Source organism: Serinus canaria, chromosome 9, assembly GCF_022539315.1.
Source record: "Serinus canaria isolate serCan28SL12 chromosome 9, serCan2020, whole genome shotgun sequence".
Taxonomy (NCBI): Eukaryota; Metazoa; Chordata; class Aves; order Passeriformes; family Fringillidae; genus Serinus; species Serinus canaria.
This window is the reverse complement of record NC_066323.1, coordinates 13,183,206-13,248,270: the sequence shown is the minus strand read 5'-3', so window position 1 is coordinate 13,248,270 and position 65,065 is coordinate 13,183,206. Positions and strand designations below refer to the sequence as shown.

Sequence of the window (65,065 nt, the reverse complement as noted above, 5' to 3'; positions counted from 1 at the left end):
TCTCCTGGGGCTCCTGCCAGCTCAGTGAAGCACCACGGTGCCAGCCCAGCCTCCCAGCCCCACAGGCAGAGCTGCAGTGGCTGCACACTTACCTTTGAACTGCACCTCTGTCCATGCAGTGACGTGCAGTTGCATGGGAATTCTCCTGAGGCTGAACACCTCCATGGCACTCCCTCTGCAGCATGTGGATCGAGGGACTGCAGGCTCCTGAGCAGTGCTGCCTGCACTGCACTAGCCCACTGCCCCATCTCTTTTCTGGCATGCATTTGCCATAGGGGCAGTGGGAGCTGCGGGCTCCTGGTGCTCACAGCTCTGTGCTTGTGCTCAGCCTCCCACCACTCTCTGCCTGCTCCTTGCAAAAGGCAAGCTACAAAGGAGAAATATCGCCTGCCTCAGATGCTGCCAGCTGCCCTGGCTCAATAACTAGGCCAGCTAAAGGTTAAACCAGCTGAGGCATAAGCAGCAAGTTTAAATTTAACAAAATTAAAAAAAAAAAAAAAAAGAGTGAGAGAGAGTGAGAAAAACAAAACCAAAGCTGGGGGGGGGGGGGCAGCAGTCCAAGCCACAGCCATTCACACTGAGCCACCTCATGTCTAGGGGGCTAAATGCACCTTAGACATAAATCAGAGACTTTAAACCATCCCTGAAATCAGCCTGTTTCCTTGATGTACCCTGCTGTGACATAACAATAACTTTTTGCTTTTTGTAGTAGATTCTGTCAGAAATCATAGCCCAATTCCAAATTATACCATTAACCAAGCCTAGTGCAACTTTAAGGACAGTACACAGTATTTTGTCTAAATATTTTAAATCAATCATGGCTTAACATGCACATGCACATTTTTTAATTTTCCTAGTGGTGTGTAATTGCATTTGAAGCTTAGGATTTTGCTCCTTTGGTGGGAAAGACACATCTAGCTTTCCACACTCATGTAGGGAATACATACTTTGGAGATAGTGTAATGTGAAATTCCTCCACTGAGAAAATCAGAATGACATCTAAGGAAACTGCCTGTAGATCTCAAAGCCAGGTTTAAGCAGTGGAAAGATAATTTCTGTGCTAACACTGCCACCCATCGAAAAATAAGAGGCACAGACATTGTATGTCCCTGTTTTCCTCTCTTCTTCCTCTTTGGTACGCTGCAGTGTTTTCATGGATATTTTCTCCTCATTGCTGCCTTTAATAATGTAATATTATCAGGTAAAAATTGTAAATAAAATAAACCTAAGTGGTAGGTCAAATATAGCTATAAACCAGAAGATGAATCCTCTCCAGAACAAAACCAGTAATGTACAAAGTCTCCCTGTGAATGGTGACAGGGAGCTACTGAACCCCAGCAGAGAAACATGACATGGATAACCATATACATCATGAAAGTACATATAGAGCTCTGACCCAACAGAATTCCACCAGCTGGGCTCTTCCCTCCACCCTGGGAGAGCTGCACTTCTCCTTTGTTAGAGGCAGAATCTCCCTCTGACCTCTTGCTAATTTCTCTGCAGCTCTTAGACCTTTGTTATCTCCTGCCTCACTGCTGTTAAGATCAAACCACATGATTGCTTTTTCCTGAACATGGCTCTTTACCTTGTGGTGGACTGGTGGTTTCCCCTTGATGCAACCCAGAGTTGTTTCCTTTCCTTCGTTGTGGGAGGTTTTCTTATCTTCAAGTGTCTCTGGTTTCACAACTTCTTCCCCGAATCATGCTTTCACCATTTCCTCTTGCAAATTGTTGCAAATATCAATTGCAATAACCACGACACATCCATATCATACAACAGCCACTAGCACTGAAATTGCATTCACTTGAACCATGCAATTTTACAATAAATTCCCTTGCACAAAGCTTTTCTTTGTTATCTCCTGCATTTCCCAAGCGTCCCCCCTGCACCAACAGTAGAGGGAGATAATTCAGCTCAGAAACCAGCTGCTCTCTCCTTCCCTAACTCTCCTTTTGCTGTGCAGTCCTGCTCCCACTCTCAGCTCCAGGTCAAAGCTGTTCTCATTAGTAAAGCCAGCACGAGGAACATGAGGGATGCAAAGGCTGTTCTTGGGTCAACAAAAAGACCCAAGGAGATCTTTTTATGAACTTTGCAAATATGAACTAGAATGATGTTAAAAGGGAAACTGTTATACTTTAATACTGTAAAACAATGCTCCTTCTCTTTTCCAATTAGCAAGGCTGTTAGCAAAAACCCGATCTTGCTTAAGATTAAAGTAGTAAATCACTTTTTTTTAACACTTATAACTTCCTTTTAAGGAAAGTGGAATTAATTATGCTTTTCTACTGAGAAACATCATATAAATTATGGGTTTGTGTGCTATTTGGACCCCAGGGCTTCAACTGCAACTGCATCTCCTCTGCAGCTAGAGATGAAAAACTCACCAGAATGGCACAGATGGAAAGGTCATTAACAGAGGTAGAGAAATCCATCTGCAAATCTCACTCTGTAAAGGGTTTTATGTAACAGCTCAGTCTCACTGAGATGCTATTGAATAACAGGCAACATGCTAGAAATCTTCTAATGCTTTGTACAGCCTGGATTTATGGACAGGGGTTTAAATAATTGTATTGCTTATTGTCTGAAGGATGAAGAGTAGAGAGTTCTGGACTGGATTTATTAAGTATGGATGCTGTTATGATTCTTTCAAAATGAAAAAAAAAAAAGCTCAAAGAATGATTCATTCTTCATTTGATACAGTTTCAGAAATTACCAATCTCTAGAAGTTCTTGAAAAATTTAAGGACTAACCTATTTTCAATTACATAGTAACAGAAAAAAAGTGAGATGACAAAGGCAATAAGATACGGTTTGGGTAACTAGAGAGTTAGCCCTGGACAGCTTTAGTTGGGACTTCCCATGCAATATTTTTACCTTCATGAGAGTGTGAACTGCTTCACAAGACAAAAGTTTATGAGCTGTGTAACCAGTGTCAGTTATCCAGGTCCCAGCTGATGGAAAGCTCCTCCAAGTCCAACGCTCTCTCTGTTGTTTTATGATCTGAGGTTGCAGAACTTCTTTCCAGTTCTAACCACAATTCTGGCAAATCCAAGATGCTTGACTGCCACTTCTTACTCTTTAGCTGGATTCACTTATTCTCTCAGGTTATCTAAATTTTCACCTTATTTACTAATTTTGCTAAATACATGGTAAAGGAATAAACTGCAGCAATCTGACCACTAAACTTGAGCAGCACAAAATCAAAAAAATCTAAATGGGCAACAGGAAAACTTCCACAACTTCACTGTTGGATTTCACTGTATCTGAGAAACCTGTGCTTAAGCACAGATATCTTTGCTTTGATTCGTCTTCACACAATTGCTACTGCTTGCAACTGAAATTCTCCCTAAGATACAAGAATTGCAACATTGTTTTCCTACACATCTTGATGTGAAGTTGATCATTCTTAATGATTTTAATTCTGTCATTCTTCCCTTACTGCCCTACAGAGATGTACATTAATTTTTCCATGTAATTTTGTATGCAAGGTTATTGGAGCAATGATGCTTCCAGGACTAAGGGTGAATAACTAAGAAAAAAATTGAATGAAAAAATTTTAATTACTTAGAGGAATGAAAACAGCCTCCTGGTTATGTCCTATTAGGCCAACCTCCTAACACCTCACCTAAATTTGCATACCCTCCCCAGCTTATTGTCAGCAGATGAATTTATAATACAAGATTCTTTTCACAAAAGGCAAAGGTATCCCTGTTTTGTCTGCTTGCAAAATATTATTCCATCCATTCCTCAAACAGCCATGGACCTCACTCTAATGCAAATTGTGAATTTAAATTCTATGCAGCACCTGCCATGGAAGTAAATAAGTATTTTCAAACGCTCCCAAACAATGTTTATAAAAATATTTGAATAACTGCTGAAGTGCAGGTATCAAATATGCCTGAGCCTGGGACTTAGGAGCTGCAGACAGAAATGAAGCTCTGTGCCACCCCTTGCAGGAAAAAAATAATGATGGACTTAGCCATGTGAATCCCTAGAGGACAGGGGTTTCTAATACATGTACCTCCTACTCCTAACTCAAGTAACCAGAAACTTTTTGCAGATTTCAGCAAGATTGGATTTTCTCATTAACAGATGGTCAATAAAGCACAAAATATTTTTTTTCATTTATAACAATTAATTAAGTTAATTCCCTAAGAATAGTGCTGATGAATCAAAAATGCACCTCCAGTGACTCCATATACAAGGAAATTTAGCAGCAGAAGATAATTTAACAAGGAATAACATACACTTTAGGGACATTCAGAACAGGCTGGACTGTTGTCCCAAATTTGCACTATTATTCCAACATCAAAGAGAATTCAGCTACACACCAGCAATGGCATTTGCCTTTTCTTTTGCTTTTTTCCTGGCCAGAAGCAACCAATAAATTGAAAATACAGAACAGAAGGACTCTTCAGCAGGACTAGAATGTAACTGAAAATACTGGCAAGGATTTCTCCCCATAGCTGGATGCCCAGAACCACATTGTGCGGGTGCTTGTGTGCAGGGGTAAGAAATTGCAACTCATCCATTGCTTGGACATTTAAATAAAATATTTAAATAATTTAAATAAAGTTATAAATGCTAAGAAGTTGACCTGCCATTCCATGTGTCTGCTTTTGAAGTGAAACTGCTCTGTTTATGCAGAACACTTCTTCTGTTTATTCCGTACCCTCAAAACAACAGACAGACTCACAGTCTGTGAAAAGTGTGGACTAAATGGGGAGCAAAGAGGACTGGAGAAACTGAGAAGTAACTAAGAGTGTTTTCTTTGCCTCAGGCCACACTCCTGCACAAGGCAATTACTAAAGGATTATGAAACAGAAGCAGGCACAGACAGCTTTACTTCCTCTCACCTCCACACTTCGGTTGATGAACATGCAAGCCTTCAGTTTCAGAACAGCCCAAGTAAGAAAACAAGGTCATACCCAGGAGGAGTCACATTTGAGAACACACCCATCACTAGATGTGGTGGGCTGACCAGGTGCCCACCAAGCCACTCCGTGCCTCCCCTTCCCAGAGGGACAGGGGAGATAAAATAAGACACAAAACAACTTACAGGTTAAGGTAAAGCAGTTTACTAAAAGAAAACCAAAAGTTTGCGCATGCATAAACAAAGTAAAAAAAAGATAAATTTAATTCTGCACTTCCCATGAGCAGGCAATGCCCAGCCACTTCCTGGGAAGCAGGGCTTCACCATGGAAGTGATTGCTTGGGAAGGCAAACACTGTAAAACTGAATGCAACACCTTCCTCCTCCTTTTCTTATCTTTGATATCTGAGCTGATGTCACACGGTGTGGAATGTCCCTTTGGTGAACTTGTGCCAGCTGGCCTGGCTGTGTGCCCTACCCACCCCCAGCCTGCTCAAGGCAGGTTGGATGCTGGAGAGACAGAGCTGCTGCAGGGCCAGCACTGCACCAAAACACTGCTGGGCTCTCAGCAGGGCACAGCACAGCTCTGTGAGGGCTGCTGGGGGAAATGAGCTCCAGCTCACACACACCCAGGACACCAGAGCAGTAACATTTTACACTCATTTCAGACAGTTCTGTTCAAATGCATCCCTTTGCTCTGAATGCATACATTTGACGTATTTGATAGGAAGATGGAAATGGAATGTGAAGAAGGTAAAACTACCGAAGAAGAATGCCCAGGAAAAATATCAGTGTCTCCTTATTAGGCTTAGGTTACCATTAATATTGAATATAGAAGTAGTTCTCTTTTTTAGGAATCAAAGTATTATTATAGTAGTTATAAATAACTACTATAATTAGTTACTTTAAAATTAGAGATCTTGGGGAAAGAAAAGGTTGCTATATATTTCTCTAAATGATATTATTGATCTGTGCAGATAAAGAGCCCTTATTTGAATACTACAAATCATTTCACCATATTAAAAAATAATAGATAAGACCATAAAGCTTTCAGCTTACAGAAATGTAACTATAACATGTACATTTCTCATATTCTTACTGGAGGTCTGCAATTCATTGGAAAGTTGGGAGATCCATGTTCTTCTTCCTTCCATAGAGAACATCTAGATTTCATTACCAAACTCCTGCTTGCTGATGCTTAATCACCACTATGCTCAAAAAACATGAAGTCCTAAGGGGACAAAAAAAAGGCAAACAAAACAAATAATTACAATTCTTAAATGTGGTTCTCAGTTCTGAGATCCCCTGTCTGCATTGCACCTGATGTACACCTTCCTCTAAGAAACCCGAAAGGGTGAGAAGAAGGGGGAGGCACATCTGCCATGCCCCCACCAGCTGGGTCTCAGAATGGGACATCCACAGAGACAGAAAGATGTTGAAAGACCAACATGGGAACTTTAAATTTTTCACTAGCCAAAGCTATGCTTCCTTTACTCAGGATTTCTGCCCTGACTTTGCTCAATCTGACTTATTCCCTCTCATTTTCCCTCAGACTGGAGTCCACCACAATAATGGCTATCTATAGTTTACTGGTGGGGGCCCCTGAAAGCCCAGGCTGCTCCCTCTCACTAATTCTGCACTTGAAGCACTTGGTAGCACAGGAACACACACAGCTAAACAAAACCTGTTCATGCTCAGGGCTGTCAGAGGTTGGAGAGACCTTTCCAAACCCTGCCCCTCAGCAGCCCAGCCAGCACAGAAGCAGGGCATGTTCTGAAACAGCACCTTGATGCAGAATTGCACTGTTAGGTGGAAACAGGAGCGTGTTCCACACTGTTTTCAAGGAGGACAGGGAGCTGCTCTGCACTGTTGACTATTGCTGAGAAGTGCTCTGACAAGTTCAATGAGCTTAGCCTCCACAGTAGTCCCTCCATTTGGAAATTACTGCTCTGAGAGCATCAATCCTGCTCAGTTCAGTGCCTCACATGCTTCCAAGGAGAGCTGGGAGGCAGTGGCTGCAGCATTCAGCTGCCCACAAGCCCAGAGGGTTGCTCAGGCTTTGGATGGGCCTCTTGGCTATTGCTAATCTGTATTTTTCTGGTTTCACCATCCATAAATTTGCTTTCCTCTGCTAATGAGTCTGTAAGAAGTCTTCCCTTTTCTTTTTTATAGTCCCACCAAATATGAAACTCCTATTAAATACAATTAGCACTGCCTGTAGTCTAGAATAAGCTTATTGTCTAAAATAATTCTGTGTTGCCTTTTGTGGTCAGTTTTACACACAGAAGTTCACAAGCTGTTGCCCACTTGAAGAACTCCAAATTAACTCCTTTACCATCACAATTTAAACGTGGAGATGAAAAAGTTAGTTTATGTTGATGTATTAGTGAACAACTTACGATCAGGAAGCAAGCACCAATCATCACAGCTTTCATTTTCACATCAAGGTCCATTGGGAATGAGATTCCAAAGTTATCTGTATCTGTAAACATTTCCCTCACAAAACCAGTCCACTGCTTAGAAATCTTCCCAACAGGAGAAGTCTTGTCCAGAGACATCACCTATAGTTTAACATAAAATTTTCAAAAGCATCATCAAACATTCATAACATTCCCAAATCCATTTTGGAATAGATCCATTTAAAAGCTTCAGACTGTTATTTTAATTAATACAGTTATCGAGTGCAAGGGTTTGTACCTAAAGGCAGTCAGACTATCAGAAAGTTGGTCTGAAGTATTAGAGGCATGAACTTGATTCTGATTCTGAAACTTGATTCTGAATTCTGAATCAATTCCTTGATGGTGCTGGGATACACACTCTGCTGGAAGTGGTGTTTTTAACCAGGACAGTGAATTAGTTTCTCCTGCCATGCATCAGGAACTGCTCAAGTGAAAATTAAACAAATTGCATTCTTCTGCTCAAAAGCAGAGGTTAGCCCTCTGGCAAGATTAAGTTTTCTGAAGTTAGAGCCAGTCTTCTGGGTCATGTGAAAGATTAGTTTCCAACATAAAATTCTATAAATTTGCTGCAGTAACTATTTGCAACATCATTTTAAACATTAAATTGTAGCCTTGTATATCTCTCACTTAATGTCCACAAAAACAATATTACATTAACCAATATTATTTTAGAAGGAAAGTTGTAACTCTTCAGTCATTCAACTCTGTAGTTCAAGTCTAAATTAACTTATTAGTTCATTGAATGATAATTGGATGATTAAATAAAGGGTTGAAGGAAGTAATTTTAATAAATACCTGATACAGTTTATTATATTTTCCTTAGAGCCTGACATAACAGATTCAAAAAGATTTTGCTGCTAAATATCTCAATTAAGTTATTTGTGTGCAGCCACACAGAATTCTCAGTGATCACTGATTAATGGCTTTAACATGTAATTTCTGGAAATTTTTCTGGTTTTTCAAGAGTAATTTAGGTATCTAGAGAAGTCATTTGATTATACCAGCATTACAAGATGATGTAGAAATTATTTAATATATACAATTCAATTGATAGGTAGTAAGTTGAAGAACAAACTAGTACCAAACTCCTATCTGAAAATAGACACATGCAGACAATTTTGACATTGCATACCTCAAAATGAACGTCCTCACAACACTGGCACACAACACATGGGCCACTGATTTTCAGAATATCTCTTCTCTTCTCATCTTGAATGGTAAACTTTGGCAGGCAGACATGCCAGTTCTGGACAACATAACCAACTGTTGTTCCTGGAGGTGCCTGGACTTCCAGCTTCACAGGGAAGAGAAAACCTCCAAATGAATAACCATGCTTTCATATGCTAGTGAGACAAAACCCACACCGGCACACTAATGAAAAACAACCTATTTTTCCACAAAAATTGGGCCTTACAAAGCATTTTGCTGTGAGTGTTTTCAGAAGACCACTCAGATTGAAGACCTCTTATTCAGCTTTTGCCTTCAAGAAAACAGTAAGAGACTCCTCAGGCTCTGGAGTACACAAACTATGCATCTTCAATATAAAGACCAAAGTCCATTGAAAGAAAGGCAGTGAATATCCCAAAAGCATTCACTGAAGGCATTCTAGGATGCAGCTACTACAAATGCCTCAGCAGGAGCTCTGAGCAGGCTTAGATTTAGAGTTTCAGAAGTTGCATCAATCCAGAATTACATTAATATTTAAAAAACCTCATGATCTCCTATGTTGAATGCCACTATAGCTTTCAGAGCTGTAAAATGAAAACTCTAGCTGTTACTCTAGAAAGCTGTTGCCTTACTCTTCCACTCCAAGTGCAGATTCCAGCTCAGCCACAAGCTCCCCGCCATGCTGCTCAACCAGATTTTTCATTACCACAGTCAGAACTGCCCAGTGAGTCCAAGTGCTGCAGCACACCTTGTCACCAACATGTTTATGAAAAATCCTTTCCTTAGGATTTTTCCCTCCTGAGAAGCTGAGAGGCCTCAAGAACAAACTGTAAACAATTCTTATCTGCTGCTGTGGAATGCACCAGGTGGATTGGTGATTGGTCTCATCTGGTTGTTTTTAATTAAGGGCCAATCACAGTTCACCTGCCCAGACTGGCTCGGCCAGAGACAAACCTTTGTTATCGATTCCTTTTCTATTCTTAGCTTAACCTTCTGATGAAATCCTTTCCTCTATTCTTTTAGTATAGTTTTAATACATTATCTATCATAAAATAATAAATCAGCCTTCTGATACATGGAGTCAACTTTCTCGTCTCTTCCCTCATCCTGGGACCCTTGTGGACAATACCACACACACCTCCTCCTTCCCAGACCAAGAACCCCACGCACAAATCCTGGGGCCCTTGTGGACAATACCACACACACCTCCTCCTTCCCAGACCAAGAACCCCACGCACAAATCCTGGGGCCCTTGTGGACAATACCACACACACCTCCTCCTTCCCAGACCAAGAACCCCACGCACAAATCCTGGGACCCTTGCAGACAATACCACACACACCTCCTCCTTCCCAGACCAAGAACCCCACGCACAAATCCTGGGGCCCTTGTGGACAATACCACACACACCTCCTCCTTCCCAGACCAAGAACCCCACGCACAAATCCTGGGGCCCTTGTGGACAATACCACACACACCTCCTCCTTCCCAGACCAAGAACCCCACGCACAAATCCTGGGGCCCTTGTGGACAATACCACACACACCTCCTCCTTCCCAGACCAAGAACCCCACGCACAAATCCCACAGACCTCTCTTCCCACACCTTACCGGCAGGAACCCTGACTCATTTCACCTCACCTCCTGACTCGAGGCAAGGCCACCTCAAAGCAGCGCAGGAGGAGGCAGTCCCAGGAGGAGGAGGAGGGCAGTGGGAGGCAGAACTCACCTCCTGCAGGCAGCAGGGGCAGCAGCAGGAGTTGCAGCGCAGGGGTCGGTGCAGCGTGATCACCTCGCGGCCCAGGTTGTCGATGATCCTCAGGGTGAAGGGCCGGGCGGGCCCACAGCAGTTCCTGGTCAGGCAGTCAGTGTCCTCTGCTGCAAAGTACACCCTCTGCCCCAGAGCGTTCTTCAGCTCGTATTTGTTGTTCTCCTCAAAGCCAGTCACAACTGAAAAATGGGAAGGAAGCTGCTGAACTCCTAGGAGAGTCTGGTCAGACAATCCCTGCTCTTTGGGAAGGCAAAGCCTCTCCCAAAGTCTGTCAGAGGCAGCTCCTGGCAAAGGGACATTATGGAAAGGACCCTCAAGCAGCAAGCCCTGACAGAGAAGTTCAAGGGAAGAAGACACCATGAGCAAGGACATGTGGAAAGAAATTGAGATTCCCATCTGTCCCCAGTGTCCCCCCTGGCGACAGGCACCTGGATAAGCACCACCATCACCAATAATACAGCAGGGAAGGTTCTCAGGGGAGAACTGAATGGATAAGAGTTAAAGAGAGTTGTGAATTTGGGGGTGAAGCCAGAAAAGGGCACAAATATGTTCAGAATAAGAAAGCCACAAAAAACCTGCTCGGTCAAGATTTACAGCAGTGCACATCTAAAGCAACAAGAGCCAGGACAGAAAGTTTAGTTAATTTCTATAACAAATGAGAGCACTCTAACAAGTTTTAGAAAGAACCAGAAAGAAAAATCAGCAGCCACATTAGAGGCGATCTGGGCTGTATGGTCTATTTTATTCCTTCTATTTGAAAGACATTAATTGTACAACTTGGATATTATTAAAGCACAGAATAAGGGGAGCAGAAGGAAAGCCATTCAGTTTGCTAAAGCAGCAGGATTGCCTGTAAAAGGGATCAAAGGCACATGCCAGTCCATGGAAGTAGGTGGGATATGACAAGACAGAAAACAGAATCTTTAAGTAAGGGAGTAGAAATCATTGTTAACAAGTAACATTGGAAATGTGTGACTTCATCTACAACTAGCTATATATCAACTATAGCATACATAACCAAGATTATTCAGCTGCATTGCTGTGTATCTTTTGAGATATGGAACCTGCTGAAAATTTTCTTCCCTTCTATTTTTCCTTCCTCTCCTCCACTTCTTCAGGACTTCTGCAGGGATTCAGACAGGTAATGAAGGAAAGAAAAAGGTGGTAATCACCTTAAAAACAGTGTCAAAGAAAGCCTAAACTTCACTGTTCTTGGGATTATTAGATTTAAATGCTTTGTACTTACTCTCAAGAAGTTCAAGTTGCTGATGAATTAATATATGGTCAATCTGGTCATGGTTGAAAAATTAAACAGAATAAACATTTAGCAAGTTACAACTACGGAAAACTGTAGTTTTAAGAACAGCTGCTGTTTCACTTTAGAATTAGAATGTATGGATCAATACACAGTGTAGAGGCAGATTATTTCCCAGTTAAGCTATGGAATAGCTCGCTCCCCTCCTTGGCCTCTCCTGTGCCAGGTTAGCAAAGAGTGTTCCAGGGCACTGGAGCTGAACCCAAACTGGTCTGGTGACAAGCACACAGGGCTAACACCCCTGCTCTCCTTTAGGACCCAGAGCCTGAGAGAGCTCTGACATCATGCTCCAGAGACTCCACACAGACAAAAGCAGGAAATGGGGGGATTTTGGAGTAGAAGCCCAACTACTCCTTAGCTCTAAGGAAGATTCAGGGGAAAATCAGCCTCTCCTCACCAGTGCTTTTTTTTTTTAATTGCCTTTTTTTTTTTAATGCACTTTGTAGAACTGGCAACATTACATCAGTATTAATCTTTCCAGTGCTGAGATGAACTGTATTTTACAGTACAAAGACATATTCAGTAATGTGGAAACAATTCTTATTTTGGCTATTAGCATTCTCTATGCTGTGAAATCTGACTGGCAGCTCTGCTAACAATATTAAGAGGTGTGAAGAAAGCATCACATGGAAAATTAAGTGCTTCTAATGTGCTAGAGTTTCCCATATAATAGCATTTATTCTATGCACCTTTCCAAAGGACATTACATCTCCCAAAGAGTAACTTCAGAAATGTGAAGGATGTGTGACAGCCCTCTGTCTCTCATCCTTTGGCACCCTACTTGGCAGGAAGGTGCTTCATGAACAAGTGCTACATCTCTAACAGGTATCTCTGCATTCAGACAATACCAAAGGCCTCATTTAGCAGCACACAAGCAGCAGCTGCAACACAGCCAGATGATTTATTTAGCTATTTCATGGATGCAGGCTGCTTCCCAGAGCAGCATGTCTCATCTCTGGGGAAGGAGGAAGGGTGAAGGTACCTGTGTGAGGTACTCCAGTCCAGGAGGGCAGTTGGGAATAGAAGGAGGGATAGGCATCCAGATTGCCCCATCCATGGTGGGCTGGCTCTGGATAGGTGGAGGGACAAATCCACCTTGGAACCCCATGGGCTGTGCCTGGAATCCATAGTTGCCTGCACCTGTGACATTTGGCATGGTAGGAGAAATATGGTTATGAAAGTTACACTGCCATGGGAGATTCTGATGCCTCACAAAAAACCAAACCAAATAAATTTTTTAAAAAATGCATCATTCTTGAAGACAGAAAAAATTTCATTCACATAGAGACAGTCAATTCAAAAAAACCAGAAATAAATAAATGAAAGCTATTTCTAAGTAGAGAAGAAAGAATACTTTAAATTACATTAAAAGCATTGGCATTTATACGCTGTCAGTGGAGCAAATGAGGAATTTTAAGACAAAGTTTTCCTGGAGCTGTACTTTTGTGAAAGGAAATGTCCTTTTAGCAAAGTTCATCTGCAGTTTTCAAACCAGATGACTTGTAGACCTTCAGCCCACACCAGCTCAGCAGCAAATTTCACATTACATTACAACACATGGAGCAGTGCACATGAAAGATCAGGCTGTGGCCCTGGTACCTCAGGTGATGTAAGGTGGCCACATCACCCACCCCAGAGAAGAACCCTCCCTTTGGGAATTCAAAATCACTTTTATGTCTGAGCACAGGCTCTGCAAACCAACTACCTACTGCTATTGTGGGCAAGTGTGTGCACATACAATTACTCAAAATAACAATGCCCTGCAACCTCCAGGGCACAAGCAGTGAGTGCTTGTTCCCTGCTGCAGCCAACTGCACTTACAGACCTCAGAGTGCCTTGTCCCAGGATGCACAAGCTTTAACTTAGGAACAGCACAGTAACTTTGGCCAGACATTTTGCTTTTACCTCTGACTTATGCTCTGAGCCTGACTGTTAGCTATTTATTGTGATTTGGTTCTTCAGAAAGAAACCATTGCCAGAATGGGAGAAGCTGCTCAGGAGTGCTGCATTTTGAAGTGGAGCAGAAAACAAGACAGAAGAGGAGAGAGCAAGTGAGGGAAAGTGTAAGGTGTAACCTGCAAAGTACAGCAACAGAGCATGAAACAGGAACTGAATGCATGCAGAACTGCAAGAGAAAAACAATTCTTTCTTCACTTCTGTATTTCTAGAGGAAAGTAAAGTGAAATACTGAAGTAACGTGATGATTAAAAAGTCTAATTACCAGTAAGAACCTGCTGCACATTAATTGCAATCAGTAACACCCAGCAAACCTCCCTAGCAAACTCCCCACAATGACCACTGAGGAACACCTGGCATTTTTAACTCCTACCACTGCTGGTACAGCTCAGCACATACTAAAATGTAGAACCACAAAGGAAAGAAATGACTTTTCAGCAAAACAGAAGTTAAAAGAAACTCTATAGAATTAATAGCAGAAAAGTAAATTGGAGATGATCACCCTTTTACAGCCCCATATTCCCCATGCTTATTTCCCAATGCTCTCACAGATCTGTAACCAAGCCACTCACCTTGGTAAGCCCCAGGGACCTGCTGAGGGGAGCCATAGGGCATTCCAGGTGCTGTGGCAGGTGGAGGTCCTGGAAGAAAGAAAATACACTCTGAGTATGGATCATTTCCTCCTGCCCTGGGTGAAAGATCCCCAGCACTGACTCCTTTTCCAGAGTACACACAGAACAAAATCTAGGCAGCTGCTTTCTGTATAGCAAAAATACACATCAAGAGCATGTTTATGAGCAATGCATGCATCAACAAAACTTAGGGGAGTTCTGGTCCTCAAAGCACAGAAAAAAGACAGGAACTGCAGAGGATGTCATGAAGATGTCTCAGAATCACAGAACCATTCAGCTTGGAAGGGACCTCCTGAGATCATCTAATCCAAGCCCTGCTCAAGCAGGGTCAGTTCACTCTGCCTGGAGCAAAGATGCTTTTGTTCATTGATATTTAGAAAGAGGCTTGAATTCAAAGCATTGCCAGGAACTGACAGGCTGCCCTCCGGCACAGAACATGGCAGTGAGCCATTCCTCTCTGTGTAAAAACTTTTCTCCCAACTTCTTCAAGTTCAGACTACAGTAATGCCTCACCTGCAGATGGAGAGGGTTATGGATTTAAAACCATTTACCATCTTCAGTTTTTAAGCTGAAATAACTTGAATTTCAAGATTACTAAATTATTTATTATTTTTGCTTAACTTCAGAAATCAAGATCTGAAAATGTAAGCTCTACATTTTGTAAAATATTCCACTTTAAATGTAAATAATTTCAGGTTAAAACATTCATACATATTTCATATAATTAGAAAGTAAGCTAATAGCCAAGCTAATGTTGCTTGAATGTGCTGTCTTTGATGTTAGCAAAAGTTGACATTTTGGTTATATTTTACTCACCTTGCATTGTTGTAGATCTGCCTGCAGTTCTGCAAAAGAACATTTTTGTCTCATAATTTTTTCCAATATATACTTTCACATAAGAGCTATTCAGAGTTCTCTATTATTGATAAAAGACATTTGTCTCTCTAAACAGTATGGGAAAGAGAAATTACAAATACAAGCAAAAATGACCTCAAATATCTCCGCTTCCTTCTAGGCTATGTCTCAACTACTACTTAAGTGTGAGTTTTCTACACCTACAGTCATGTTTGAGTATCCTGAAATCAGTCTCAACTCAGAAAAGCATTGGGATGTGCAAGACTCCACTGTGCAGCCGTTCAGAAATACCCTGTAATTCATATGAACAATTTACTGCAGTAATGGAAGGGCAGCTGGCTCAGTGAATTGATGTTGCTCACAAAACCTGCCCAGGTAAACCCTGGAGCAGCCATGCTACCGCCTACTCAGCTCTTTAAGCTCTTCCATTTCTCTAGTGGTACTGCTAAATAACACATATCAGTATTTGCCTTCACAGGATAACAAAGTGTGGCTACCAAAGGAATAAACAAAACCAAAAACCAACCAAACAACAGAGCCCACAGCAAAAAAATACCCACAAAACAATCTAACCCCAAACAAAACAAAATAAAATAAAAATACACACAGAAAACCCCACTTACTGATACCAGCTTAAACCTTGAGAGTTATCTCTTCCTCTGGGGTAATGAGTGAAGCAAGGCAGCAGCAGCAACTGCTATTACAGACAGATCCAAGACAGTCGGGAGATCCAAACATGGAACTGTAAAAAAGAAAGGTACAGGCACTCATTTTTAATAGGATTGACAGCTTTAAAATTAAAAATTAATCTAGTTGTTAAATCTAGTTGTTAAAATTAAAAATAAATCTTAAATCTAAAAATAATCCAATTCAAGTTAATTCATTAACATAATTTGCCTTTTATGATTCTTCAAACTACTTCATTTCAATGAAGATAGCTGGTCAAAGCTGGGAAGTGAAACTGAAAGCAATTCCTTCCTGTTTTTCATTCCCTGAGTAAAAGCAGCTCTCATGGGCGATGTCTGATCCTTCTGGAATGTCACGCAGATTCAGTTGCTCTTAAACCATTCCTTTTTAATATACTTTTTATTTTACTTTCCTAACTTCTTTACTAACAAAACCACTGTCCTGTTACACTTTAACTGGGCTCTGGTCATAGGGTAGATTGGAATGTAGTCACTGTATGAATGTAGGAATATCACAAATTACAGAAGAATAAAACTAACAAAAGATCAGTTTATGCAGTGAAATGATCCAGCTACCTGAACTTCAATGAAATACTGAGAATTACAACTAAACCCCTTGGTAAAGGGAGAGTAGAGACAGAATCACATGATTTATTTAAAAGAAAGGCTTTGTCCAGAAGCCAGAATCTTTCACTGTCCAGAATCTTCCATTGTCCCTACAACCACACACACCAGCCACTGCACAATTTAGGATTTAGAAAAAAGTGATATGCTCTGTAGTAGGAAGCAATATAAGCTTTACAAAGCTCAGCCCTCATTTCACCCCTGTACCCTTTTTTTATGAATGTCCATGTTTCTTTCTGGTCACTTTCTCATTTTCAGAACTACCTAACACAGCTGCATGTCCCTTAGCCTGATGAATGTCACTAGATATGCTGCAAGTAATTCAGACATGTCATAATTATGTTAACTATAGGCCTTCTGCTCTTTATCAGAAAAACAGAAAACTAGCAGGATAAGTAGTTTCATTTATTCTCCAGGTCACTAAAACGTTGCTAAGAGCACGGTAATGTAATGAAAGCTCACAAGCCCAAACATGCTTAGTTAAATAACAAGCCAGGCCCTTTCCAAGATTTCCAAGAAGTTGTAACACTCAAAAAACAGGAAGCTGAATAGCCAGGAGGCATGCATTAGTTCTCCTTGCGAGGCTTCTTTGCATTCTATTAGACTGTTCAGAACCCTGACCGCTGGAGAAACAGTATGCTTCAAAATCATCCCGGTGATCTAATTAAACGAGATGGTTTCATCCAATGTTAACAAAATATTATTCAGAGAATTAATTAATTTTTGTTGTTGTTGTTGTTCTGATGGAGTAGGACCCTCTCCCCTTACAGTGACTTTTCTCCCGGGAGTGCCAGCCCCCGGCAGGCACAGCCAGGTCACCGCCCGGGGCTCAGGCTCGCTGGGACGAGCGCACATCCCCGGGCACGGGACCGCGGCTGCCGGGACCGAGGCGCTGCTGCCTCCCCTCGAAGGGGCTCTCCGGGACAGCCCGGGCAGGCAGCAGCACCTGCCCTTAGAGCAGTCCTTGCCAGCGAGATCCTCTCCTACAGGGATCGACTCTAACCCAGCCCGCACTGCCCAGCCGGACAAACGCGGGGCTCCTCTTGGGCGGGCGCAGCCCCAGCCCTGCGGATGGCTGCCCATCCCCGTGAGGAAAGCCCCGGGATACCTGACGGGAGCGCCTGCCAGGAACCCCGCTGGCTAAGGAGGCTCCGCTGTGCCCGTGTCCCGCTGTGCCCGTGTCCCGCTGTCTCCGTGTGCCGCCGTGCCCGTCCCGAGCCGCTCGGGAGCTCCCAGCGCTGCGGGGCGGGGAGCGAGGGCAGGGCTGGGCTCCGGGCAGGAAACTGCTGCCAGCCCTTCTCAGAAACGCCGGTATTTCAACAGCTTCGCTAGCCGTGGCATTTACTTTTTCCATTTCTATCTGCAACAATGCCGGTTCAGTCCTTTTAAAATTAATTAATTATTAATTAACTCAATTTCTGCCTTTTAGTCAGCGGACATCAAGTTGCATACAGGTGATAACGCCAAGTTCTATGTCCGCCCTGAAAAGAGCACAAATGTATCTGGAACAATTTTACCTTGCTTATAAGGCAGAAACTCAGGAGGAAAAATATATTTATGAGGATTTTATAGTTACAGGAAGAAGAATGTACAATAATGAATTGTTTGGGAAACAAAGGACTTGGAGAAAGTTGGCTCACACCCTGATTAACAGTTCTAGTGAACAGATCTTCTGCATCCTCTGTTGTACATGAATGTACATCAGATTGGAGCTGCTGGTGCCCAAAGGAAAGTTTCTTCAAAGAAAGTTGCATTTCATGTAAACCACATAAATCTGATCACAGCAATTGGTGCATGCATAAAACCCAAACCAGGGATTCAATAAGTGCAGGCCACCTCATACATACTCTGTAGTCTTTGTCTTCTACCTCCCAAAATAAGGTCTCCATTTCAATATTGAACTTTCTATTAATAATATTAAACAAAAAAAAAAAAAAAAACACCCCAAACTATTGTTCTAGTCCTGCACTGGATTTCACCCAAACATCAGATCTGACAGGGATTTGAGGATTTTCTTTTGCTTGTTTCCTCAGGTACAGAAGAATCTAATCTAAAGCTGACTAGCATTTTCCCACACATATGCACTGAGTCCACTAAGAGGATTAATAGCAGACACCAAGAAATAGGTTTTGAACATCTCTTAAGAGATAGGTATAGAATTATTTTGACATGGTTGGAAAATTATAAATACATGGAAGCTTTGGATACTACCCTTCTTTTTTACAGGAATATAGCATAGTTATATTTAGCTGGGTTCAGACTTACATACTGAAATTCAAATTGTATTGCCAAGCAAACATGACTTTTTGACACAGAGATTAACACTATTTCTCAGATGAGAATATCATTGTCCTACCAGAGAGAACAAAGATAGCAGCATATCTCTTCCTTTCACATGTCTATAAGTAGGGAAAAAACTTATTCACCTGCAGTGGCAGAAAAAAAATGCCATGATTCACAAAATACAAAGTAATTTATCAGCCTTTCCCAGATCAAATAATGTCTTTTCTTATCTAGCTAGGATCATTAATGTAACTGACAGTCAGTGCTTTTGTGTTAGATCAGGGGGTTAAAATGGTCAGTACCTTTTAATTTTGTCCAGTGTGCAGATTTAATCAGCGGGAGAACACTAAAATATTAAGAAAGAAAGTTGGAATTGTTTCAGGAGAAATAAGAAAATGACCATGCTCTTAGTAATTCAGTCTTTTAGGTTTAAGCATGTTTACCTGAAAAAGAAACATTCTTTGTAGATTCTTGACCCCAATTTCTAGTATTTTTATGTCACTTATGGACTGGATATTTCTACTGGATATTTCTACTGCTTTAAGTTCTGATGCTCCTGATGTTGGCTCCTCATCTGACCCTGTGGTGCCCAGCACCAGAAGTGGGACCAGTTCCTGCACCTGCTTCTCATTCAGAGGTCTCCAGGAACCTGGGGCTGGGGTGAGGAAAGCATCTCTCATCTTTCCTGCTCACATCCCCTCACCATCTTCTTTTCTCTCAGTGCTCAGGTAAGACAGCCATGGGAGGGGACACGGGAGGAAGTTCACTCAGGGCTGCACATGAGAGCCAAGAGCCTTTGTGCAGCTCAAACTCTGTTTCACCTCATTTAACCTCAGGCATGGCATTGTTTGCACTGCTAAAGGAAATAAAAGTGGTTACCAGGGGGTTTGCCTTCTGTGCTTGTGGACACAGTCCCAACAGAAGACTCCCTTCTCTGGTGTTTATAATCTGGAAAGCAAACCTGGAACAGCAACAGACACGGGAGATGAAGAGAAAGATAAGCTGAGAGTAGCTGTTGTCTTTATAGGATAGACATAGGATGTGAGGTTTGAGGCACAAACTTGAGGGAGCTACCAGGAAATAAATGAAAAGAAAGAACAAAAGAAAAAGAAGGACTAGAGGAGGGAGCGGGGGGGAGAGGAAGGGAGGAAGGCAGGAAGGAAGGAGAAAAAGAAGACTGAAGATTCCTCTCAGTGGCAGGCCAGGAAAAGCTCCTGAGCTGCACTGGCTGGAGCTCCAGCCATGCAGTGATGCAGTGCAATTCCTTTTTTCTGCTGTTTGCCATGCTTCACTTGTGTGCATTTTGGGAAAACCTTTAACTGTAGCAAACAATGATAAGTCCTTTATCTTTAGCTCACAGTGCTTAGGCTGCACTCATGTCTGCAAGTGGTTATCTTAGCCCCAGAACCCGAGGGCCTTAGCAATGCTGCTGGAAGATAATTTAAATATGCAGAAGAGTTGGCAGGAACGTTTAGCATGTCTGTATGAGTTTGGGGAAATGTAATGGGTCTGAATCAGTTATACAGGTTTAAACTCTGTTCTCTAGCTGTGGTGTGGGGGTTAGGCAGAGAGATCCCCCTCGTGCCCCATGCTGAAAATAAGTGATTCCACTTTCTGATACTGAAATTACAGAGTTAGTTTGATTCCCAACTTTTGATGACAAAGTGATAATGACCTGAGACGATTTTCACAATATTTAGAACTTGCTTGGAAAATTTAGATTTTAGAAGAGTGCCTCCAACCTAACTATTCACATTTAAGGAATCTTCTCCAGAACCAATAAGCTATTTTCCTTTTTTCCATTTATAGTACATGTTATAGCCAAACTAGTAGTGGTTTTGAAAGCAGATAGGCAAATAATGTAATGTTCCAACAGGCAAAATCTACATTTTAACACTGCATGATGAGTCTAGCATGAGCACACCACCAGTGTGACAGACATGATGTACACACAGTAAAAGGCAGTTTAAATCCAAGCATTTTAAAAAGTACATAAATTGCTATTCTTGGTATTGGTATTGCTATTACTAATAGTATTTCTTTGATGTGGAACTGGGGAAATGGATTCCATCCTGCTAACATTTGATAGGCATCTGACATCCCCTGAATCTCCGTGTAGCTCTCCTTTTGTCTTGGCTGTTAGGCCTTCACAATTTAATAAAATATGCATTCATGAAGCCAGAAGAAGCAGCTAACACATCATCTCTGTAGTAAAGATTTGTAATTGTGAAATTGTAAACAGGCCTGTTCGCTTACCTGATTTCATTTAACAATGTCAAGTCAGTCATCAAGCCTGCAGTCTAACAAATTAGGTTTTCCTTTGAGAGGGGAACTGGGTGAAAATGGGTTTAGTGTTGTAATGTTTTAGTTAATTCAGCATCCAGATAACATCAGCTGACAGTTATGAGTTCCAAACCACATAAAGTAGCATCCCTTATATATTTTATGTATCCTGGGGAGCAACATGTCCCCCTGTGCTGTCACTAGCAATGGTAATAACCACTCACAGAGGAAAAGCAATTCCTGCAGAGAGCTGACAGCCATCACCATCAGCCTTTCTTCAAGATATTCCAACACAAGGGGAAATCAACAATGGAAGCAATATACACAATTGGTTTTGCTACTAAATGTTTTTGTGCCACAGCAATTCCTTTCTCAGCCTGAGAAGAGAGTTAAATAAAGTTTTACTGCTGCCAGTCATGCAGGGTTTTGAATGTCAGCGCTGCAGATGAACCAGCATAAGCTGCTTTGCAGTTGGAAAATGGGATACTGGGAGGAAAAGAGCAACTCAACATAAAGAAATAGGCCATTACAGTTTACAGCATTTAGGATTAACTGTGGTACCAACAGTTTAAAATGCAGCTTGTGTAAATCCTGTTTTCTGCTAAAGGGATATTGCTACTGCAAACAGCTACTTACAGGGAACATTTTTCTAGGCATGATTTTGCTCCTAAAAAGTATAAATAATACCAGCCTAATTAATGAAATACACCAAAAAATCAAGTCAGGACAATCCCATCCTGTGCAGACATCCAGCTCTGTATGGCAAAGCTGGCACTCTGAACTCCCAGGCTGCTCAGTTATCTTTGTGGTTTTGGGGGAGAAGGGAAGCCAAGTACTTTCATTCAAGCACTGTTGAAGGCAAAACTGAATCATACAGCAGCAGTGAAATGTTAGTGGTCCTTGAACTCTCCCTCCCTCCTTCCAATGCCTTTTCTCACAAGCACACACCATGTGTGGGTGGGATTCACTGGCCAAACTGCTCTAGACCAACATTTCTGCACCACTGTGGAATGGAATTGTATAAAGCAGTTATGACAGGACACCAGAGGCCTTGAGCTGACACTGCCCTTGGAAAATGAACACAAAACAAGGAAGCCTGTGAGCAGCAGCCCTCTGCCGTGGTGTACAGGGTACCTCTGGCTGGAGGGCAGGAGTCCCTCTGCTCCCTTTGCCCACCCTCTGGAGCCCCTGCTCACCAGTCACCCCTCTCTGAGCACAGCAAAGAATGCAATGCAGCACCCAGCCCAAGCACTCTTATCAACAAGAGGACAAATAGAGCAATGCTGAACCAGGCTGAGGGGAGGATGTTTTTAAAACCAGTGAAGTCCAAGTTAATGTGCTTCATAACAGACTCATCTGATAAAAATGTACTGGGACCTTGAGGCTTCTGTTAATTAAGAAGATAATTAAAAAGTTGTGAATGTAGGACCACTAGATCTGTAAGAGTTTATGAGGTGAATTTACAGCTCAATTAAGAATGAAAATTGAGGAAGCCCAGCACTAGGCACTGCTTCTTACACAGACAGCTGGGGGATTTCAGGAGGTTCGGAAGCTGGAGAGGAAAAAAGGTAGGAAAAGGAAAATGGAAAATATTTACATCAGAAATAAATCCTGCTCACTATTAAGACTTAGTCACCCATGTCAGGTACTGTAAACTCTTTCCTCACACTGATTACCTGGGATGTGGAAAAATCACACCTGAAGAAATTGCTCATCAAGGCAGTGGGCCCCATGCTCAGGCCAGAGCCATTTCCCAGAAATCCTGAGCACAGCTTTCAGGAGGTTTACATTTAGTCCTATTATTTCCTAAATCAAGTTTGCCAGATTTGTTACTCCCAGCCCAGAAGGTTTTTCTCCCTGGTTGCTGTATCATGCAGTATTATAAATTGTATTTGCCATCCAATCTCTGATTCAATTCTTTAGTGTAATTGAGCTGCTGGTTGTTACTGATCAGGCTGTTACAGATGCCCTCTCCTCACTTCTCCTCTCCCTTTAACCATGTCTCTGCTGGCAAGGCAGCAGCAGCACATCCACACTGCCTGTGCTGATGGGAGGGAACTCCTGGCCAGGCTGGCACCTCCCTTCCAGCTGTGACAGCTGTGCTGTGTGCTGCCAGAGGACACACACCAGCAGCCAGCCCTGCCCAGCTGCTCCTGCACTGCTGCAGGACCCCCAATTCCAAGAGGTCCCACTCCCTGCACTTGCAGCTCCTGCCAGCTGGATGGGATAAGGGGGCCTACGAAATGCAGGCAGGCTCTGTGAGTTGCTGGAAGCAGTATGCTCCTGAAGCAGGTTTTCAAAATTGAAGTCTTTTTCACACTGTACTTAGAATTATTCTATATGGCTCTCTTCCAGTGATCCTTCCCAGAATTTCAGAGCATGTGATTTCTGCCCAATTAGATCTATATTAGCATTAATCAGCATTCTCTATGGCTTTACAACAAATGTTTTACACCATTTCTAGCTATTGTCTTTGAACTAATAATATAAAATACTTGCTGTTAGAGCTGGCTACAGTAGCACTGGACTCATCTGAGAGAAGGCCTTATGACCTGATCCAAACCCTAACATTTGTTTTATCAGGCTTTCATCAAAACCCTGTGGTTTTAGTGCTTCACTGAGGTGCTGGAAGTCTAAACCCTACTACCTCAACCATGACTGCAGTTAAGATGATAAATTTGCTTTATAAATTAGACACTGAACAAAGCTATTTAAAAAATTTACTTTCTGGGACATCATGGGAAAAGAGAGGAACCTGAGACTTTCTTTTTTTTTTTTTTTTTACTACCTCTGCAATGATTTATCGGCTTCAGGAGTGGCTTCTATTTCAGTTTATTATAATGGTTTTAGATTAAAAAGTTCACCAAGAAAGCTAGTACATATTTGCAGTAATAAATACATATGGTGCTCAGCACATCAATGCTGCATGAGGCATTTTGCATCTCTGCAGATTTTCTTAAACATTTTTTCTCTCCTAATCATCTCTTATCAGTTATATTCCTGAAGTACAAAATAAAAGAACATTTAAGCTTGAACAGATCAGCAATGCAGTAAAGATACCAAGCAAGACCACCAAGCTTATTTTTAGCAAAGATCCATAATTATTTTCCACTGAGAATGTATTTGTAGAGACCATATTAGACTTCACTTCTGTTTGAAAATATTAATTTACTCTTAGAAATACCTTATTCTCATTGTGTCCTCCTCCACCCCCTGCTAATTTTTGTTCCCACACTCTTTCTTTAGTTCATGCTACCCTGATTTTGCAGGGATTTGTTTCCATCAGACTTCTCCTCTTCCCAAGCTCCACAACCATTTACCCTTCCCATCTGACAGGGCCAAGGGTCTTACCCAGGGTGGTGGCAGTGCAGCTAAAACCTCGTGTTCAATGAAACCACTCAAGCACAGTCCTGGCAGGAGGGAACTGCAGAAGACCACAAGAGTTGAGATAAACCATTTTATGGGGCTGTTTCAAGAGAGTGTTAATTGGGTTATGCATATATTGTTTTTTATGCCCCATAAAAAACCTCTTTATGACATATGCCATAAAACCACATCTCTTTATGACAACAGCAGGTTGGATGGGAGTCCAAAGCATAAACGCATTGTAGGAGGGAAGTTCACCTGTTGATAAAACACAAATCTTGAACAGAACACCTGGTTCCACTGGTTCCAATCACTGCAGCTCAAAGCAAACAGTTTCACCCTACAGAAGTTTTTGTGGAGCCCATGCACGTGCTCTATTCAGGGGCCACACCTGCTGGCACAGATGATCTTGGCATATCAATTGCTGATTCTGTGCCCTTCCTGAACAAAGTATTTGCCGAAGACACACCTGCCTGTTTGCACAAGAGCTTCTCTCCACAGCCTGCCTAGATTTAATGTCTCTTTTCCTTACTTTATTGCCCTGAAATTTTCCCATCATCTCCTCCCTCACTGTTTCCCGTTAGTGAGCAATACAGGAGAAAATGCACGGTCAGCAGCAAGGACAGAGCCCCCACACCTTGTGTTTGTAACAGTGCAAGTACTGGCTTGGTATCACAATGATGAATACTGAATGAGCATCCACAGCAGACAAAAGACATTTAATGACCCATCTTGCAGATCAGCAAAAGGAAAAAAATCTCTTTGATCTTCTATTAGGCTCAATTAGGAAAGGGAAGTGATCAGACTGCGGGTCTGCACTGACTTAGCAAGAGCAATATCCACTGTGTCAAGGAGGGTGAAATACACTGTACACCCTAATTCTTGATGGTACTGCACTCTTCTGTGAGTTTTTATTTCAGTTTGTATCAGGCCCTTGAAAGTCTGAAAGTGGTAAAACCAGAGATAAAACTCTTCCTAATAAGGAACCATTTAATCAATTTATTTACCAAATTGTTCATTTAAGTAATGACCCACTTGTCCTGGTTTCTGCTAAACTTGTTTTTATCTCAACTGTCGCATTTTCAGAGCATTGAAGTGATGCTGTTCTCATATGGTAGCCTTACTTAAGTGAAAACATTTCAGAATCAAATACTGAAAACTGTCCAAACTCTAAGGAGTTTCAAGTGAACACACTTCTTGGTTTAAATACTAATGTTCTTTAAAGTCCTTTGAATTTCAAACCATAACATTTGTAAATTACTCTCATTTTCAAGGGTTCCAAGTGCAGTGTTTCTGACCCAGTCCTGGGTAAATTTGTCTAATCCAACAAATAACCAAAGCAACACAAAAATTTTTTTTTTTTAATACAGACTGCAAAATCTATGAAGAGAAGTACTCTTGCATCACACAACCAAAGAATCTCAGAACTTACAGCGACTCCGTGTCTTCACTCTCTTACAGGAAGTGTCTGATCTTCCCACGGGCAAACCAACTCCTCCCCATGTGCTGGTGCCACCTGGGTTTGTGGCACTACAGGGGATTTCCCCTCCTCTGCCCCAGCACACAGTGACAGATCATGACATGACCCTTTTACCAGAGAAAACCTTTTACCTTTCTAGATACAGCATCACACAGCACTCCCCTTTACACATGGCACTTTCTGTTCCTGCAGAGGGTGGGGAGTGTCCTGGGGCTGGGGCTTCTCCCCTGCCCAGAAGCTGGAGAGATGCTCCAGGTGCACAAAACTAGGTTGGGTACTGACCAGAAGAGCTCACTTTGTTTTATTCTGCCCATGCCCTGACCAGATCTCACAAAATAATAGTTCAGCTGTAAATTGCAGGCAATAAAGATAATCCAGTATTGTGTGGCAAAGGTTTAATATCAGACAGAGAAAATAAAATCCTTCAGAATTTAATCAGAGGTTAAAGGTATGTTGAACTTCCTGGGTGCAGCCTGTGATGTGTGAAAAGCTAAATACTGTCATAATGAGCTGTTGCTGCCATCTACTGAACACAAGGAGTGTGAACTGCACAGGTTTACAGTTTGGCTACTGATCAGAAATATTTGCTTGGCTGGATTAAGGAAAATTTCTGTTTCTTTAGAGCAATCACATTTCTTTCTAGATGAAATCCAGGATATGAATTTCCTTTAGAAAAACTCTGTGACCCTTTGGGAGATACTGAATTCTCCTTTGGGACCCACTCCCAGCCCATGAGGGAACTGTGAGAAGTGAGCATATGTAGCTCCCACAACGTGACACACATTGCTGTTAATAAGAGTTATTAGTTAGAGCTGCAGGTTATTAAGATCTTAGAACACATTAGCTCTTCTTTTGCAACATCATGCAGAATCCATGAACTCTGCTGAGGATGGATACCTGCCCTGAGTGGCAGCTGTGGTTTAGAGGAGAGATCTCCCAGCTGGAAAAGCACTGGCATTGGCACTGAATTTCCACCAGGATGCTGAAGGGTGGCACAGAGGTCAAGCAACCTGCTGAGGGACTTCTAAGCACCAAGAGCTGTCCCAGCCCCACTGCTTGTTTTATCCAGAGGATGATCCTGTTCTTGTATGTCCCAGAAGCTGCCCCTGAATGTAAACAGAGGCATTCAAACTTACTCATATACATACACATTAACAGCAAAAAACATTTGTATTAAAAGAAAAAAACAGCAACAAAGTCACTAAGTGTGAGAAATCCAGTGTTATCATCTGGTTGGAATTAACTGAAAATTATATGCACATATTGCTTACCTACAAGGTAAATACATGGACACTCACAGCCAAATTCAGCCCTGCAGCTAAATCAAGCCTTATTTTGTGTTGACTACAATGAGGCTGGACACATTTGCTTAGAGACATCTTTGGCTTGTTAAGGGCCACAAGAAGACAGGAAATTGCAGGGGAAAAGTGAAAGATAGGTGGGGATCCTACTGATCTTAAGGCACTGACTACAGTCAAGTGTTCAGTCAAGACACACACAGCTCAGTCACAGTGCATGAGACCCAAGATTATGGGCTACAAGAGCAGTGACTTCTGTCTAAGATGGCAAAGGGATTTAAAATGAAAAAAAAAAATAATCTGGTTCTTTTTCTCAGTCTACATTCAGGCACAGAGGTCGTGCATTTAACAACGGCACCAGTGTGAGAACAGCGAGAACAGCAAAAAGCATCCTGCATTCCTCTGCAAATTCTGCATTCCTCTGCAAATTCTGCATTCCTCTGCAAATTCTGCATTCCTCTGCAAATTCTGTGTTCCTCTGCAAATTCTGCGTTCCTCTGCAAATTCCGGAATTTCCACACGAGGGAGCTTCTGGCCCACGAAGCTCACAGGCTGCTTCCTCCCGGGAAAGGTGGCAGCCGAGGTTCCCTGTGAGCTCCCAATTCGTGCAGCCTGATTGCACTGCTACGAGTCACAGCGAGAGCCAGAAGTGAAATGGTTAACAGATAATGATGATTGTCAGAGCTTGTTATCCACAATTATTTTCAAGACATATGTAAATCTGTATAAATACCTAAGTGTGGTATATAATCTAAAACATACTGTTTAAATCTATAAGCATTCCTGAGTTAATTTCGCTATGGGAACGTTAGTTGCAACTTCCTGACTTCACTGTGTTTGAATTCATATCCATGAACATTAATTTAAAATTAGTCTAAATATTTGTTGAGAAGTAATCACCTGATAAATTTAGCTCTTTTTCATTTTTATGAATTATTCATTATCTCCTCTCTTTCCGTTGATGTGTTGGTTGTTTTCAAGAATTGAATTACTGGTTGACACTAAAAAAAAGGAAAAAAAAAAAAGAAAAAAATCCAGCATTTCTAGTGATTTGTAAAAGGTTCCCCTTAGAAACTCTTGACTGGTGACTATGAGAGCAATTGGGTTTGCCACCAATATTTTATGGTACTGCTTTGCTTCTTCAAGGGAGGTTTTCAGAGGCATAAGCAAGTTCATACAGCAAATAATTTGCAACAACAGCAAAAAAAATCTGTTCATGTCTTGCACATATATCATTCCTACAAAGGAAGCTTGTATTAGCAAAAGCTGGTGGAACTGTTTGGGAGCACTGATGAGGTGTGGTTGCAGGAATGAACAACCATGTGAAACTGCTGAACTGCAAAAAGCTCCTTCTGTCCTGTCATCACAGAAAATACCTGAGCTTGCCAAAGGAAAAGAATAATTCTGTCCTAGGATGGCCTCAGGCAAGTCTGAATGAAAAATTAGTGGCCACCAGATATTACAAAGAGGAACAAACCTTTTCAGGAAAGCCCTGAGCAGATGGCAGCAAGGATCCCTAACACTGGCTGGTACAAAGGGAAGTGATTTGTGAGCTTCTAGCACACACAGGACCATCACTCAAACTTCATCTATGGCCTGCCTTCAGTGCAAATAGTGGAAGACCAAATTTTCAGAAGAGAATTTACATTCCCAAGTCTAGGGCTGGAAGCCTAATTTCTGGCTGCCTCTCATTAAAACAATCTTTGTCACAAAATTAATTTACTAGCAAACGTAACTTCCATTCCTTCAGTTCACTGACACAGATCACATCTTCAACTTCCCATAGGGTATGTCTTTATATTTGTTACTTTCAAATCAGTTTGCTACTATTAATTAAATAACAAATCAGAAAATTACTTCTAAAATTATAAAAAAGCAAAACCCCCAGAACACACCCTCATGTGGTTAGAAACTGGTACCAGCACTTGCAAAACATCAAAGGCTTCTCTAAACTTAGACTTTCATCAGTGATGCTGCAAGCCTTCATCTAATCTTTCATGATTTCCCATGCAGGAACATCAAAAGAGAAAAAAGAGAATAGCACTGTTCCAAAGCAACAGTGCTCTATGTGAAAAGTATGTGTTTAGCTATAACACATGAAAAATATAAGTGGGAAATTATTATTTACATGAGACATATTTTAATAAATACCATCATTAGCTCCCTGTCTTTTCTATAAGGAACAAGGATTTTTGCAGTTCAAAATCATGTCCAAAGCTCAAGCGATTTCTGGAAGAAAATGAAAAAGAATTAGAAATGTATAAGCCTTCAAAGCAAGAAGATCAATTTATGTTCATTTTTACCTACTGAAACACATTCTGCATATTTCATTGTTTCTGTCATCTTGTTATAATCCATCCAAAGAGTTTTCAAAGAACATTAAGTCCTACAAATAAACAAACTGTGCATTAGATATGGAAGGCTCAAAAACGCAAAAATTACTATCAAAAGTCTTACTTGCAGGCTTTTGTTACATAAAGTATTTATATTAGTCAATCACTTTCTATCACTGCCACTGAGAAACAGTTTTGGAGGGGGCAATCCAAAAATCTTAACTGTCACTTCTATCCTACTAAAAGCAAAATTTCTGACTTGCTGTTGGAATTTTAAAGCAAACACTTTTCAGTGAATAATTTAAATACTATTATAATTTTGGTTTGTAGTCTCTGATGTAATGATGATTTTGAAACCATTTCATATTAACACAATTATGTTGGCAAAAGAGCTGCACAGCAAATATCAATTTCTAGTTCTAGAAAACATGCATCTTAACTTCATCTTTCCCCCTAGCACTGAGTATTCTCCTTCTCATATAGCTCTTATGGTTATCTTCACAAGAGAATTTCTGTAGGAATTTTCCTGTGACCTGAAGGTCTTACATACAACACTCAACAGAGTTGTTGAACTAGTTTGAAATTAACAATAGAAAAAATGTAACTTTTTTTTGGTTCATACACTTGTTCAAACACAATAAGGGGTTTGGGAGAGTTTGGTAGGTTTGACAAGTAATTTGAGATTTGATTCTGCCATACAAAATATTGAGCTGCATGCGTAATACTATTTAAACAGTTTAATAAACAAAAATTTATGAACATTAAAAAAGCAGACATAAAAATTAAGATGTTTTAGTTAATTTATCTTTTATGTACTTTTATGGATTTGGTTTTCCAACGCATTTGCATTTTGGTAGCTCTCAGCTGACAGCAAGAGCCCCTTTGGCCCCAGTCTGTACATCTCCATAGGTCTGCCTGCCCACCTGCACACTTACAATGAGGAAACAAGCACCAATCATGACTGCCTTGATCCTCACATCGAGATCCACAGGGACCTGGATCCCAAAGTTGGCGGTGTTGGTGAAGACGTTGTTGACAAATCCAGACCAATACTTGGAAATTTTGCCAATCGTTGTCATCTCATCGAGAGCTTTTACCTGCACAAAGGGAAAACAGGAACAGGCACAAATGTAAACAAATCAAGTGCACACTGATGACATCTCCACAGAATTAATGACTGTGTCCTGACATGCTGAGTATGCTACAGTTGTCAGGGTTTCCTTTTATTCTTATTGCTGCGATGTTCTATTAATGTCACATTTCCCTTTACATGTGGCACGCAAGGAAGGGTCTCAAGTTTGGAAACATCAGCATCTTTAGAGCGGACAAAAAGTGGGAGAAAGCAATCTTGAAAGTTTATGCCAGTTTTGCCTTTCTTTCACAGAGTTGTGGGTTTTTTTCCTCTCTCCTGTTTTTTATATCCTCCTAGCCCCTCTGCTGTGGACCACTGTCCTCTCGGGAACAGGCATGTTCTCAATTATACAGCCATCTGCATGTTCCTTACAGTATACTGAAATTTCAGACAATACCCTCTGGAGTCTTCTAATTCGGCTAATGAGTTGATAAGTTGATAAAAACAAAAATTTCTTTATGATTCTTAACTGAAGCAAAGCACTTTGTTCACATCAGAAAACTCTGTTCAGGGTTTCTTCAAGTATCTTCCATTCTCCCTCTCAACTGAGAAATTCATTCAAAGTAGTAAAACATTTAAATTGTTAACACTTGTACAAAACATACCTCAAAGTCAACATCTCCAAAACAGCCACAGGTTGCATATGGGCCAATTATTTTTAGCACATCTTCTTTACTTTCATTCTGTATAGTGAACTTTGGCAGAAAAGGGTCCCAGTTCTGTACAACGTAGCCAGCTATTGTACCTGGCGGGGACTGAACTTCTAACTAACAAACAAAAGAAAACAAAAAAGGTTTAGCTGATTTTATATTAATATATTTTCCATGATAGTGTATTGTTTATATAATGACAAGATATTTATCTACTGAATATACTAACATATCATTTTACCAAACATGGAACTGGATATTGCAGAACTGTCTAAGGGTGTTGTTAAACACAGTGGACAATATGAAACTCAAAAGCTGCACCAGAAACCAACACCTTACATACAATAAAAGACTTTATAAAAGCTATAAACTGAGAAATAAATTTATTGTATTCAGGCAGTATCCTACAAACTTATTTTAAGTAGCTGTACTACCAAAGGACCTTTTCTTTAAAAATCCTGACAAGGATAAGTGCCAAGAAGGTAAGTGGATGAGCTAACCTCATTTCATTTTCATGAAACATTCACCTAAACATTTTCATAACACAAGAAAGATGTCTGAACAAAGAAGAGTCAAAAAATATAGAGGAAAGACCTGATGTTCTATGGGATCTGCATTTTTGACTCCAAGCAGCTTACTGCCATGTTCTGCCAATTCCCAGAGATGTGTGGCCCTAAAAAGGCAGATCCATGGAGTGAAAGCTCAACCTCCTCAGAGATCTGCTTCCAAGTCCCACCCACAGACCCCAGTGGCCTTCACAGAGTTTCCATCCGTCACCCTCCTGGAGTTCTTCTTCCCTGGGACCTGCCTGTGCCTCCTCCTTCCATGGGACCTGGAGTGATCACAGGAGTGATCACTGCCTGTGTCAGTGCAAGCAGCATCCTGGGGTGTCACCTGACTGGAGAGACACCACCAGACCAAAGCTTTGCATGGGATGTCAGCAAAGCCGGGTCCCAGGGAAGGGAAGGAGCACAGCCATGTCCCATGGAAGGGAGGAGGCACAGGCAGGTCCCAGAGAAGGAGGAGGCACAGGCAGGTCCCAGGGAAGGGAGGGGGCACAGGCAGGTCCCATGGAAGGGAGGGGGCACACTGGGAACAGAACTCATTCATTGAGTTGTGCCCACCCAAGGCCTCCCTGCAGTCCTGGTGGGAATGTGAATTCCTGAATTGCTCCCTGCCCCCCTGGAGGAGCTGCCCAGCGCGCTGCTGGGCCAGAGGGTGTCTGGGGTTCCCTCACCTCCTGCAGGAAGCAGGGGAAGCAGCAGCTGGTGCACCTGAGGGGCCGGAGGACGCGGATCACCTCGCGGCCCGCGTTATCCGCGATGCTGATGGTGAAGGCTCTGAGCGGCGAGCACAGCCGGCGGTCGAAGCAGCCGTTCTCCTCCACTGCAAAGTAAACCCTCTGTCCCAAGGGGTTCTTTATCTCGTACCTGCTGCAGGTCTCTGTGCCAAGTATGGCTAATAAAGCAGAACAAGCAGAACAGTAATACAATCTTTGTTATTACTCTGATATATATATATATATATATATATATATATATATATGTATATATATATATATGTATATATATATATATATATGAGTATTTATTCTAGAAGTCTAAGACAAATATTTTTTTAAAAACTGTTTTGAAGTAGCAACACAAAGAAAATAAAGAGGGAAAGAATAGTGCCAGGTCTGTATTTTGAAGGAGTTAATTCAGACTTTGATTTGCTGTACACTAAAGTACGTATCACAACAGGGAATTCAGATCCTGAGTTTTTGGGTTGGGCTTTTTCCGGCTTTATCATCTGTGAAAAGTAACAACCTGGGACTACCCGACCTCAGTGACACAGCTTTTACCCAGTGAGTTATTTAAGAATCACGCCAAGACCATTCTGAATGGGAGAAATACATTCTACAGTATTTTACTGGCACTAAAATTTTACAGTATTTAATATTTGTTCATTACTTTGAAACTTTATCATTAGAAAATCTTTTGCTTCACTTTGTTTTTCTAACCTTTGTTTCACTATTTGCTTTGTTTCTCCTAGTATGTTAATGATTGTTAGATTAACTTTTCCATGGAAAGATGGTTAAGCTTTAATAACACTGAGAGGGAGGTGTCTGAGGGAGAGAATTTTGGACTGTTGTAGAGACTACTCACCTCCCAGTGGTTTGCTGCAGAACAGGCAAACAGTAAAATGAGCCTTCCCCACCCCATCACTGCATAACAGCCTGACACAGGGAAGCAGGAGGGTTCTCAGTGACTTCAGTGAGATGGGGACAAGACTTGGATGGCTTTTGGGGACACCCCTGTACCAGCATTGTTATAGGGTGACAAGGATTGCACCATACCTTCCAGAAGCTCCACTTGCTGATGAATAATTATCTGGTCCAGCTGCTTAAAAAAAATAAACAAGATGGTGGGACTTGGATAGGTCTGGGGCTGCCAGTGGTCACGTGTCTATTTTTATTGCTCATCTCCCTGTAATTAAGATTTCTTTCCTTACACAGGTTGGGTGCCTGAAGGATATCCCAAGTCCCACTTTGGACTTCTCTCCGAAATTATGGCTGAGGAATGTGACATTAGATGCTGTGGCCATGTAATTCACCCAAACATTTGAAGAAAAATAAACTTCACTGGGAGAATAAGGTAGACAGCAGCAACAGAAAGCAGAATCCACTCTTGCTCCTGTTGCTCTCTTTGTCAGAGGGGAAGCTCCTTAGCCCAAAAAACCCAAGGCTGGTGCTGGGCACCACGGCAGTGCAGGAGTGAATGAGCCTGGGCTCAAGCTCAAAATATGCAGTGGCCACATCCCAAAGGACCTTGCTGGAGCAGCCCAGCAAGGCAGGCAGGGGATGCCAAGGATGGCACACGCCAGCTTTAACACCCTGATCTCAGGAACACGAGCCCTGCAACCTGAATCTGGGAAATGGTCATGCCAGAGTACCAGAATGAGCAAAACAACAGTGAAATGCTCAGCTGGCTGAAAATGTCTTCCCCTACGAGCTGGTTACAGATGCAGGAGAAAAACTGCTTGCCATGATACCTAGCTTTGCTGTCCTCATCATCCCTCCAACATTATTCTTTCTTGGAGAACAGTTGTTAGCATTATAAAACCAGCAAGACTTAATTCCAGCCTACCTTTCAGTTTTATGGGACTTTTTACGCCTGTTTTATGTGACAGTTTTAGGTTTTACCAATCTCTTTTCAGTAATTTTTCTGTAAATTCCTGATGAGCAAATGCCTGGCACAGGGTTTTGCCATCTCTCACAGCTGCTGACACAAAGCACACAGCGACCTTCTGAGACCAGCATGGCACAGCTCTCCAGAGCCTGGGTATTTTAAAACTGATAAATCTTGCCTGGTACATACTCCAACTGTTGCAGACATTTGTCACTTCTAGTCAGCTCCTGCAGCTAGTTCAGGCTGCAAAGAGAGGCTGGTAAAAGGAGGAACTTCTTTATCCCTTTCATTAATCTCGGAAATGTGCATGCCAGTAATTGAAATAATAAAATATATTTAGACGTAAAAATATTCTCCCAACAATCTTTGCTGTTTGTTGCTTGGGTCTCATGAGAGAGCTCTTGGAACTCATGGGAAGGGCTCTGCTAATGGAAAGAGAATAAAAAAGTTAAAGATGGTAGTGCTATTTTAATATTTTAGTATTTATTTTAACATGGATTTCTTTTTCCCATGTAGACTTTCACAGGGGAAAGAAAATTAATGCCCCCGAATTGTTAAAAGCTTTGAGTGATTTTGGTCAATTGGTTTACTATGCACAATGTACAATGTTGAGACAACACAGCAGTACCACTTGTTATCCTTGTTTTGCCTTTCACTGGTTTCTGCAGGGCAGCTATTCTGATGCATTTTTGTTGGGGCACTTGTGGATTGAAAGCACTCAAAGCCCTTTGGCTTAACAAGGGTCTGGTCCCCTTGAGCTCAGATATGTTAAAATACCTTAAACACAGCTAATTTTCAGTATTAATTTTCCTGCCTCCATTTTCAGTATTCAGTTCTGTGGGCGTCAAATTTACATCTGATCAGTCTAACCAAGTCTAAACAAAGAAGCTTTTTACAAAAGTAGTTAAACCTGAGTGGTGGCACAACATGCAGTTGAAATACTCAGAAAATTCTTCTCCAAGGTTTCACCTGTCTATTCCTACTGTGGGAAAAAGTTCGTTTGATTTTTGTTATGGTCACTGAACTACTCGTTGAGCTATGGCTGCAATCTGGAAGACAGTAATGAGGTTTAGGTAACTTTTTTCTGCAGGAAGTTATTCAAGAGTGATAATCTTGGAAAGCTGATGTGCTTGCTGATGCAGAAGCAGTTTTTTGCCCTTCTCTGGTGCACCTCAAATGGCTGATTAGAATCATTCCTTCACCTGTACTCTGGGTGGGGATCTGCAGAGTGAAATATTGCTGACTGGCCTTTACCCACAAGAAACACATTTTCTTTTCCTCTCATCCAACCCTTGGCTTGCTATTTAGAACAAGACTGTAGAGATCTCTCTGAGACTGACTAAATTTGAATACGTGCATCAGAGTCAAACATGTCATGATCTTATTGAGGAATACATTCAGCTTTCTCAAACCTATCCAGTTATCTTCCCAATCCTGCTGGAGAATGTAATTTCTATTTGTTATTCTGTATTTATTCACAACCACTCTCTATATAACCCTTCTTCTAGTAACGAAATTCTATAAATTAAATATGTCTCTTTCCCACAGTTTGTTTACTCTCCTAGGCACTCAGTATGGTTCCCTCACCAATACTGTTATTTTTAGTCTACAGATAAAACAGATGGAGTCTTGTTTTAAAGAAGATTCTCTATTCCCTGTGCACTTCCAGTAGCATCTCTCTGTGCCTGTTTCTAAGAGTTTGGACCCTCTTTTCCCCAGTGCTCACAGCACCAGAATGACATCCAGTCTTTTAGAAATCTTCCCAGTGACACAAATAATTTCCAAGTTCTGCTAGAAACATCTTCATTCAAGCATTTAATTCTGTGAAAATCTCTTAGTCCGTGAGGATAAATCCAAAGGGATTACCCCTGCAGCTGTGTATCCCACATGCATTCTGCAGGCAGCCCTCTCCCTGCAGGTGGGACCTCCTTTATGCTCCACCTATCCTGAAGGAGCCCCTCTCATTAGCCACAGGGCCAGTATGGCTTCAGCATCACACACCAAAAGGTTCTGCAGCACATGGAAACTCCAGCTGTGGGAACATGCCAGCCAGCAGCACTGCACACATGCTTCCCACTCTTCAGACTGCAGAGAAAGCTGAGAATGCCCAGCAAGGGCTGCAGCACAGGCCAAGAACAGGCAGGAATGAGGTCTTCAGTTCCAGCTGTAGCTCTGAGAGTGACCTGCTCTTCTGCCTTAATGTCAGATGCAAAGCTTCTGCAAAATGGAGTGATGGTATTTGCTTGCCTGCGCTGTCGGGGTAAATCTGAGGGGTAATTCATGTTCATACAGGAGCCTGAATATGTAACCTGCCAAGTACTCACTAGCACAATCACTTTTAGACTAAAAAATGCAGCTTCCATGGTCTGTTAGCAAATGTTTGTGTAATTGACAACACATATCATTTTGTGCTCAGGCATCTTGAAATGAAAGTCATCACTCCACATGAAAGACTGCTTCTGAAGAGTTTCCACATTTCATTAGCTATCTAGGTAACTTAGCTCCAAATGTAAAATGCAATCCATTTCTGCTTCTATACAAAACTAGCAGAAATGTGTGCCTAAAATGCACAACTTGAGTTAAGTAATCATTTCCCAGCATCACCAAAATGCAAACATAGCAGAGGTGTATCATGATCTGACAATGCTGGGGGCCTGATTCTATCCTTGCCCATACCAGGCAGGGCATGTGACACCTTACTCAGCATTCAACAGTGGAGCAGAGCTGCAGACCATCTCTGAGCTCCAGGAGCTGAGAGATTTCACAGAGCAAAAGGGACACCACAGGTTTAGCAGTAGGAGGGAGAAGACTTAAGCATTCATTTTTCTTCCCCACCTATGATCTACTTCCCTGCCTCCATTTTCAAGCATTTTCCTCTCTCATGCATTTAGCATTATCTTCCTCACACAGAGTTAATGCAAGTTTGTAGCCACTCAGACTTATGCTCATCTAATTTCTATAAAATGAAGCTTCTTTCTCCTCTGTTTCTAATCTCATATTAATATCAAACAACAAAAAAGCCTCTCCATCTCAACCTACCCCACCCCCCAAGAGGAAAAACCCAAACAACCTTATCCTTCAGGGTATCAAAGCAACATAAAAGGAAAACATAACAATTCTAACATTCAGAAAGGTTCAGGACCTGGTTCAGGTACTCCAGACCAGGTGGCAAATTATGAGTGTGTGATGCTTGCTTCCAGAGACTTGTTGGTTCAACAGGCGTATTCTGCTGAGGAATGTCAGAAGAACCAGGGAGGTAATCCTTAAAGATTAGTTTGGTTTGTCCCTGAGATTCTGCAGGAAAAAAAAAAAAAAAAAGAAAAGAGAAAAAACCCAGAAATATCAGGACCAAGGAGCAGCTTGCTTCTTGGATCAAAGCTGGAACAATAACATCGTTCTGCAGGTGACTGTGTCAGTACTTCAGGTCAGGACCCAAAAGCAATCTCCTGATTGTCCCACACATTGAGCACAGATTATAAAGCTGCCTTGGGATATGCAAAGGGGAATCACTGCAAAGAGGAATCACTGCAGATGAAGTTAAATCAGGAGATGTGGTCTTGGAGGGTACCTGATCTGCTCTGACAGCTGGTGAGCACAGAGCCTGTGTGGCAAGGCAGGAGCTGGCCTGGACTCACACACAGGGTGGCCAGGAGCCCCTCAGCACAGGATGCCCAGCCCTGCTCCCTGTGAGCTGCCCTGTGTGCCAGTGTGCCCTGAGCTGCTGAGGGCTGGCTCCCAGCAAGATGCTTTCCAGCATCCTCAGGGCACCCATAATTTCTCTTAATTAGAGATAACCTTTCCAGGGATCTCAGATTCCCCAAGCTGGATATTACAACCCTGATATCAAAGTCTACACAGCCTCTTATAGAGTACTATTCATTATTATCTTAATGAATGGATCAGGTATCATTATGCTGTGTTTTCTGGTTTGCTACCACAAGCAGTCCTTTAGGGCACAGTGATGGTGACCTTGGCCAATGCTGTGAAGGTAACGAGAGCATTTACTGCCAGAGTCACCTGTAAATCCACTCTGCTCCACAGGCACAGGCACCATCTCCCACAGCACAGGGACCACCTTAACCACTGGATTGCCAAAAATCTCCTGCTAGCTTTTCCAGGTGCGTTGTTCCTCGGCCTTCAGCAGCACTGCTTCTGCAGGAACCAGGAGGAGCCAACTGAAGATCTCCCCATGTAAATGGCAAATCCTTGTATTAAACTGAGCCTCTGTGATTTGGCAGGAAAGCAGTCCCCAAACTGATCATTTTTATCACATGTGGGACAATACTTAGACACAATGGGGACTGAGATCCAGAGGGAATTTTGGTTCTAAGTCTGAATCTCTTTTATTGCTACTGTGGGTTTAAATGAGATCCTTTAGTATTATTTGAACTCACTGGGAAAGAGTCATCATTCAATCATATTTTGATCTTAATTTGTCTTTGCAGCCACTGCTTTCTTTCAAAGTCTGAGACCACAGGAAGAAGTAACCTCTTTGAATTTGTTGCTGGCTTTTAAAAATGTATAACTGGGTACTAAATATTTTATATCCTCTTCTGCATCATTTTACCTCACAGGGTTCTGTTACTGCCGTAACTCTTGTTGTTACATGAAATGCCACGAAGTAGCCCAGTGTTAGTGTTATTCTTGAATAATAAAGAGGAAAAAAAGACAACAAATTGCAGTTCTACCTGTCAAATTTTAAGCTATACAAAAAACAAACAGTAAATACATTAAATATTAATGACAATTTGAGCTAGTGTGACACTTTGTCTGTTTTTGTGCATGATTCCCATTTCATTACTAGTATGGAGAACCTTAAAAGTTACCGTGTGATACAGTGAGTATTCTGTACAAACATAATTTGTAGAGTTGCATATTCCTGAAAGAGGTGAATTGTCAGTTTCTTCATACTAAAAACCATATTCCACACCATTACTATTTAACCATTTCTCCTAACTGATATACATCAAAAATATGCAAAACCACATTTCTATTATATGGCTAAAGCTAAACAAAATTTAAAAAAAACAAACTATATTGCAAGAGTAATAAATGCTGACAAACCTTCCTGCTCCTGTGTACCTTTAGTGCTCTAATGCTGAATGTCTTGAGTGTTTTGAGGGCAAGAAAGAGGGATAAACACTTGGCAAGCCTAGACAGACATTGCTGAAACTCCCTGGGCCAAGACGTGCCCCTGCACATGCCTACAGAATGACCTCCATGGAGCTGCTCTCAAGAGAAAAAGAGATTTGTATCCTTCTGCTTAGTTGAAGCATTTGAAAACCTGGAGAAAATGGATTGTGAAGGCTGCTCAGATCAAATGCTGCATGTTTGCCCACTGCTCTGAGTACTCACATGACTACTGCTGAAGTCAGAACGTGACAGACACACCCAGAGAGGAGTAATCTCATTAAATTCAGTTCTTCTTCAGTTAATATGCTTCATATGGGGTTATCAGGTCTCTGGCCAGTTTTTAATGTGAAAGCATTTGCTGATGTGGTATTTTCAAAGTGAAATAGGGAATAAGTGTGCAAAAATGATGGTACCCTTGGCTCAGTACCAACCCTTGCCAGGCATTCTGTGTTGACAGGTTTAAACACCAAGATACCAACAGTAAATTTTCTGACTGAATGCAGAGGCTAACATTTTATAATGTATTTTATTCAAATAACATCCTACTATAGATTTTAGTCTCCTTAGGAGCCTCTTGGATGCTGGATGCTGAAAAATTAAAGGAAGACAAAACAACTGTGCTTTGACTGATGTGGTTTTATCCTGAAACACTCATTTCATCAGACTGCTGATTGCTGGAAAGGCACAAGACTGTAGTTTTCTGTAAACACGATCTAAAAATACAGACTACAGATGCACTTACCTTGAGAGGCCATGGAGCTTCCTGAGTTACTTCTTCAAAGGGAGCCGGGTTAAAAGAACAGGCTTTTCTTGCTGCAGCAAATGAAAAAAGGCGCACAGCATGCACAGAACTTCAGAGGTGTCTGTGTCCTGGCTATCAGCTGGACTTCAGAGGTGTCTGTGTCCTGGCTATCAGCTGGACTTCAGAGGTGTCTGTGTCCTGGCTATCAGCTGGCAGAGCGCTGCGCTGGCAGAGCGGCCGCGGGGGGAGCCCGCACCCATCCGTGCTGGGGACAGAGGGAAAGGAGTTCAGCCAGAGCACAGAGACAAAGCTGCAGTGTGCCCACTGCCCAAATGAGCACCTGGGAACTAAAAGCCTGCTTTATCATGCCTGTGGTTATTCTGAGAATACAAAGATTCCATGTTTTAGTTCCGTGTTTGTGTCTCCACTTCTTCAGGCTACCCGGTAAAGACAGAGGAGCTGATGAAGTTATGGACAGCTCATCCCTAGAGGTGTTTAAAGCCAGGCTGGATGGGGCTCTGAGCCCCTGGTCTAGGGAAAGCTGGGGCTGTCCCAGTCAGGGGGTTTGGAACTAGATCATCTTAAAGGTCCCTTCCAAGCCAGGTCACTCTATGATTCCATGTTTTCCCTACAGCTGACCCCAGTCAGCATCTTCCATGCACAGAGCAGGAAAAGCTGTCTTGGATTCCTCACTGGATTCCATCCATGTAACATCAGCCAGAGGATGTCCTCCAAGGGATGTCATGCCTACACCCAGTCCCATTAAATCATCCTGTACATTCATTCCCGCCCCCACCACGCCCCCCAACACATCCACACAGGGCTCTGCTGATCCCTGTGAGGTGTTTGAACTGGATTTGGAGAACTGAAACAATCTGGCACTGTTTGTGCTAGACAAGCACTGTCCAAAATTGTGACATATATAATTACCCCCAGTGCACTGGGAGGAAAAGATGAGGAGAAGAAGGGACAGTAATGTTGACCTACCAGCTCATACTCCTGCCTGGAGTGCCCAAGCTGCTGTGGAAATCATCAGGCAGATGTGATCTGCAGGCAGCTGTGATGCAGGGCTGCAAGAATGGCAGAGCCTATGCACAGAGCCCAGCAGGGCAGAGGGAGGCGCTGGGGACCATTTTCTGTCCTCTTTGCTACTGCAAGTTGCACTGGTTTGAATCAGTCTGAAGTAAGGCTGAGCAGATTAAATTCCAGAGTTTTCAGCTCAGGAAGATGCTGTTGAGGATTCTCTGAAGGAAGAATACAGAGAACCCATCCCAAAAAAACCCAAATTATATGGAAGCTGATTTTTACAGACTATAGTAGCAAATGCAAGAGCCTCAGACCTACTTATGGATTTGGCTACATGAAATTTCCCAGGAGTTTATCATTGCCTGCTTGAGAACTCCCTGGGTGCAGTGGCAAGCACAGCCCAGCTCAGGAGCCAGAGCAGCACACAGGCACTGGGACAGGCTGAGAGCAGCACACAGGCATTGGGACAGGCTGAGAGCAGCACACAGGCACTGGGACAGGCTGAGAGCAGCACACAGGCACCGGGACAGGCTGAGAGCAGCACACAGGCATCGGGACAGGCTGAGAGCAGCACACAGGCACCAGGACATGCATATGAGCATCACCAGGCACGGCCTGAGCTTCCCTGCTGCTGAGAGGGGGCATCACCCATCTCTGCATCCTAGATTTCCCTTCCCAACTATCAATTGTGACCAGCATTAAAATGCATTGTTATTGCCATCTTTTTAATAGGAAATATTATAGCCTTTTTTCTTTCCTTTTCTTGTCTTCCCCTGAGCACAGGGAGAAATGCTGAGAGCGATCAGAACTATCAGACTGTGACCCTGTGCAGTTACAAGCCCCAAGTTAGATTATCTCACCAAGTATTGCCGTCTGCACTGGAGAGAAAAAAAAAAAACCCAAACAATTTCTTAAATCAGCCGGCACCTAATAGGGTTCTCACCTTGAACTTTTGTTTGAGAGGCGTCTTGCTCCAGCGGGTGCCTCCAGGAGCTCCTCCCCTGCAAGGACGCCTGCAAAGCCGCTGGAATTGCGCAGGCAGCGCCCGGCGCCGCTGCGGAGCCGCCTCCGGAGGGAGCGCTGCCAGGAGCTGCTGCACAAGGTGTCGTGCACCAATTAACAGCTAAACGCAGTCTTTAAACAACAGCTCTCCAGCAACCTGATCTTTATTTTGCATTCAACTCAGAAATGGGATCGAAATAGCAATCTCAAAGTGACTGTGTGAGGGAAGAAACCTTCGGAGTGTTTGTGGTTAGAGATGGCACACGGTGCTGAATACATATCAGAGGTTTTAGTGCTGCCCCAGAAGTATTGATGTGGATCAGAAACTAAATACAGACGGCAGCAAAATACAACAATCCACTGGAAATTCATAAAGCAGCTTCCATACTGAATCTTTGGCATGGGGTTTGTCTCTTTGGGGGTTTCAGGGGAAACCCTGGTTTTGTCAAGGGGGTTTTTTTGGAAGTATCTTTCTGTTGCACTCAGTCTTAAAGTTTTTTAATAATCTCTAAAATCTTGTTCTTATGAAAATACAGCCTGTGTGGGGCTGTGGGCTCTGCCACTAAGCTCATGCATGCCCTGATTTCCCACCAGATCTGAAACAGCTGCATGAAGCAATTAGTCCAAAAAACTGAATTCATCCCCAGACCCAAATGTTTCAACTTTAATCACATTAAGCAGGTTTTAGAATAGAAAGCAGAGGAAGTGGCCATCAAGACTTATGTGAGCAGAACATTACTTAAGTCAAAAATAAGGCCAGGAAGGAGCAGCTTAAAAGACCTGAATATGTCTTGCTCCAAAATCTGAACCAAAACTCACCACTGGTCATGAAGAAATCTCCAAACTGGTCTCTCACTTCTGAGTGATTTTGTTCTAAATAATGAACACATCTATCCTGAAGGTGAATCTATCCTGAAGATCTATTCTGCTCCAGATAAATATCCTTTAATATTAATTGGGTTTGAGTGTGAGAAAGAATAACTTTCTCTGTGGCAAGAGCACATTGGGGGTCCACTGTTTACTTCACTTGACTGTACACTGGAAACAAAGATATTTTAGGATACTTTTCTGCTTACTTTAGTATACTGTCATTAATTTGAGAAGCTGACATTAATTCCACCTGTTATTATTTTTACTTTTGCCTGAAACCAGCTGCTGCATTCAACTGAAATTCACAGAACATCTCCGACTCTGTCTGCTGACTAAACAAGAACTGAACAGTAACAGAACTGCATCCTGCCTGTCCTTCATGCAGCCAATGCCTCTGAACAATTTGCAGGCTGAAAGCAAACAGCAGACATTCTTCCTGGCAAGTCAGAAGCTTTCACAGGACTAACCAAACTGCAACTGCTCAGCAGTCCCTAATAATTAGATTTAGTGCTTGTCTCTAATTAAATTTTACATATTTAAGCCTATAAAAATGGAATAAAGTGCTCTGTATACATTGGTGTATTAGTAAGATTATTTCTGTCATCTTGTACATTGGATGACAGAAGTCTGGGATACAAATTGCAATTAACACTCTTGGTGATGATGGAGAACTTTTTTGCTGGCCTTGAAAATTCATCAAGCAAAATTAGAAGAATTGTGCTTTTCTTTGTAGAAGAAAAACTAGTGCTTCTCTCACACTTACCCCTCCCTCTCCCTCTCTCTTCTCTGAAACATCTAAATTGGAGGCAAGAGTACTGAAATGCCAGAGTATCAGAAAACACTGAGGATATGTCAGGTGCTTTTCCTTCTATAAAAAATGTAAAAAAGGAAAAAACTTTGAGTTGGCACCCACTGCCAGGTCAGCAGTGTGAGCTCCTGCCAAGGCAGGTCCAGGGGAGGTCTGGCCAGCCCAGGCTGCACCACGAGCACAGCACAGCAGCAGCAAACCTGCACCAAGAGGAGACCCCCAGGACCCACTCTAAGATTTTTGGAAATCCAAGCTATTCCAAGATCATTCGTTGATCTTCTCCACATTTTCAGAAAAACACCATTCAATATTCTGATTCTAAATTCAAACTAAATAAAACAATGTTTTTTTACTTTCTGAGAGAAGGAAAAAAAGAGAAGTAGATAAGACATCCATAAGATTTAGTGGCATAATGGTAACTCTATTAGGACAGCAAAATTAATTTCAGTTTCCCTGAGGTATCTTATTTTAATTAACAAATCCATGATCCTGCTCTATTAATTAGCATACTGAAAGAATAATAAGTTTTAGATGAGCTTAGTTCTGATAAAGCTTTTCGTCCCCTAAAAAATAACAAAAGGAACTAAGAACCTCAATCCAATTTGTTTTCTACATTTAGTATCAATGTTTTGAAATTCTACCCAATAGTACAGCACAACTATGAGTGTTTTCTTTTAATCTGAAAATGTTTTTGTTTCGCATTTACTGCATTTAAGACATTCTACGTACTGAAGGAGTGGCAGTGGCCCACTAATAATCTTTGCAGGATTCCAGGTAATTTTATTTTTCATATTATTTCCTATTGATAACCAATAGGGAAACACATGGAATTTATTACAATCCTTTTCTACTGTGGATTTTCCAGAAGTATCATACAATAGCAGTTATCCATTAGCATCCCCACTGGGTCAAATAAAATCCTAGGAACTTCTCTGGGACACCAAGCTGCACAGTAAGAGTTTTGTGCCTCAGTTTGACAGGATCATTCAGTGGGCACCAAGCAGTCATTTTACTACTGGTCCAATCACTCATTTTTATAGGCATGTTCATGCATTAGTCTGCCTAAAGCAGATCTGGAAACCTGATTCTTTTTTCCAGATTTGTCTTATATTTCTCTCTTCCTGTATCACAGGTCAATTACTGGCATAATTAAAAAAAAAAAAAAAAAACAACAACAAAACCACAAGTTTTTCCATTTGTTCTTGATCCCCAAAGCAACAAATTTGTACTTTTGATTCCTGCAAATCACTTTGCAGAATGCCTGTTATACCGAGTAAAAGAGAAAAGGAAAATGTTAGCAAATCACCAGTGTGATTAGGTAAGCAAAAAAAGCTAAGGGGAAACTGGTGCATACATGAAAATGTAGAGATGCCCAGAACTTCAGAACTGCTTGTCCTGCAAAGACAGGCTGCTTCTTTGACCTAGCACCATCTGTAAAACAAACGAGAGCAAAAGTGAACACTAGGAGGTTGCGTGTGCACAATTTCTCTAATTAGTAAGTCTTGACAGCATTTTGCTCTCAAACTCCCAGGTTGAATATTTTCAAGGTTTTACAGAAGTACAGAAGCCAAAACAGTTACTGTGTTAACACAAGGACAGTTACCAAGAACAGAGTTTGTAGAAATAGGTGAACAACTTAAAGAATGTGCTGTAATGGAAAAGCCACGTGACCTTCCCTAACACGTCTGCCATGCCTGCCCAGCTCCTCTCTCCTCCAGCACTCACAGAGGGGGGAGTGCAGGAGCTGCTCTATTCCCATAACAAGATGCTCTGGTAGAAGTTGGTCCTGCTGTCTGCCCATCTCAGCTCCCTCAGGATTGATCAGTTCTGCAGTATATCCCACGAGATGCCAAAGTGACACCCTGGTGCTACCCTGCCTCTGATGTATGCAGGAAAATGACAGATACTGTCTCAGATATTGTCTCTAAGGACTTTACAGCCATGGACAGTTCACTGTCATAGACAACAACTTCTTGCAAGGCTGTCTAAATACTTCAGCTTTGTTTGCTTTATTTTTATTTTCATCTCCTTTTCATCACCATGTGGTCCATCGAGGAAGCCTAATTAGCATGTCCCTCTCATATCTTTGTTTTTTCTTCAGGCACCTAATAGCAATTATTGTCTGTGTTTATTTCCTACTGTTTATGTCCCAGGCATGTTAAAGAAGGATGATTGTCAGCAGAATTATTAGCATGCCTTATCATCACTTTATTATGCATCTTTTTGAAAGGCTTTGTAATGTGTTTGGCAGTTTACTCAGAAAAATACAGTTTATTACAGAAGTTTAGAGAAACTTTCCCCTCCACACAAGAAAACAGGGCAGTGCTTTCAGAGATTCATTGCTCTAAAATTTTGTCTTCTCAGAAGAATCTGAATCACGCAAGACTGAGACCACAGAAGCAGGGAATATCCTTATTTCATATTTTATGTTTTTAATTAGGGTTTCAACATCTCAGGATTGATATTTTTGCTGTAGTGGGGACTGGCACAGATAGATTTTTAAGGTAATTTTTCATTAATAGAAGTACTAAATTAATAGACTAAATAACATAGACTAAATAATAGACTAAATAATAGACTAAATAACATCTTAATTAGCCATGCTTGCCAGCTCTCATACTTCTTGAGTATCAGGTAATACAGAACCAGATGCAGAACTCCAAGTTCCAGATTTGTCCAAAAGAATCCCCTTCCTGCTAAACACACACACCCACCCCATTTTTATGTAGCAATTATACTATTTTACTCTGATACTTACAGTTTGAATACAGTAGAAAGCCAGGGAGAGACTCGGCATGTCAAAACCAGAAAATGTATTAATTATAGCAGCAAGAAATTAGAATAATGAAATACTGGAAGAAATTCTACTCTTGTTTATTCCAGCACAATAGTTTGTTCTGGTGACAAGTATATGAGTGTGGCATATATATCTATATCTATATATATATATATATATGTATATGTATATATATATATATCTACATACAGAACTATACATTACATTTTATGGACTCCAACATTTGGTTAATGGTTACTAAATCTGGCATTTACAGAGACATTAGGAAAGATGGTATTTATTTGCAATTTTATTTCCCTCAGAGTGAAACATGGAATCTATACAGCTGTACAATGAAGATGATTAGAATTGCCAGAAATGAAGGCCTCCTGGGAAAAAAAAATATCAGTAGCATAGTTTAACTACAAGAACCATAATTGCATTATTAGCTCTGCTGTGCTCTACCACAGGAAAGCTAATGACATGATTCTGAAGAAGCTTTATAGATTATGGAAAACAATATAACCTCTTGCTCTCCCATTGACAACACAACTCATTTGAGATCCCTGTCATTAAGGGAAGGAAAACTGTCTCATTTTTCACAAACCCTGGGAATATGTCTTTTCATGGATTTTAAACTTTAACTGTATATATGCCCATGGACCAGCAGCTGAAATAACAAATAACCACTTATGCAACCTTAGGCGTGGCAATTTTAGCTGTGAAATGTATTTTCAGTCCCAGTCCAACACATAAATGACTGTTGCAGAAGGAGTAAGCAAGAGGCATTCCCTGCTCCAGGTATGGACTTGGCAGCACCTGGAATGTAGCAAGAGGATTATTATCAAAATAATTACACTATTATTATATATTATTATTATTATTATCATCATCATATGATCATAAACTGACAGCAAAATGAAATTTCTGGGGTTTTCCAGGGTTCTAATTGTATTTACTGTTTAATCAGTCTGCCTACAGTTTACCAGCAGGTGTCCATTTTAAAAGCAGAAGACCAAAGTAATTTTCATTATGTTCTGACAACATGCAACAGTTGTTGCCAGTGAGTGACTCCCACTTTGTCCCTCCCAGCCCCCAGGCTGCAAAGACATAAATACAGGATAACCATGACTTTTTCAGTAATTAATGCAATGCATAATCAAGGTTATTAAGTCTTGAAACACAAAACGATCCAAGACACAATCTTCAATCTTCTGGGCCTGGGAGACATCTCCTCCACCACATGACACAAAACCAACTTGCTCGAATATTTCACTTGAACACATTTGCTCCAGGACTCCTTGGAGACTACAACAACCCTCAGGGATTTTTTCTCACTTTGTTTGTGCACTGACAGACACCTGGAGAACCCAAGTTCTCCACCACACAAGGATCAGCCGTCTCTTTTTTCACTGAGAGGCCTTAAAAGTGAATTTGTGAGCTCTGTGGGAACTGAAAGAGATCCAGCCCTAGGGTTTTTCCCAACCCACAGCTCAAAGGTGGGCATAATTCATTTAACCCAGTTTAGGTCTTGGATCACTTCACGCTCCAGGACAGGGCAGCCCAGCTGGGCACTGCCCTCCCCCCACAGGGCTTGGGGCAGGTTTGCCCCTCTGCTGGCTCTGGGGCACTGCTCCTGCCCTCACTGGCACCAAAAAGGGACCGAGGGCACAAGAGGCAAGGCTTTGCCTGACATGGGGTAGCAGGCTAAAAAACGGGCACGAATTTAGCAGCAAAGTGTCCTGTCATTAGTTACACTTCATCTCCTGCATAACTGCTGGGGGGATCCCCACTCCGCAAACCCGCTGTGTCCAAGAGAGTAAAGGAAACCCGGCAGAAGGGAATTCCCCAGTGGGCATTCCTCCGCATCCACAGCCCGCGGCGGGGGAGAGCCCTGCGCGCCCTGCCCATGCCCGTGCCCGCTGCCCGGCACTGTCCCGGTGCCCGGCACTGTCCCGGTGCCCGGCACTGTCCCGGGTGCCCACTGCCCGGCACTGTCCCGGTGCCTGGCCCTATCCCCGGTGCCCGCTGCCCGGCGCTGTCCCCGGTGCCCGTGCGTGTCCCCGGCGCTGTCCCCGGTGCCCGTGCGTGTCCCCGGCGCTGTGTGCCGCCTGTCCCCTCCATGTGCGGGAGGATGTTGCCATCCAGCGGCCGCTCCCTCCGTTACAGAGCGCTCCCTCCGGGGCCATTCCCCACCCCGAGCCGGCAGCGGAGCGAGGGCAGAACTCAGCTGCTTCTGCATCACTTCTGATCCCAAGTGCTTTCCACCTCCAAAAAGGAGAAGGAGATTTAAAGCATATAAATTAACAGTATTTGACCGAATTATTAATAAAATCCAGACAGGTGTTTTTTCCTCTCTAGCCGAGGAGCATACCGTACAGTTCTGATTCTGCTAAGAGAAGGTATGTAGGAAAGCATTGCCCTTAAAGCTGTTGTACATACTGCCTTACAAACCATAGGGGGCATTATGTTACCACGGTTTGTTCTTCTCATTTATCAGTTTTAAGTGACGTTCTGCTATTGTCATATTCATCCAGCTCTCAAAATCCCTGTCTTCACACCAATGCAAGAAATAAATGCAGAAAAATATGTTCTATGTAGTCTGCTGTTTCAAAAGTCCTTTTCAGGACATTCAAAGCATGGGATAGGTGTGGTTTTACCTGCAACTTCATTTGGATCCATTTACATGCTCTGAAATGTGCAGGTTAATCTGTAAAGTGTCATAAATCTGTAACTGATAATGAAATAATGAATGTACAAAGAGAGCAATGGACTAACCTACAGGAAGAGAGGGAAAAGGTCATTTACCAGTCCTGGGCTCTGCCCGGCATGCAAGGATTCCCTCATTGTTTACTTGAGAGGAAATGCAACTGCAGGTTGCACAAACTGACAGGTCTCTAAGCAGTGCCTTCCACAAACCTTTGCCAGTCTGTGCCCAGTTCAGCTCCCACAGCCAGTGCCAGGTGTCCACACAGGAGGGTGAAGAGCTCATGGCTTCAGGTGCTCCCAAAGCACAATTTATAACCTTTGCAAGCTTGTTGCAGTTAGAAGGTTTGAGGATCCTGTAAACAGAAGAAATAAAGGTAATTTCAAAACTGGCTCATAATTTTTGCTTTCAAGAATTATCTTTCAGATAGCAAGAAGGAAACCTTTAAAGCATAGAAGTCACTGTGATTTAGCCCAAATTTAGGGTAAAAAGCAGGCATTAATTAGCAGGCTTTGTGTTGAATCTAAACTTATTTTAAACTTTAGTCTGACAGGAAAAGGTTAATTGAAGAACAGATCCTCATCTTGTTGCCTTTATTACGAAATATAGAAAAAAAAAGGCAGATGTTTTAGATTGTTTTAACAAACATTATTTAGTCCACTTCAGAATAAATACCAACCTCTCAGAGTGAGATTTGATACCCTCTGTGGTATCAAGAGATCTGCTCAGTTCCTTGTTCAAATAAAGGCTTGCCAAAACAAAAACCAGAAGTTATGGACAAAACCTGAAGTATGAGACTGAAAAATGGCATTGAGGCTTGGGTTTTGCAAGGGAAAAAAATGAAATATCAGCCACTATTATTAAGAATCTTTAGGAAATGTCAAGTTTTGAGCATTCATTAATTCACTGCATATTACAGACTGTGATCCTGAGAAGGATAATATGATGAGAAAGGCAGGAACATTCTGTGGTAAAGTGCATTTTTCTGAACCACTTCCAGGAACAAACTAACAATTTGACACTAAGGTGGATCTCCAGAACTGCACTCTGTGTTAAATTTTGAAAGAGTTGGCATTTTACCACACCATCCAGTTTCTCTCCCATCCCTTTCAGTACAGGGATCCCTCAGATGCAGAAAGGATGCACTGGTACTTCTTGCTCTCACATCTCAGCCACTAAATGCTGCCAAAAACCTTCTGCTGCAGAGAACAAAGCCTGCTGCACCTGTCTGACAGCAAACAGTGCCTGAAACCTCGAGGAGGAGGAGGGTGTGGGTGTGCACTGCCAGCAGGCACCATGGGCTGGACAGCTCACAGCACAGAGCAGTGATGCAGCGCTGAAGGCAGCAGAAAACAGCCTCTAGTGCAGGAGGGTGCCAGCTCCAGGAGCTCTGGGAAAGAAAGTGTGCACAAAGACAGCCACCAGTGACTGAGCAAGGGGAGAGTTCAGTGCTCCTGACAGCTGCAGAAACACCAGCCAGAGACAGAAAGGGAGATGGGGCCATCTGATTTTATCATTTTAGTAGAATACTTGCCTAATTACAGAGAGCCTGTGGCAGCTGCAGGTGGAGATTTATCCATAGGTTTGCCATTCCTCTGAATGGAAAGCAGCAGGGGCTGGGCCCTTGGCATCCCATGTAATGGCAGACACTTCAAGCAGCCACCATGCCCTAGGCCCTGTTTTAATGCTGGGGAAAGGAGACGGACTCAGCTAGTGCCAGCTTTAGGGCAGTATTCCTTATTTTCAGAGATGTCACAGGACAAAGAGGAGATGAGCAAGGAACTCAAAGTTCTTAGGACAGTTGGCAGCACAGACCTGGTTTCTGGAATTTTCCCTTAAGATGTATTCCCTATTGAGTGTTTTTTACACGAGATGGTAAAAGAGAGCTGTGCCATTTAAAATTCAGGACTCTAAAATACCAGCAAGTGCAAAGACAACTGTTGGTAGTTTGAAATAATAATACATGTCTACAAAAGCCTTCTTTGTTATTTTATTTATGCCTCAATTATATCACTTCTAAAAACACAGTTTGGAAAGAAGGGCACAGCTCAGTGCACATCCTTTCACCTCCTTCATGCATATGAGTACACAAAATTCACCTCAGGGTCAGAAATCAAATGGTTATTATGGCTTCAGAAGGAACATCACACATGCCGTGCTCTGTGGTATCTCACAATACAGTCTCTTCATCTCCTCAGTTACCATCCACTCTTTATTAATAAGCAGTGAGCTCAAACAGAACAAAGCTTTAATCCCATACTTCTTTTGAGCAGGATGGTGTGCTATCCTCACTTGTTACAGCCTTCTCTGAGCCGTATCCACACACCATACACTCCCAGTGATATTTACTTCCTTTTCATTTCCATTTAAGAGGATATTTTTCCACATCTCCCCCAGTGTATTTTAATCACTTGTTGAGCAATGCTATCACAGTCTGACTGCCTTGGTCTTACCATGCTTGGTGAGCTGCCAGAGCTTCCAGCAATAACAAAAGCCAGTTGCAGCCATTCCTATTATTCTGGCTGCCACTAGGAAAAGCTGGCAGACTCACGTTGTCACTTTTGCAGCTGGGTGGCATTTATGAGGTGTGTTTCATGTTTTCACAGCACTAGCTTGCATCACAGAAAAGCACAAAACTTTCATTTTAATTGGAATGATCACAGGTATCATTCTTGCCACTGTATATTACGTGAAGTTAATGAACTCGGGGAGATACACTTGAACACATCATTTCCATCAGCCCAATTCATTACAAACCTTATGCCTCATTTCCATGGGTTCCTGGCTTATTTTACTGGGGATGGGGAATATGCATCCACTGCTAGCAGCTCAACTTTTTTTCTCCCACTCACAAATTATTACTTCTGACAAGACAGTCTGATGTGACAGGGGAACCAAAGAAGCATAAAAATAATAAACAGTACCCTACATCAGTGCTGTACATTCAGGATTGGATTCTAAATATGAAGGAAGCATACAATAAGGTTTTGCAAAACTGTTCTTTTTTTTTTTTTTTTTTTTGTGTTGTGGGGTGGAAAGGTTTGCTCAGTTTTGGGGTTTTCTAATCCTTGTATATTTGTGAGGCAGCTTTTCCTACCATTCAACAGGACTCTGCAATTGTGCTTTCCAGCAGACTCCATGCACAGGAGGGAGGGCTCCTACCTTGCAGCTTTTGGTTCTTGTTTCCCTGCCCCCCTTCTCCTTAAACTCATCCTGATTTAAAAAGAAAATAATCACAGCTGGTTTAGAGTTAAAATTAGCTTGGAGGAAAATGGAGCATCTCAAAAAGAAAAAAGGAAAAACCACAGAAAAGTCATGCTCCCTACAGCTTTGTCAGAACAATCCCTTCTGTGAGTTGACTTAGGAACTCTCCCACCTCATTTTACTGTTGTGCCATATACAGGAAACTACTTCTGAACGAGAACACACCTGTGTATTTTTATTTACTGTAGCTGAGGCTGTTACTGCTTTAGAGCTTGGTGTAAGGCCATTGCAGGGACAGGAGCAATGCTCCTTCTCTACCTGCTGCTTTTCCTTGGAGGTGTCAACCAGTCCACCTAGAAACTCTTGGCTCTTGCATAACTTACTTTTACTTCATTCACTTTTCTTTTTTTATGAAGCCAAAAAACAGCAAAGATTTTTATAATTTTTACATATGCTTCTTAGAAGTGAGCATTTAAAAAATACAGCTGTGGAGAAACTCAAAGCTCCAAGGGCGTATTTTTTGAAAGAGCAGTTTCAGGGAAGCATGCACAAAGTACAAAAACCTCAAATTTCAAGGTCTCTTTCATCAGAAAGCCTGACTCAAGCCCGTGGTGTGACAGAATTAGCAGGTAGCCCATGCAGCACTCCTTAGTAAGTCTGTCTGGGAATGATGAGTAGAACATACAGATCCTGATGACAGCTTGCATCTAGTAAACAGCTCACGTTAACTAAAGCTGGCAACTGCAAGTCAGCCAAAAAGTATTTTGTTCCCAAAACCAAGGATTTTCCTTCTAGTTTAATCAACTCAGCCATTGTCTTCTGATTTGCTCACAGCCATGTGATATCACTTTCTCCTCATTAGTCATTAATGCATTAAAAATGGACAATTGTAATTAAGATCATCAAAATTCCCATTACAGTACGGATCACATCTCTCTGTTCTGAGGATGAACAAACTGCAAAACCCAGAAGCATTAAAAGACCTCAAGCTCTAATCACAACTCCCAAGCTACACGAAAGCTGAAAAATTTGTCGTGGGAGAAAAATATATTCTCAGGTGGAAAGCAGTGCAGCCTGTAGCACAGCAGTGTTGAGAGCACATATCTGTGCCCATGCCGGAGGTGAGGGCTGAACAGAACCCTGAGATACGGGAATGAACACCAGAGACACTGTGCCAATACCCAAATCTCAGCTGCTGTCAAGTGCTCTGTCATCCTGAAGGTGAATCAGGCAATCTTGAAGGATGGAAATTTCAGCATATTTTGACTTCTGCTAATCTTACCAGTGAGGCAACACCAGCGTTTAATTCTCAAACATTTCTTATCCATCTGCCCACTCTTGCCCCCTTTGCAAGTTTTCTACAATGAGAAGATGGGAATATGACTTGGCTGTAAGAGAGTGGGTGGGTAAGAGTAAAACCCAAATATTAAAATGGATGATGTGAATAATTAAAACCACTTTTCTATCTAGGGAAGGAACAGAAAGCAGCGAGATGAAAGTGAAGTCGCTTGTTTTATGAGTCGCCTGGCCAATCAATACCATCCGTCAGCAGCAACTGTATAAACACATCCCCTGAGCAGAGCCTTTGTAGAGCCACCTGCACCCTGATCCACACTGAACCCCTGTGACATTTCAAACATTCTCACGAGAAGTTTTCTTCAGCCAGTGAGCACAACATACTGCGGGGTGAGCAAATTACTGGAACATATGCACTGGTAGTTCAGGGTTTTCAAGCAGGGATTTGAGTTGCTGGGAGTTTTTCTAACCAGTGCTGCTTTTGAACATTTGAAAACCCATATTCATTTCCATCCACGTCCCAAACAGATTTGACAAAACTTCTGCACACTTTGCAGCTTGACTCACAACTGCCAAATTCCCCAACCACAGTAAATCAGTTTAGCAGCAGTGAACTCAATGGAGACAGGTGAATTCAATCTAGCTGAGGATGTAGCTATTGAATTTTATAGCAAAAAAAAAAAAAAAAAAAAAGGCATCTTGAGCAGTTATTTATTATTGGGCTATCAGGTTTATTTGGTTTTTGCAATGTTTGACAGAATCACAGGAGTGAATTGTCACTGCAGTAAGCAGGGGGTTATACATACAATTCTCATTTACAGTAGTATTTTTCTGGGGATTTTGCAATGCCAATGCCACCTAATCATTCCTAGATTTCATGCTTCTGCATGCACAAAGCAGAAGGAACAGGACTTAAGGAAGGTGAAGTGAAATTACTATGCCAAAAAAAATCCCATCCTGATTTCATTACTGAACTTCACAATCCCCAAGCAATGTGACCCATGATACTTAACCACATTTTACCTGAATTCAAGGCTGTCACTACCTTAACCAGTCTGCTCTCAGTCTCCAGATCTGCTCTATGGGATGTTTCCTTAATATAGGCTTTAATATAAAAGGTCTATTTTGAAATTCTATTTAAAAGTCCATCTTTACATTAAACTTCTGCCAAAACAAAATTTTTTTTATTAAAGATACTATTTACTCTTCTATTTAGGCCTGAAATCAGCAGGTGGTTTTTGATTTCTTCAATGATCAAAATACAATAACCCACAACTGCTTTACTGCATGTGAATAAAAGGGAAAAATCACATTGCTTCAGTCTTCTCCTCATATTTTTTCCAGGGTGCTATTTAATTTTGTTGCTCCATTCTCAAATGGTGTATTGGTTGTAGTTCAGTGTACAAAGGAAGAACAGAAATGAGAGCTGTGGCAGGAGTGATGGAAGAAGCATTCCCTGCTAGCATTTTTACTGTCCTCTCTGCCCAGGCATACACATGGATAGTGGTGCTGTGGATTCACCAACATTTAACTACTTCTTCTCACACAATAGTGGCAAATTCCTCACCAAAACTTTTCAGCCAATCGATTCTCAGGTACTAAATAGCATTGTCATTGCCAGATCTTCAAAGGAGGTGACATTTCAATACCAACAGTGACACTGGGACCTCGGGGGGGGGGGGGACAGAAACCCAAAGAAGAGAACACAGGCAGATCTACCAAGCTTTCCTGTGAAACTTCCTGTATTTCTTTATCTCAGTCATGAGACAGCATTCATTAGTCTGTTCTCTCTGCCATCGAGACTGGGAAAAGGAAAAAAACAAGCACAGCCAAACTGTGAAAACAGTAATTCAGAATCAATTTTGGTCAAGGAAAAGGGAAAATTTCTTCACCTGCCCTGAAAATGAAATAAGCAATGAAGTATGGTATCAAAGTTCTTTAAGTGAGATCTATTATTATGACAGAAACTACTGTAGTTTCACAAAGCAGACAAAATATTTGATAACACATCTTCTGCTTCCTAAAAAAGTGTAGTTTCACTGATATTGAAATATTCCAAACAAAAGCTTGCACAAAGCAATATGCAGCACATCCCATATATTTCCATGGGAAATATTAAAGGAGTAAAGAGGATTAAAGCATAAAGAGCAAGACAGAAAATTTGTTTTTCCCAGTAAAAGCCAAAGGAATTCATTGTCAATACAGTGAGATTATGAAGCCCCACACAGACTAGTTAGGCAACCCTATGTGCCTTGCCTACACAAAACTTTCAGTGCAGTAACCACCCAATAATTCATTGGTAGATGTGTCAAAAAACAAACAAACAAACCCAAAACAAAACACCCCTATAGGCAGAATATGTTAAGTCTCCTCATAAATCAGTAATTATCTTTCTCAGTGCACTTCCCAGAACAGAACAGCATTACTGGAAGCAGTGGCTAAGCAAATACCTCACATTCCAGCCTCTTTCTGACCCTACCAAAAGTATAATACAGCATAACAGTTTGTTTGGGGTTTTTTGTTTTTTGGGTTTTTTTTTTTTAGATTTCTTGCTTGCAAAAATATTGCGAAAATGGCTTATTGATATTTAGAGCAGCTTGTATTTTAGCTTGGGAGTCTTTGAGCAGTGGCCATCTCTTTGTTTGGGACTTGGTGGTCACCTGTGCCAGAACCCAGTGGCACACAGGGAGAGCCTGGATTGTTCTGCTGTGGGGTTGGATGGCAGTAACAACACTGGCTCCAGAGGAATATTTCCCTGCAAAACCTATTCTTAAGTTTCCACTGCAGAGCAGAGGAGTGCCCAAAATCTTATGTTCTTCTAATGAAATAAAATAAGCATCAGGAAAAAGCACTGAAATATATTTTTAAACCAGAATGAATTCAAAGGTGCTGCTGTCAAGATCATACACCACACAATACAGAAATGTGTCTTAGCTGATCACATCCCACTGTAGTATAAAATAATTTTGAAAAGGCACCTTTTTCTGTCACCTTGTCTGACAAGCTTTGTGTATTTTATTTGTATGCAAGTGAATGGCAGTTTATTGTGTCCCAGGGGATGAAGTATTAATGATCATTTGCTCCCTGCTGTGTGGCCTGTCATAATTTTGAAGAAAGACTGACAGAAGTAACAACCAATCAGTCTGGTAATACTCACCTGACAGTGGCCGCTCAGTCCCTTTTAACCAAGGTCCTCTGCCAAATCCTTAGGTAATTTTCATCTTAAAAACACAATTTTTGATAGCATCTGCCGATTGCTAGATAGGAGCAGACTAAACAAACTGAATATTTCTTTTGTGCAGCTGTCAGACTTCTATCTCAGCAGGTGTTTTCTCGAAAAAAAGACTTCCAATCTGAAAGCCCATTTTGGTCAGCAAGAATCAATCTCTAAAACATTTGGCAATTTGTTATATCAATATCTTAACATGGTGAATTCCTTACAGCATATAAGAATTAAATCCAGTTCTGACAAGTAAATAGAAGGCAGAATTTTTTAAAATGATAGTACAAAGTCAAGTGTCAAAAAATCCCACAGATTTACACAATGTGTTGTCATTCATTTCTCTCTTCTCTGCAATACTGCCTGCTTCATTTTACCTGGAGGCTTGTGGAAAAACCCAGCTAAAGACAGTTGTTACCAACTCTGACATGGAAATAACCCTACATCTTATTAGTCATTTTATATCATACAGCCTCACAGTAGATGCACTCTGAGCTATTAAAAAAAGTTCCAAGGAAATGATTTCGAGTGTTTGGCGAGAACAAAGCACAGATAATCATGGAGAAGATTAGCAGATGTTGGTATGGACAGGCAGTTGCCATGTCCCCCACAAAAAGAGCTGTGCTCCTTTCCAAGCAACTGCTTTTCATTCCTGTTCACACTGAAACAATACAGAGTCCCAACACCCCTGCAATCTGCCTGAAAGCTAAATACTGATATAACTGATCCTGGTGAAAAACTGCTACTGGGGAGGAGGGAAATTAAAAATATGTGTGTATATATACACGTGTGTGTGTCAGTGACAGGTGCACATCAGCTTGAGGCAAAGCCTGCCTCCTGGGTGACAGATAGGTTGTGACAAGGTGTGACACGGCTGATGGACCCTACCTGGAGGAAGCAGCATCACCCACTCCCTTCCCAGGGTGTGCTTCTGAGACCTAACGACAGCCAGTATCACTCAGGTGTTGCAGCAATAACATTTTGATGGAAATTAAATAGATACATTGCATCAAAGGCATTTGTATAAATGGCATAAGAAAGGGAAAGAGACTTGTTTGCTGCCTGCTGTTCTTTATATGCAAATCTTAATATATTACATGGCAACATACTTGCCTTCCATAGCCACATAAATGTTTTACTGTTTTATGAGATGTTTGCAATAAATGTGATTGATGATGATTTTTTTTTCATAATTGCCTATTAGAAATACACTATTTTGGTGACAAATCCTTAAGGGATATCTCAGTTTCAAAACTGAAGAGAATGAGAAGTACCTGTGCTAGGAATGGGGTGGTGCTTCTAACAAATGTCAAAAGGCACATTCAATCTGCTGGTTAATTTTACTCATACATTTCTTTAAGCTTGTTAGCATCCTTTCCAGGTTTACTGAGTTTTGCATTTCAATCAGGTACAAAGATGTATAAAAATACTGCTACCGTACCTTAGGGCAGGCAAATAGCTTTAAGCTACACACACAAATAGTCACAAGGGTGAATAGCTATAATTATATTGGAGTGCATCCAAGAAACCAGCTATTCTGTTTATACTTCTTGCCTCTTTGAATTTATGTGCACTTCAAGCAAACATACTGTAAACTGATTTTAATACTAAAAATGTTGACCTTAGTATTAAAGCTCCTTGACTATTTTTCATAAGATTGCTGTTGTGCTGGAAAAGATGTAAATGTCTGGATAAAAATTTATAGCAGGAAAACTGGACCATTTGTAAAATAATCTTGGCTATCACTAACAGTCACTTTAAATGCAGCAATGTTAAAGATCTTTGCCCTGCAGATTTAAAGCCAAATTCTGTCCTGAGCAATTCTGAAATTGATCGAGGTGCACAAACAGAAAGAAACCAACTCTATTATGCTGAGGTAGACAGGCATTTTGAAATCCTGGGTATCTGCAGGTTTCTTCCAGCACCAGCCACATCAGAGCATGGAGACAGCTGCACGAATGCTCTAAAGGTCATACATGGATTTGCACTCATTAGTGGCCCTTGTAATTTATTTGTCAGAGGGTTGGCTCTATTGTTTACATTAGACCTCACATGAACTGAGGAAGTGGCAGGAAAGCAGGACTGGAGCTGTTGGCATGAAGAATATGAATTATCTTCCCAGAGAATATGCAGCTATATCCCTCTTATCCATATCCTGGCCACATAAAATCAAAGTAGCAGCACAGGCAAGTTTATGTTTGTGTGGTGCTGCTGAGCCCATTCCCAGCCACAGTTTTGCTTTGGCTTCTGTGGGGACTCAGAGCTTTGGTTTTTGCAGCATTAGGATATGAACAGTGAGAACTATTTTTGTACCACTTTGAGGTCCAGCAAAATTGCCAGGGATACACTACTGCTGATGAAAATGCATCACCCACTCATTAGCAGAGCCCACAAAATATCAGTAACCTATCAAGGAAATCAACTGGCACATATAATACTCAATAAGGATGCAAATAATCCCTTAGGACAGAAAAATCTTCTGCAACATTAACTGACAAAAAATTAATTTCTTATCATTTATCAAGCTTTTCAAATACCTACATGGTACAATGGACTTTTTTGAGTTAAATTATAGGAAACAAAAATAGCAATTGTAAGCTAGTAAATGAATGGAATCAAACCCAGGACTTTCACATCTGTGAATTATTAGTCCCAGATTTCCATAACAATATATTTTTTCTTCTAGGTTAATTGAATTAAGAGGAAATTTGTCTAATTTTTTTGCCAAATAAATTAGATTTAATATATTAACTTGGGAAGACATCAGAGGAAATTTACTGGGTTCATTAGGCTTAGGAAATTAAGTTACAGAAAATTGTGCCTCCTTGTAATGGACTTAAGCAGTAATATTTAGCAGTCTGCCAAAGATACACATTTCTCATACAAAACAGATATCTTATAATCTGAAAGAGCCACTACTTCACAGCACCTGCAGTCATGATTTGTAATGGAAAGATTATTCCAACTTCTAAAACATCTAGAGAACTCTACAGAATGGCAAACAATGTTAATTACACCCACAAAAATGTGCCACTTGCCCATTATTAGGGGTAATGGCAGGGGGAGGTTATACTGGACGGCCAGAAAACCTGGGTAACCTGCTGGAGAGGCCCCAGGCAGACTCTCCAGACTGGGCAGGGGCTGCATCATCCCCTGCTCAGCTGTGCTCCCCCTCAGCACCACCCAGGGAGGGCAGGGAGCTCCCAGGCCAGTGCCCAGCCCAGCCTCTGCTTCTCCAAACTCACAGGAGGATTAATCCACAGCCCAGACCAAACTCCACGATAACAGCATTTACTGAGGTACAGAGCTGCAAATTCATGGCTTGGGAGTTGGGATATATTCTGGTGGAATGCAGGTGCACCCAGGAAATGTAGGATAATACACACAACACTTCATGGAAGTGCTCCTACAACACTACCTTGGAGCATTTTCCAGTGACAAGTTAAGCAAGGTGCTCACTCCATAATTCCACACAGAGAGAAGCAGCCCAGGCAAAACTATTTTGTAGAAACTCCTTTGTGAATACTTCATCTCCTATTAAAAAAAAACCACGTCAAAAAAACGAGAACAGGTAGGAAATAATCGTTGTGCCTTGTAAGGAGGGAAGGACCAAACCCTTTTCCAAATGAGCCAAAGGAAGAACCCTTCCCCTCCTGTGGTTGCATCCAATGGCCCAGAGCTATTCCTAACCTGGATCAGGCCAAGGAGCTCAGTATCCCATGTGGTTACAGCCATTTCTGACAGCTCAGAGGCTACAACAGGAGAGACATTAAAACCTCTCAATCCAATCCCCAACCTGAATAGGAAGAGAAGAATTTAAGATGCTGAGTTCTCCTCCTGAGCAGGATGACACCACCACCTGGGTTGTGACCTTTTAGGAGAGCACTGTCAAGTCTCATTAAATTCCATCCTAGAGGTACAGAGATTTTCCAAAAAGTATTGGCACAACTGTACCACGTTCCTACGAATGCTTGATGCTTGAAAAGTTACCTATGGCACGAAATTTTAAAAAGGGTTTAAAAATTCTGAAATAGAACTGCCTTCCACTTGAAACAGAAACTAAAAAGGTTTGTCATGATCACCCCTAATTCTAACAGGGAGGATGTTACTCCATTGAGGTCCTCCCTACCAAAGCAATTTATTCTGTCCACATGAAGATTGATCTGAGTGAGAGAATAAAGTGGCAGCCTCCTCATGATATCACACGCGTAGTTAGAACTCATGTGAAATGCAGTCTAGTTTGTAGCTAAATTCGACCAAAATACCCCAAATTAAAAACTTCAACTGGCGAAAAAGCACCAACAGTAGTTCCTAATCTAAACACTTTGATAAATTGGGGTCACACAGTCACTAAAAATCTATCCAGAAAGAGCACTGCAGGCTCCACAGAAAATCCTCAGTCACTACTGCCTAAATTCACCCACCCAGCTTCAGAAACCAGAGTTGATTCCAAAACAGGGAAAGACAAAAGTTTTTCAGAGGGAAAAATAAAACCACCTCCCAGTACCTGAGGGGCCTTACAGCAGACCTTCTCAATGGCCCCTGAGTAACTGATAGCAAGGCTGCTCTGGAGCTCTAAGGCAGAGCCTTGCAGCAAAAAGGAATGGAGCAAGACAGCCCCGTCCCACTGCACCTGGGTGGGTGCTTGGGGGCCAACATCCCTTTCTTCCAGGGATATATCAACTGAAGGAACTGGAGTGGTTACTGCTTCCCTGCTCTTTGCTCTCCTTCCTTCACACTAATTGTCTTTTGCATCTTCTTGCTCTCCCAGTTAGCAGGCAGATAATTTGATTTGCAGAAGAACGCACAGAGGACTCCTTAAGTGGCTTATTCCAAACTACTGGCACTAACAAAATAACACTTCCACAGGAAAACTCAGCTCCCAGAAGGGTTTGTGTGATCTTGCAAGGATCAAGCAAATGGCACTTCATCAGAGGTGCATGAGATGGCATTAAGAAGTGAATTGAGCCATGGGTTTAAAATTCTTTATTTGGTAATAAGCAATAAGAATATTTTGATGATTGAGATATTCTGTTATGTGATACTGGAGTAACTGCTAAACAACAGAGGAGCAGAAATGTGGTTTGGGAGGACTCCTTTTTTTCTTGTCTCCTTCAGCAGTATTTCTAAATATTATGTTCGTATTTTCATCCTATTTTCATCACTGCCTTTAAGCACAGGCTGCTTGATGTAACCTCTGAAATATTTGATGATATCTAGAAATGTCTGGTTAAAGAGATGAACAAAAATGGGTGAGAATTTCTGGCTTTCTTTCAAATTCTGGCGTTAAGAACTAATGTTTGAGAGGAATAAAATGAGAGGCAACAAAGGCAGTAGATTATCCCTTGTGGTTGTGGGCTCAACTCAGTCATATTTCACAGATATGCTTTTTTATTTTAAATTATAATAGATTGATTGTATGGCTAGAAAGCATAGGGCTGGAAATATTTTTATACTTGAAACTACTTCACCCAGCAAATAAAAAAATATTCTAGATCTATAAGGATACAAAAGAAAGTGTAACAACAAAATGGAATTTTCTAGGAAGACAACCAACTAAGTAGAAGTGAAGGCCAAATTCTGGTGTGAAGCTCTGCAATCCTCTTCTTCTGTTACATTTCTCTAAAAAGGTTTGAAAGAGTCAAGGTAACACAAGCTGCTTAGCAACCAGGACTATCCTACTAGGATATCTTGGATACTTGACCATCCAAGGGTAAGAATGCTGCTGCTGATTTCCTCTAATTCTAGTCCCGTGTCTAATGATTCCCTTCCCCACTTCAAAAGGACAAGGGTCTAAAACAAGTATCTGGACCAAAAATAAGCACCAGGAGGCTTTGTGTGATAACAAATAACTGGCAAAGAACAGCCCAGAAAAGGAAGAGAAGGGAAACCAACATGGGGAGGCATTTTATAATGGGGCTGTATTTTGGAACCAGGTAGGCACAAACTCAAACTGGAAGACTGCTCAAGTAAATTAGGATGTGCACTGAACTGGCTCTTGGAAGAATATTCAGGAGGGAACAGGTCCCTTACTGCTTCTCTGATCCCAGCTGAGACAGAGTTTTGTACCTTGCTTAAGACACCCGGTAAAGAACTCTGTTATTTTTTCAGCTAAAATCTCAAAAGAAGGTGCATGCTTACAAGTGCCAGTTGAACTTTGTGAAAGGCTTGCTTGAAACTACTTAAAACACCAACTTCAGCCCATATAAAATATCAGCTCTTCAGCATTTACTCCTACAGCTTGTACAGCTGGGACTTTGACCTTCGTGGAGCAGATGGTGTACATGGCTTAGCATATATTTCCAGGATCCACAAAAATTAAAAGCACACTACCATGTGAACTTTTTTATAATTACTCCTTGTGGCATCAGAGGTTGGTTAGGCAGAAAAACAAGACCTAAAGATTCAAATTTTCTAGACATTTTAGGGGTGTCCTAGAATATATACAGCAGACTATAAAACCATTATTCACATTTGATGAATACACTTAGAAGTGACCATCTGGAAATTATCAAAATTCACAGGAACTAGAAAATATACACACAGTGTGGTTTCATTATTCCCCACACTCCCACATTAACTCCCATATTCAGAAAGACAGAACCGCTCATTTATTTATTTTTAAAACTTTTGAGCAGATTAAACTCTTAGAGAGGATGACTAGAAGAAAAATATAATGAACCCAATGGACAATAGTGCTTTTCTACTCTTGGCCATCTCCTCCCCCTTTCGGTACCATGTCCCTGTTACACAAACAAATGCCCCTGTCCCCATGCCCTGGGTACAGGCTGTTCCCCAATGCCCCTGTGCCCCATGCCCTGGGTACAGGCTGTTCCCCAATGGCCCTGTCCCCATGCCCTGGGTACAGGCTGTTCCCCAATGCCCCTGTGCCCCATGCCCTGGGTACAGGCTCTCTCACCAGACACATCATCCCAGTGAGCTCAGTCTGACACTGCCCGTGAAATTCCAGCAATCTGTGGCCTAATGAAGGCTCTGCTCTTTCTCCCTCTAATTATCACACCTTCATTGACACACCTTCATTGACATGCAATGGGAGGCATGACTCAACCTCGCCACTCCAGCCCTCTCCTAAGCCTTTTTTCTTTCTTCTGAGGTTTACAAAATGCCTGGCACTATTGCAAAACATCAGCTAAGCCAGTGAAAAGTACAATTTCAGTTTGGGGCCGTCTTTTACTGGAATGAAAAAAAGACCAACAGTTTTCACACAATTACCTCAGGCCTGTGGGGATTGATTCATTAAAAAATAACTTTGTGGCTTCCATGGTTTGATGCCAGTAGAATCATTAAAATAATGTGTCTTATATTTCTTAATATGAGAATTCTCATTAACATGATACATCCACTATTACCATATTCATCTCAAATTCAGTGCCAACAATTTCCAGAGTGACTTCCCATATAAAAAGGGTGATTGGAGAACTAATAATTGAAACAGACATTAACAAAGACAGTTTGATTATTAATAACCAGCCTGGGCACCTTCCTATGGTAGTTTAAGCATGAATTGATTTTCTACCTGTAACGTGTATTTTTCTGTGAAACTTTGAAAATAAATCAAGAAAAGCCAAAACAGCTACTGTAGGTCAAAGTGTATGAAAAAAGTTTTTTCCTACTTTTATTTTACTCCTTAAAGGAAGACTCAGTATTTCAGGTAGTGTACACAGAGTAGCTTTGCTTAAGACTCTGTCTCAAGGTTCTGTAAATTTTTAACAGTGCCCTTTATAAATGTTTCAGGGCTATAGAAATGAGACAGGCCTGTAAGAAGTTTAATGGGTCCCTGTTTAGCCATTTGTAATGGGGATTTAACTGCTTTGTTTGTGAGCTTCAGCCAAGAAAACAGATTACCTTCATCAAGTACTAATACTCTAGAGTCAATCTAAACTCTGCTCAGCTATGGAAAGGTATCATGGGATGTCAATAAGTATTATAA

General features: G+C 41.6%; 2 protein-coding genes across 3 annotated transcripts; both read right to left on the bottom strand.

Moving 5' to 3' along the window:
* Positions 1-5,058: 5,058 nt before the first annotated feature.
* On the bottom strand, positions 5,059-17,607 carry LOC103815409 (phospholipid scramblase 1). Of its 2 annotated transcripts, XM_009089174.4 has the most exons (10): positions 17,444-17,587; positions 15,649-15,767; positions 14,987-15,015; positions 14,111-14,179; positions 12,565-12,722; positions 11,514-11,556; positions 10,226-10,446; positions 8,463-8,624; positions 7,271-7,432; positions 5,059-6,102 (listed from the first exon to the last, which is right to left on the bottom strand). In XM_009089174.4, the coding sequence occupies exons 3-10, from the start codon at positions 14,991-14,993 to the stop codon at positions 6,070-6,072; spliced, it is 855 nt and encodes a 284-aa protein (XP_009087422.4). In that variant the 5' UTR covers positions 14,994-15,015; positions 15,649-15,767; positions 17,444-17,587; the 3' UTR covers positions 5,059-6,069. The 2 variants fall into 2 exon arrangements, with proteins under 2 accessions (XP_009087422.4, XP_050833776.1); XM_050977819.1 differs by lacking the exon at positions 11,514-11,556 and having other exon boundaries at positions 15,665-15,767; positions 17,444-17,607.
* A 7,873-nt stretch (positions 17,608-25,480) lies between these two features.
* PLSCR5 (phospholipid scramblase family member 5) lies at positions 25,481-41,438 on the bottom strand. Its single transcript, XM_050978152.1, has 9 exons — positions 41,193-41,438; positions 40,206-40,470; positions 37,473-37,624; positions 33,499-33,541; positions 32,398-32,618; positions 31,116-31,277; positions 30,314-30,475; positions 29,349-29,431; positions 25,481-28,046 (listed from the first exon to the last, which is right to left on the bottom strand). Exons 2-8 carry the CDS (start codon positions 40,216-40,218, stop codon positions 29,393-29,395), a joined length of 792 nt encoding a protein of 263 aa, XP_050834109.1. The 5' UTR covers positions 40,219-40,470; positions 41,193-41,438; the 3' UTR covers positions 25,481-28,046; positions 29,349-29,392.
* Between the last annotated feature and the right edge of the window lie 23,627 nt (positions 41,439-65,065).

Excerpts from the sequence above, each read along its gene's own strand:
- LOC103815409 (XM_050977819.1), bottom strand. The coding sequence starts at position 15,763 with ATGTTTGGATCTCCCGACTGTCTTGGATCTGTCTGTAATAGCAGTTGC. Across the intron at positions 14,180-14,986 it reads CAGATCTACAACAATGCAAG|GACCTCCACCTGCCACAGCA; the intron begins GTGAGTAAAATA and ends TCTTTCTTCCAG. Across the intron at positions 10,447-12,564 it reads GACTGGAGTACCTCACACAG|TTGTGACTGGCTTTGAGGAG; the intron begins GTACCTTCACCC and ends CCCATTTTTCAG.
- PLSCR5 (XM_050978152.1), bottom strand. Across the intron at positions 31,278-32,397 it reads TCCCCTGCTTCCTGCAGGAG|TTAGAAGTTCAGTCCCCGCC; the intron begins GTGAGGGAACCC and ends TTTGTTTGTTAG. Across the intron at positions 29,432-30,313 it reads TTGGTGCTTGTTTCCTCATT|GACTTAATGTTCTTTGAAAA; the intron begins GTAAGTGTGCAG and ends GTTTATTTGTAG.